We start from the raw sequence: 59,957 nt of genomic DNA, 5'->3' as shown, positions 1-59,957 counted from the left end.
TCCAGTCCAAGTCTATCAATTGAGTTATTCAATTATTCATTCAAGAAAGTTTCTATTATGTAGTAGGAAGTCTATTATGGGCTAGTGAATGAAATGTAATGGCAACAAATGAACAAAATGAACAAATGAACAAAATATTTTTTTCTCTAAAATAGAGGATAGTTAGTGTTAAAACAGGATAGTTGGTGTAGAGCCCAAGTGACAGAATAACTAAGGATGTGGGGAAATTTAAGAGAAATCTTCGGATCTAAAGTGCCCATTTGAACTGGATCATGAAGATAAGAATTTTCCAAGCAAAGCAAACAGGAGAAGGGATTTCTAGATGAAGAGAATATCATGTGTAAGTACACAGAGTTGTAAAAAAGCAGGGCCTGTGACTCAAAGGCGAGCCTTGTGGTTTGTGGGACAGAATGGAAAGAGAGAAAGCTGAAAAGAAATTTTGGCAAAGAGTTCATTTTATGGGACCCAACAAAGGTAGAGTAGAATGTCAGAACTTCATTTTGTTTTGGAGGAGGGGAGGTTAGAGACACCTCTGGCAACAAGGTGGGTTAACAGATGAAACGGCAAAATAACAAGCTTATTTTTCAAAATCAATTCACTGGAAATATTTGAGGATGAGGGAAGAGAGAGGAGACTGTATGGCACAGGAGACTGTGGGAGAAGTTCTATGAGGTTTGATTTTGTTTTGTTTGTGTTCTGAGAACAGTGAAGTCCCCATTTGTACAGATAACTTTCAAGCGCCTGTGTGGATTAGAAGTTTTACTCAAAATTCACCACTGCCACCCTGTGGAAGTACGGCAAAGAACATAACTGAGTGTAAAGTCAATATTTAATACTGACCATCTACTTGAGGAGTTCCTAGGCTTTTTACTGCCAAAGGCTTTTATTATCTACCCTCCCCCAAAATTGAATTTATGATTTATGAAATTAAGTCACATCATTTATTGACAATTTTCTTTGCCCTTTGTATAAATCAGATACATATGTAAATGCCAATCAGAGCTTCTGATCCCTGATAATCAACCAGTATTTGTATTTTGAGCTGATTTTATTCTAATCAAAAGAAAAGAAGCATGAGGTTTTAATCAGTCTTATATAGTTTCCATTAGACACATGTGTAATTTGCAAAGTGATCCAAGTCTGTGGCTTGTATTTATAATCCATTGGTTTTCAACAGGGGGCAGTTGTGCCCTCCAGGGGTACACTGGGCAATGTCTAGAGACATTTTTGATTGTTACAACTTGGAGGGGTAGGTGCAACTGGCATTTAGTTGGGAGAGGCCAGGGATCCTGCTCTAATACATATATCCCACAATACACAGGACAGAACCCACAACAAGAAGTGTCTGGCCCAAAATGTCAGTAGTACTGAGGTTGAAAACTCTAATCTAGTCCAATCCCTTCACTGTGTAAATGAAGAAAATGAAACCCAGAATAGTTAAGTGGCTTTTCCTTTTATTTAGAAAAATTAGTTGAATTTTAAATTAGGCAATGCATTCAAGAAATCCCAAAATAGAACACATAAAAAGGTATACAGGACTTGAACAGACATTTCTCCAAAGAAGATATTCAAGTGACCAATAAGCACATGAAAAGATGCTCGACAACATTAGTCATTAGGGAAATGCAAATCAAAACCACAAGGAGATGGTTTATTATTATTATTAGGTTTACTAGGATGACTGTAATATTTTTTAATGATAAATAAGTGTTGGTGAGAATGTGGAGAAATTGGAACTCTCATACATTGCTAGTGGGAATATAAAATGGTGCAGGCATTGTGGAAAACAGTTTGGTAGTTCCTCAAAAAGTTAAACATAGTTGAACCATATGACCCAGCAATTCGACTCTTAGGGATGTATCCAAAGAAATGAAAACAGATACTCAAACAAATACTTGTACATGAATGTTCATAGCAGCACTATTCACAAAAGCTTAAGGTGAAAACAACTCAAATGTCCATCAACAAAAACATGGATAAACAAAATGTGAGATATATAGATAAATAGATATGAATATTACTCAGCCATTAAAGGAATGAAGTACTGTTACATGCTACAATGTGGATGAACCTCAAAATATTATGCTAAATGAAGGAAGTCAGGCATCAAAGGCCACATATTGTATAATTCCATTTACATGAAACATCCAAAACAGGTAAAAAAACAGAGGCAGAAAGCAGGTTGGTGGTTGCCAGGGGCTAGGGGGAGGGGGAAAAAGGAGTGACTGCTTAGTAAGTACAGGATTTTCTTTTGTGTGATTTAAAAGTTTTGGAACTACATAGAGGTGGTGGTTGCAACAACACTGTGAAAGTACTAGATGCCACTGAGTTGTATGTTAATTTTATGTTATACAAATTTCACATTAATAAAAAGAAAATTTTTAAAAATGTATACAGTGAAAAGCCTATCTTTGCTTTCAGTTCAGTTCCTACCACATCTATAAGTAACCAGTGTTCTTAGTATCATAGGACTCCTCCTATATATTGATATATATGCAAATGGACACAGTGTTATCCCCTCTCTCTTTTTTTTCATGCGGAGGTAGAATGTCATATAACTTATTCTGTGCCAAGATTTTCTCAGCAATTTATCTCAGAGATGTCTGTGACATGGATACTCTTGAACACAGGCCAGTTATTTGGCAAAAAGTTCCTCAATCTGGTTTGACTGGTATTTCCTGATTATTAGATTCAGATTATGTACCTTTGGTAAGAATACCACAGAAATGCATCTTCTCATTGCATCGTACTAAGTAGCATACAATTTTGATTTGTTCTGTTGTTAACAATGGTCATATAATCATTGGATTAAGGTAGTGCCTGCCAGGTTTCTTCACAATAAAGTTATTTTTTTCCCTTTGTAATTAGTTAGCAATCCTATAATATGTGCTAGTAAATATACTACAATGATGTTTTCGGTGACATCTTCTGCTATCTTACATACTGCCATTTTTATCTGACCTTGTGTATATGAATAAATGTTATGTCCACTCAGATTTTCTCAGTCTCACCTGTCTCCCGGGTCCTGCCTCGGCTGGGACTGACTACTCCATGGGGTCCCAGGTTCATCCACCTGAGGCTCCTCCAACCATGCTAAGCTGTAAGGCCTGGGACCTGATTTCCTCAGCTACGCCCAGGTGCCACAACCCTTGGTGTCAAGGAGTTAAGCCTGTCCAGAGATGCTCTATGTGGCCAAGCAACTGGCTGTTTTCTGTGAAGAGGCAGTGGCCAGCTTGGTAATGTAAAACCTGGCATTTTGTTTTCATTACTCCCTGTCTTGCCTTGTAGCTTCACTCTTACTGCCTTGGGATTGTGCCTGCCAATAAATCATTCACACTGAAAATTTTTACTCAGCGTCCATTTTACAGGGATCATGGGTGTGACACCATGGAGGAATTTCTCTTTGATCAGTGTAATAGAAACAACTGCTTTTCCTGAGTGATTTTTAAAAAATATTATAGAAACTATATCATGTAACCAATCATATTTCTCTCTTTGTTAGGACTCTATACAAATGTGTAGCTCATCTTTAGTCAAGGCATAAGGCAATATAGCGTAGATGTCTGAATTCTAATCTTGTTTCTTAAATTTTTTTCTTTCTTTTAAATTGAAGTATAGTCGGTTTACAATGTTTTGTTAGTTTCTGGTGTATAGCATAGTGGTTCAGTTATACATATACATATATTCCTTTTCATATTTCTTTTCATTATAAGCTATTACAAGGTATTGAATATAGTTCCCTGTACTATAGAGTAGGACCTTGTTGTCTATTTTATATTTAGTAGTTAGTATCTGCAAATCTGAACTCTCAATTTATCCCTCCACCACCCCTCTTCCCCCAACCCCAGTAACAACAAGCTTGTTCTCTATGTCCGTGAGTCTGTTTCTATTTTGTAAATAAGTTCATTTGTGTCATTTTTAAAGATTCCACATGTAAGTGATTATCATGTGGTATTTTTCTTTCTCTTTTTGGCTTACTTCACTTAGAATGACAATCTCCAGGTCCATCCGTGTTGTTGCAGATAGCATTATTTTACTCTCTTCAATGGTTGAGTAGTATTCCATCATAGATATATAGATATAGATATATAGACATAGATACAGTTATAGATATAGATACACCACATCTTCTTTATCCATTCGTCTGTCGATGGGCATTTAGGTTGTTTCCATGTCTTGGCTATTGTAAATAGTGCTGCTATGAACATTGGGGTGCATGCATCTTTTCAAATTAGAGTTCCTCTGGATATATGCCCAGGAGTGGGATTGCTGGATCATATGGTAAGTCTATTTTTAATTTTTAAAGGAATCTCCATATTGTTTTCCATAAAGGCTGTACCAAACTACATTCACACCAATAATTTAGGAGGGTTCCCTTTTCTCCATAACCTCTCCAGCATTTATCATTTGTGGATTTTTAAATGATGGTCATTCTGACTGGTGTGTGGTAATACCTCTTGTAGTTTTAATTTGCATTTTTCTGATATGAATTCTAATCTTATACCTGGTTCTATTATTTTCTTTTTATCCTTCATTACTTCATTATTTCTTCTGTTTGTGCTGTTTTTTTAATAGTTTCAAATCAATGGTAGAATAAAGCAGAAGATAAAAAGTGTGTAGCTTAATATAATGAGAAAAGAACTCAAAAGAAAGACAGAGACTATTCTGGGTCTATCTCTAATTCATGATATGACCACGCTGTCATCATCTACAAAATTAGAGGTTTAGTCTAGGTATCTGTAGGGTTCTGTCCTAAGTTTAAAATTCAGTGATTCATCAATGCCGACTTAAGAACTGGAGCACACTTGGCTCCTAACCACAGTATCAGATTTCCTTTGAGGTATGATTCTCTTTCTACAATGGTAGAAAAGAGACTTGGATTCTAACCTAGGTGTAGTGGCTATATGATTGAGGAAATTAATATATTCTGAGTCTTAATTTCTTCATTTGACAAAAATACCGTAGCTCCTAGGTTTGACATAATATGTATAACACTTCTACCAGACAGAGGCACTCAAATCTTGCCTTCCTCCCTGCCCCTCACTCCTTAAATCTACTCTGGTCATAACTGATTCTGACCATAATCATAGAAAAAAAATGTTGAGATTAGGAGAATAAAGAAAATAAAAGGAAGTGCTCATCAATTTCAAAAGTAACTTTCTAAATTCTTTCTCTTCTTGCATTTATATTTGTGGTTTTATTTATTTATTTATTTATTTATTTATTTATTTAAGGGAGAGCCAGCATTGTGTAAAGGAAAAATCTTAGGCTTTGGAGGCCTTTCACCTTCCACCTTCCAAAGTCTTACCCACTACTCCAGAATGCCTCAACATGCAACATTTAGATCTCAATTCCAAATTCATCTCCTTAGGGCCGCAAAAACAAACCAAAACAAACAAACAAAAAAAGCCCACTAAAAAACCCCAGTACTACAAGGTGTGTACTCTCCAATAACTGCATTTAGCATTCCAGATCATTGAGGTGAAAGTCTGTACTCGAGAAAAACAAGTGAAATTCTGATCAATATCATTACATTGGAAGGATTAATCGTGATTGCGCAAACATCCCTCACGTCCTGAATTATAAATACAGTATAAATACTGTAGCGGGTCTCTGCTCGCAATGCAAAAGCAAAAGATGTACAGGAAGACCACCGCACCGTATTTTAGACACCACCTGATCTCATCTGAAATATACTCTGTACTTGAGTCTCTTCGATGCGTTTCAACTCCCTTAACCTATCTAGTTTTGCTTTTCCTACTTCCTTTTTAGTGGGATAAAATGAGCATTACAGAATAGAGAGCAGTCAGATAGAAGAGGACCTGGGCAGAGGAGCCACCAAAGCATAGAATCTGTAGGAAAGTGAGGAAGAAACTGGAGAGCTCCGAACTCGTTCTCACAGATGTACAACAAAGGAAACACCCATCAGCCAAGCTGGAGAGAAATCACGCTCTACAGGGTACAGAGCGAACCCTCGAAGCAGGTGAGCAAACTCAGGCTGACCTCACTGCCTGAGCAGCCTAACAGGTACCCTCCCGTGGCGGCCGAGCGGCGGAAGGTTTCCCACAGCTCCTTGCGCTTACAGGAAGGCGCGCAAGCGCGCAGCGCCGCTGGTTGCCGGGACACACGGCGTAGCCACCTTCTCCAATCAGCACGCATCTCTTTCCGTCCAATCACAGAGGCCGAGAGAGCCGTGGTCGGAGGTGAAAGGTCACGCTGCTATTTGGCGGCCATTTCTCTTGAAGCTCCGCGGCTGGCGACCTACGGCAGCTGCTCCAGTTAGGAGGGTCGAACGACAGCTGAGTCGGCGGCGAATAGCCTGTAGCATTTGCCCACTACTGCATCAGTATCGCGATGGTAAGGAGAAAGAGAACGGCCAGAGTCGCTAAAGAGCGCGAAAGAGAGCGGGTGACCAGCCTCGTCGGGCCTGGTTCGCGCGTTTCCCATTCATCCGCGTGAGGCGCCGCGCGCCGGGCGGCCTGCCGCTTTCTCCCTTTCTGGGTTTCTGAGGCGCGCCCTCCTTCCGATGCTCTCCCTTCCCCCTATTCTTTCTTTGAACTCGAGCCTGAGGCACTTTTGCTGCCTGGGGCCACAGGTTCAGGGTAAAAATGAAGCGGTTTTTCACGTCCCACATATTACAGTCCAAAATCCGCTTTCATCCCGTGATGTTGGGAGGCCCCACAGCCCTTTGGGATACACAGCCCAGACTTTGAGCATTCATTTGTTAGTTTAGCAAATATTTATTAAAACTCCTGCTACCTGCTAGGGCCAGGTAATGTTCTAGGCGCTAGGAATATAAGGTGAAAAGTACTGATGCGGACCCTGCTCTAGGTTAACTGAATCTGTGTGGGAGACAAACATTAATCAAATAACGAAGAATATGTAACTTCAGTAATGTTAAATGCTAAGAAGGAAGCAAACAGGATGTTGTGAGTGGGCGCCGTGGTACATTAGAAGAGTGGTTAGTGTGGCATCCCTGGGAGGAGGGATTTAACCAGAAACGTGAACGATATGAAATATAGCCCTTTAAAGAGCAGAAAGAAGAGTGTGTACAAGAAACACAGGGAACATGAACATAGGGCCTAAGGAAAGAAGGACTGGCCAGTTGGAGGAATTGAGAGAAAGCCATAACTGCTTGCAAGAATAGTGGTAATGAAATATGGTCGGGCAAGATCTCTTAGGCCATATAAGGAGGTCTGGATTCTACTCCAAGTGTAATTGGAAGCCATCAAAAGATTTTAAGCAGAGATAGGGCATGATAAAATAATACTTTCAATGTGGCTAGTAAGTTGGAAAAAGACAAGAGTGAAAACTAGAGACATATTTGAGATTGTTCTAAATATGCTCATCTTAGAGGGGTTTAATAGCCAAGTTCTTGGATCCTTTCTTTGGGATGACGTGAACAGATGAGGGAAGGAAAAAAAGTCTGAATTCACTGGGGATACTATCGGTTTCCTGAACAAGCAACCATTAAATGGTTGCCCATATGTAAGAGACACTGCTAAGTCAAGTAAAACTCAGTCCTAACTCCTGGAATTCAAAATGAAGTACTGTCAAGCGTGATCTGCCCCTTCCTCCTTCTATAACCTCATACAAAACTAACTTATGTGTCCCTGAGATCACCTTGTTAATTCACTCTTTCCTGCTTTTACGTAGGTAGCCTCCTCTGCCTAGAACAGCCCTTTTCCCTCTGGAAATACTTCTCATCCTTTAAAACAAAGGCATTACTTTGGGCAACTCTTCCTTTTCTCTTAACCCTGGATTGTTTGGTACTCTTGTAGCACATCTCCTGTTACTACATTGGAAAATAATTGTCTATTTGTGTATGTTTTGACCCTCCCTCTTGCACTGGGGGCTTTTTGAGGACAGGGTTTTTTTGGGGGGAGGTTGTTTGTTTTTTTAAAAACTGCCTTTACCTTTGTTTCTTTATAGCCTGGAACAGTGAGTGATGTATAGTAGGTTTTCAGTGTTTCTTAAGTGAACAGTGAATACTTTTTGTGAGTCTTAATGGAGTGAAGATTAAATTGAGTATTTAAATTTCTCTGATGCTCTTCAACAAGTAAAAGTGAAAATTATGTAATAAAGCTAGAGGGAGTCAGAGTCAAGAGTGCTTCATTTGGATACCATAAAATATTGGTGATTTGGTAGAGAAGAGAGTAGGTAATGGAAGCCAAGCTAAAAAAAAATAATTGGATTTTGTGTGTGTGTGTGTGTGCTTTGTTCTTTGTACAGAGTTTGCCCCTCAACCCCAAACCTTTCCTCAACGGATTAACAGGAAAGCCAGTAATGGTGAAACTTAAGTGGGGAATGGAGTACAAAGGCTACCTGGTATCTGTAGATGGCTATATGAACATGCAGGTAAGCTGAAGAGTTATAAATTACGATTATTAAATTATATTTATTTTTTGACACCGTATTCTTCAAAGATTTAGTGTGACTTACAAGTATATAATTTAGCTGAAAAACGTAAAGCAAAATTCAGGAATAAAGTCAAGGCCAGGGAGATATTATAATTGTGATGAAGTGTTTATGAAGACATGTTAAGCCAAAGTTGAGTCACAGATTTGACTTAGTGGTTAAAGTAAGAAGAACTGAGACATTTGATTCACAATGCCATAAGAGAACTTTTGCTCTTAGTTTGAGGAAAAAGCAAAACTTTTCCTAGCACTTAGCTCTGAGGGAGAATTTAAGTGAAATTCTTAAGTCTTTGATGAATGATGAATTCACAACATCAAAGTAATTTGATGAAAGCAATTCCTGAGGGAGAAGACAGACTGACCAAAGGAATTGATGAACTGACTACATGTCTGTTAAACTAGCTTCTGTAAATGTTTCAGCCAGGTTGGTCTTTTTTTTTTTTTTAGCATTGTGGTAAAATATATATTACAGAATTTATCACTTTAACCTTTTCAAGTGTGCAGCTCACTGGCATTAACTACATTCACATTGTTGTGCATACATCACAATTACCCATTTCCAGAACTTTTTCATTATACCAAAGTGAAACTCTGTACACATTAAACAGTAACTCCCCATGCCCCCTATTCCCTGGTATACACTATTCTTTTTGTCTATTCTGGGTATCTCATATAAGTGGAATCTTATTTGTCCTCTTGTGTCTGGCATGTTTCATTTAGGATGGTGTTTTCAAGGTTCATCCATGTTGTAGCATGTATCAGAATTTTATGGTTGAAATAATATTCCATTGTATATAGTTGTCCCTTGGAATCCTTAGGGGACTGGTTGCAGGACCTATCTGGAATGTGGCATACTGAAATCCACAGATGCCGAGTCCATAGTTGGCCCTCCATATCTGTGGTTCTGCATCAGTGCAGTTCAAGCCCATGTTGTTTGAGGGTCAACTATATATATTGCATTTTAACCCATTCTTCTCCTGGTGGATATTTGGATTGTTTCCACCTTTTGGCTGTTGTGAATAATGCAGTGGACATAAGTGTACAAATACCTGTTAGAGTCTCTGCTTTAAGTTCTTTTGGATCTGTATCCAGAAATGGAATTGCCAGATCTTACAGTAATTCTTTGTACAATTTTTTGAGGAACTTCCAGACTTTTCCACAGCAGCTGCACCATTTTACACTCCATGTACAAGGAATCCAATTTCTTAACATGCTCACCAACACTTGTTATTTTCTTTTTTTAACTATAAATAGTCATCCTAATGAGTGTGAAGTGGTATCTCATTGTTTCAATTTGCATTTCCTTAATGATTAGTGATTTTGAGATCTTTTTTGTGTTTATTAATTGATTACATATCTTTTGAAAAATACCTGTTCATGTCTTCAGCCCATTTTAAAATTGGGGTGTTTAGTTGTTGTTATTGTTGTTGTTGCTTGATTATAATAGTGTCCAGCCAGGTTTTGAGGGAACAGTTTGAGGTTATATTTTGCTGAAGCTTAGGCATTTATGTGACTAATTAATGCTAATAAATGAACTTTAAAGCTTGCCTAAATAGGTGGTCAGTCCAGTCATGATTCCAGGTATTCTGTTTTAGTAGTGTTTGTAGGCTCAAAGCTGAGATTTTCCTTAAGTTAAGAGTTTGCCACCTGAACAGATGACACTCAGATCCTTGAAGTTCTTATAGAGCATGGTTTTGGCCTGGAAAATTTTCTAAGCAAGAATCTTTTACTTAGGCCATAGAAAAATCTGAAGACTGTACCTATTTGCTGAAAATGTTGCAAACTTAGATACTGGTGATAATTACACAATTTTATAAGTATACTAAAAACCACTGACTTGTATACTTTAAAAGAGAATTTTTGCTATAGGAATTATATCTCATTAAAAGAAAGGAAGAACAAATACCCATCAAATGTTTGGTTTTACAAGTAATGTAGCTTCCTAGTGAGCCTACCATTTTTACAAAATGTATCTCAGAGTAACTAACATTATGATGCTTTTGAGTTTGTTTTTTTGCTCAGTCAGTATTTATTGAGAGCCCATTATGTGCCTGGCATTGTGAATACACCAGTAAACAAAACAAAAGTCCCTGCCTTCAAGAAGATTATGTTTTAGTGGTGGGAGATGGTAATATAATGTGATGTGATATCAGGTAATTATAGATGCTTTGGAGAAAAAGCAGAAACAGAGAATGGAGTGACAAAAATATGCATATTAGATAGGATAGCCAGGGAAAGCCTCTCTTGAGAAAGCAAAGTTAAGCAGAGACCAGAATTGAATTAGCAGCTGAAGATATTTGCGAAAAGAGCATTCCAGTTTGAGGGAACAGCAAGTTGCAAAGGCTTTGTGGCAGATACATGCTTTTTCTGTTCAAGGCATGGCAAGAAGGCCAGGGCAGAGTGAGTTAAGGGATGAATGATAGAAAGGTTGGAATGGTAGTCAGGGAATGCCTTTTAAGAGATTGTAAGAACTTTGAATTTTATTTAAAATGTGGTAGTATACAAACAGCTCGTATAACTCAAAAAAAAAAAAAAAAAACCCACCAAAAAACAAACAGTGCAATCAAAATGAGCAGAAGACCTAAATAGACATTTCTCCAAAGAAGAAAGGCATATGAAAAGATGCTCAACATCACTAATTATTTAGAGAAATGCAAATCAAAATTACAGTGAGGTATCACCTCACACCAGTCAGAATGGCCGTCATGAAAAAGTCTACAAATAATAAATGCTGGAGAGGGTGCAAGGAAAAGAAAACCCTTCTACACTGTTGGTGGGAATGTAAATTGGTACAGCCTCTATGAAGAACAGTATGGAGATTCTTTAAAAAACTAAAAATGGAGTTACCATGTGAACTAGCAATCCCCCCCCAGACATAGATCCAAAAAAGATGAAAACTCTTAACTCAAAAAGTACATGCACCCCATGTTCATAACATCACTGTTTATAATTGGCAAGACATGGAAGCAATCTAAGTGTCCATCGATAGATGATGAATGGATAAAGAAGATGTGTGTGTTTATACACACACACACACACACACACACACACACACACACACTCTATGGAATACTACTCAGCCATACAAAATAATGAAATAATGCCATTTGCAGCAATATGGATGGACCTAGAGATTATCATACTAAGTGAAGTCAGACAGAAAAAGACAAATATTATGTATCATTTATATATGGAATTAAAAAATAATACAGATGAACTTATTTATAAAGCAAAAGTAGACTCATAGATGTAGAAAACAAACATGGTTACCAAAGGGGAATGGGGAAGATAAATTACAAGTATGGGATCAACAGATACACACCACTATAAATAAAATAAACAAGGATTTACTGTATAGTACAGGGTACTATATTCAATATCTTGTAATAACCTATAATGGAAAAGAATTGGAAAAAGTGTATATATATAATTGAATCACTTTGCTGTACATCTGAAACTAATGCAATATTGTAAATCAGCTATAGTTCAATTTTTTAAAATGTAATGAAGGCCTTTGGAGAATTATATGATTTAGAAACCAGTTAAATTTTGGTGAACATCTGCTGAAAATAATCACTTTTTAAAAAAAATTAGTTGATGTTACAAGTTTTGGTGTTTGTTTGTTTGTTTTTTAAATGGGGTACTAGGGATTGAATCCAGGACCTTGTGCATGCTAAGCATGCGCTCTATCACTGAGCTATACCCACCCACAAAATTAGTTGCTGTTAATACATTATTTCTGAGAGCTGTTACATAGAAAACTGATTATCTCAATAGCCACGTTTTTTCAGACAAAGCCATATCCTTTGGGTATAAGAGGTTACTTTCTTTTCTCTACAGGGGAAAGAATAATGTCCAGTACCATTTATTAATTCACTAACATGTTTTAAATGCCTCACCTCACATCTTCTCTAAGCCCCCTTTTTCTTTCTCTTTGCCTACTTGCCTAGTTACTGAAGGAAACTTCCTTCTTTCCTATCTCTCCTGTTGATTTCTTTTGTGAGTCCCAGTAGTGCTGATCATAATTTTTAAAAACTGCAAGTAAAGTTTATTACCTATGTATAGAAAGAAAGCTAAACATGTTGATGTAAAATTAAATAATAAAGTTCTCTGAAATAACTGTGAAGTTCACTCTTAATTGTTTAACCTCAAGAACTTGTTCTTTCCTGTTTATTAGCACATAATTTTAAAAAATTCTTATTCAGTTCTTTGGTTTGGTTGTTGACTAATATAAAAGTGTTTGGTATTTTAGCCATAGCTTTTGTATCCATTGGGTTCCTCAAAATGATATAATGCTATTACTCCAAGAAAAGTTGATACCTGGTTCTTTAGAACTGAGTTATTCACAGCTTATTCGTAAATTGGAGACTCTTCCTCAACATGTTGTTTACCATTTAATAGAAAGAAATAATATGTTACTGAGAAACTTAAAAAATTGCATTGAAATGAACTTTATTATATATTAGTTCTATATCCATCAATGTAAAACTTTACTGAATATATGAAACCAAAAAGTACTACAATGGTAATAGAAAGCTGATCTTCTAATTATTGATTATTGATAAATGTGAGTGTTGGTACCAAAAGGTCTCAGTTAATAAGTCCTCTCACCAGTATTAGGTGTGTAATACTATTTTCCTCCTATATGATTATATTAATACATTTTCTTTTTATTTAAAGCTTGCAAACACAGAAGAATACATAGATGGAGCATTGTCTGGACACCTGGGTGAAGTTTTAATAAGGTAACAAAACAGTAATAGTATATATAAGGAGTTATTGGTGAGCATTAGAAATACTTGTTTAAATAAATTAATTAGTGCCCCAATCTCAGAATTACTTTTAAAAAAAATCACTATTAATTTAATATAATATTCTACTACTAGACTTTAAGAGTCTTGAAATCATTAAACTTGACAAAGCAGATTTAAGTATTTTGGAGCTATTCATTAAGATTTTTTTTCTAGTGTTGAAATTAAACTTCCTAGCTCTTAACTGTACCTTTTTCAGTGGTTTTAGACACAAGAGCTTGGTTTTTAAATTTTAGGTGGGTCTGGCTGCTGTTAGGGATTTTTGTATTATATTTATTTTCTACAACTAGCTTCACACCTCCAAATTCTAGTCATTATTCCCTTTGGAAGATTATACAGATATCATTGTATAACAACGACATGGTAGAAAAATGAGTACCATGTGCTTTTTAACAAAAGTAAATTTTTTTAAAACGAGAAAGAAATGATATGTTGTAAATTTAGCATTCATATTTTTGAAATGAAAAAGTCTAGTAATAGTAATATGTGGTTTCTGGTTGGAACAACAAAATGGACTGTTTTTCTGTTTACAGGTGTAATAATGTCCTTTATATCAGGGGTGTTGAAGAAGAGGAAGAAGATGGGGAAATGAGAGAATAGCGTCTTTTGGGGGGAATTTTTTTATATATATTTGTAGACAATAAAGATCTGTTTGTTTTTCATCTTGACTGTGAGCTGTTCATATTCAGATATTTGCATGCAGAGTTCAGATGTTGAAAGAACTGAAAGATTATTCACAGAACTAATGGTTTAAAAGCTATCTAGCTTTATTCAAGTTGGTTTTCATATAAGCCCAATGCTGTATTTTTTTTTCTATAAGGGACATTTTTATGCTTTATAAATGTTTATGAAGATGAACTTAAGCCCTTATCTGTAATTACATATTAACTGAAACTTAAAAGCAACCATTCTTTTAAAGTTATTTTTGAGCCACTTTTGACATACATAAAGTTAAATATTTTCATAGAATTAATATAGATTGTATTATTTTCCTTAGTAGTCAAAAAAATTACATGTTAATTCTGTATCATTATAAGCTAAATGATGTACATATTATATCTAAAATTGAAACATTACCTGAAAATTAAAATGATTTTGAATATAGAACATAACAAATTGTGAACTGATATTTAGGGTGAAGGCATATGGTTTGTTCACTTAAAAGAATTAAGTTTTCTGAACAGAACTCCCTAATATGAATTAAAAAACAATCTCAAATGTTTGGAGAACATAACCTGTTGGTTTTCATCTAAGTTTTAAACTCCACAAAACCTGTATTTTAGAGGTGTACATTGTTAAAATGTATACTCCACAGTAATAAAATGTACACTATGAACTTCCCTGTGGGCTGGTTGAAAAAGAGATCTTTTAAAGTCTCATGTAGTCAGAGATGCCATTATTACACTTAAATGGTCATTCACCATATGGTTACATCAATAAAGTAACTTTGGATTTGTATCTCCAACTGGGACAATAGAAAGTATAGATGTAAAAGTTTAGCTATATAAAATAATGGTTAGGATAGATAATAAATGTCTTCAACAAAAGGAAATAACTCCTATTTCCAGTCCTAAGGACCTTTTAGAATAAGGGCCTGTCTTCTTAAATTGGTTAGGCTTCCATATGGGGCAGAATAATGCCATTATTAAAAAGCAAAATCTATAAAATAGTCCTTAAGCATTCTGGTAAATGTCTTACTGCTCCTATTCAAGTGAAGAAATATTCTTCCTCCAGTGATTTTGTTTTCGTATCCTTGACTAAAAGTAGTTCATGTTTGTTACCAGATGGAGGTTTTGAACGATAAATAAGTCGTCTTCCCAGCTGAAACAAAAGAAAAAATATTTGATATTCTTCACATAACCATCTTCTATTGAAGTATAACTAAAATACTAATATTAACTTCAATTTCTCCAAAGAATAATATAGTTTAAAATAGCAAATAATTAAAATTACAAAGGTATTGAAAACCTAATGGATGTCCAGTGTAGGCAGAGTTAACAAATGGAGTGTCGTAGTATGCAGAAGACAGAGCAGTTAGGTTTTATGGGGAAGTGGGAGGATTTAGGTAAAGTCATCAAATAGCTTATATTTCATATATGGTAAGCCTAGAAAAACACCATGTTTGAGGCCAACATTTCATTTCTCAGTACTGCTACAGCTAGTTTCTCCTCCATTGGTTAGATCACTTTTCCTCTCCTGAGCACCAGTTGACTGACATTTAAAAATCCTGTTAAACAAAAACTTGAGAAAACCACGTACTGTCTTCTTAAGTACTAGTAATCCTTTTGGCTTTTGGAGGTGTTCCCACCAGGAGAGACTTAGGGACACCAGGGATGCACCCCTATTCTTTCTGGGGCATATACTCAAGTATATCACTCTGATTTTTCTTTTTTAGTCTCCGCCCCTTTTTTTTGTTTTGCTTTTATATCTGATTTATGTAAATTAAATGGATAAGAAAACTATTATATTCAGTTGGACATAAAATTTGATGGGACATCTCCATTGTGTCTCAAAAGGGGCACCAACCCTGTGTGTGACTGTCCCCTGCATTGCAGACTGGTATTCCTGGCTCCAGGGAACTAAATAACAATAGGAATCCTCCCCTTAATTATACAACAAAAATGTCCCTTGAGGACTGGAATCCTTAAATTCCTTTTCTAAGTCAGTTTTATTTTCACTATCAATGGTTTCCTTTGATATCCTTGATCATTAATTTCTGTCTAAGAAAATTGCCAGTGATGAAGTATCCTAACTGGGTAAAAACTTCTGTCAGAGATCATACATTGTTGACTTATCAACATTTAAAAAAAAGTTTTTCTTCCAGATTTAGTTTTCATTCTCATTTTTAGTCTGTTAATTCAATACACATTTATTAAGTGTCGACAATGTGCCAGACATTGGGAATACTAAGGTCGTAAAACTCATTCATGGTCTAGAAGGAAAGATGGATGTATTCAAAAATAATCACTTTAATTTGGTGGGTTTAGTGAATAATAGTATATACACCTAGCAAGGTGATGAATAGTTAATTCTCTCTTGGGAGGAGAGGACAAGACAGGTCTTCATAGGTAGAGTTGACTAGGTAAGTACAGACCTTTAAAAATGAAATGCTTGTTTAAATAAAATGAAAGTAATCATCACTTTTTGATGTAGTACGTATTAACAGTTACCATACTTCAGAACTTTAAGTACTTAACCTCAAAGGCTGGTTGTAAGGCACACAATAAGCATTCACTGTAAGTTAGCTATGCTTGTGATAAGAATCAATGTCCACGTTAGCTTTGTAGATAATTATGAAATTGCCTCCCTGGAATATATTTCAGACTCTAACTCAGAGGAGGAAGAGTGGCATATAGAAACAAAAGGCCCTTCACACCCTGGGGGAGTCACGGACCACATGCATTTGATGACTGCCCAGTGCTAAACTTATTGAACAGGTAATCTTGCAATATGAAAAACCTTGACTTCTGGTCAGATTCTGCTGTTAAATCTGAAGTGACTCTGGGTAAATCATTTTAAATTTCAACTATAAATCTCATTTTTACAATGTGAGGATTAGAAAATCCAGTTATATGTAATTCAGTTACTATTATTTTTTTAATTCTCTAGTTTCATGCACCTGGAGGTAAAGAAAAAGAGGAGAGAGGAGAGGTTTCTTTTACTAAAAAAATGAGTCTAATGGAGAACTGTAGACCCAGTAATTTGAATTATTCTGAAATTATCAATGAACCAGAGAGTAGTCAGTTGAAGCTGTCAGCAATCTTACTGAAGTTCAACTTGGATAAATTAGATTAATTAGGTATTTTGTTTTAATAACACAGAAACACACATTGATGTAGCTGGACTTATTAATAACAAAACACAAACCTTTTTCTTTGGTTGTGCTACTGCTCTTTCCAGAGCAGCTTTTAGCCTTTCCTCCTGGTGTTTTTGTTTTTCTTTCATTTTCTCTTCACGCAATCTGTCGAGAGGAAGACATTGTTCTAACTATAAATTACAGGAAGTAAAAAAGACTTATATCATTACTATTTGGTAAAGAATTATCTGAATATTACAAGATCTCATTTAAGTTTAAATAAAAATAAGACTTCATCTTCACCCGTAACTGTGGAGTTTGAATATTCAGGTGAAATCTCAACAACAAATCCTGTTTGTGTTGAAATGGAAAGAAAGTGCATGTCACCATTTTGGAAGAAGTAAAATCTACCCAGATCTTGGTTTAAAACAGGCACCTCAGCAAAGCCTTCTTGTCATTCCACTTAGAGTTCAGTACTTCACTGTTAGTCTGTATGACAGCCACTTGAATTAACTTCCAGCAGTTTCCTCTCTTTTTAAACCTTTTTTTTGAAGTATAACGTGCAGAAAAGTATACAAATCACATGTGTATATAGTTCAATGGATTACCATGAAAATGTACTTTCCAGTAAATCTCTTTGAATGTTATCCTCAAATTAAGACCAAGAAATACTATTTGTCTTTGTTCTATTTAGGATTGTTGTGAGGGTAAAATTAGATGACCTGTACAAACTGCCTAGTCCACTGCCTGGTGCAGAATGATCACTCAACAAGTGATAGTTACTTAATGGATGTGTATAATTATCAGTGTAACATTCACTGAACATTTTTTAATGCAAAATTAGCTGTTAGGTACCTCCAAACCATGAGACAATCCACAAAAATTCTCCTTTTGTTAAGAATAATAAATAATTGGAATTAGATTCTTGTTTCACTACTGGAAATAGTGGTAATTACAGTTCAGTGAGAATATATTTACTACTGTGAAAAAAATGCTGTTAGTGTAATTAGTCAAAGGTCATCTTATGGAAGGAGTGATCTTTCATTTATAATTTCTTTAAAAATTTGCTTTATATTCAGTAAAATTCCATCAGGGTCACCTTAATATATTGTAAACTTTGATTTTATATGGGGGAAACAGTATCCATCCCCCCACCCCAGTAAAGTAGTAAGCAGTAACAAAGAGGCTAATTTTAACGGCTAATATTTGAGTGCTTAATTATATGCCAAGCATGCTTTAGTACTTTTACATAGATTATTTAATTTAATCCTCACAACAATCCTATGGGATAAGTACCATTATTACTGCCATTTTACAGATAAGGAAACTGAAGCTTTAGACAGGTTATGTGGCCTGACTAAGGCCCCAAGCTACTCAAAGATGTGGGGACCTGGAGGGGGGCGGGTGAGGGTGGTGGTATGTGCTCCAGAGATGATAATCTTTATGAGATTGTCTTGAGGAATAAACAAATTAACAAGTAAATGCTATGTATGTAAGTGTTGGCAGTTAGGAACTGAGGAAAACCCTCATTACATGGCTCTGACTTTCAAACAATTCTTTGGTTGTTTCTTGACTTAAAAGATTGAGTCTCCTTGTAGTTTTCCAGTGAAGTGCTCCTAATTTTGTGCTTTAGGTCGTTCACCACAAGTGTTGTCCTCCTTCCATGTGATAGTTCTTTGAAAATTTTCATGTAAGTAGTGAATATTCATTCTGAAAATTCACTTTTTCAGGCTAGAAGGACCCTTCGCGCATCCCAAGCTATGTCAGTTGCCCCTGGCGAACTCCTTCCTTCACAATGCTCATTTTACCATTGATAACGGCATATTTATTTCTTAAGCATGCTTGATGAATTTGTCTCCACACTAAATAATAGCTCTATGAGGAGGGCAGAGCTGGGTTTGGTTCTGCTGTGTCTCTGTATAACAGAGACTTGCCATATAACAGAGACCAACTCAATGTTTGTGGGATCCAAGCAAAAACAGCTTCTTAGTAAGTCTTTCACTACACTGATATCATAAGATAGTGACTGTACTTCTGCCGTCGTTCTTTCTGTTTCATCCTCTCAATTGCCTCCACATTTTCTTTGGGAATGGATTCAATGAGATCACTCAATTCCACCAGGCGAGACTCGACTTTTACCAGCTTTTGAACTGGGTTGAGGCTGCCGACCTCAGCATCTCCAATGCAGACTTTATACACTTGATTAATTTTTTTACTAAGAGAGTCTATCAGCTTTTCCTGAGATTAAGAAGAAAGGAGCAGAAAACATTTCATAACTATGTGCTTGTTCATTTCAATAAATGTAAAATTCCATTTTACTGTACTATAGTGAAAAGGCTTTTATGTGCTACTGTTTTCCTTTTTTCAAAGAAAAACTTTAATACAACATAGAACAGTGAGAAAATGCAACAGTGAATTTATATCATAATTTATAGTCAGATCATTACTGTAGTAACACTTTGGATTATTTTCTCTAAAAATATTTCAGTCTAGACATAACAAGTAATTTAATAGGACCGACTGTCTTTTTGCTTGAATGTTTATGTTTTTGTGTATCAGAAGTCCATTCAAGTAGAAGCAACATACATGTTTCAATTTTTTTTTTTTTTGGTCACTCCAATGCATTTCCTTGCAGCACAGTGTGTGAGCCCACTTTTTTTTTTTTTTTTGCACTTATTACTCTAATTGCTAAAATTCAATTCCTGTATGATAGTTATTTGCATACATGCCTTATTTTCTTTCCCTCCTAGACTGTAAGCACCTGGAAGGCAGGAGCTTTTTCTTAGACTTATATCTAGAACAGCGCCTTGCGTGTAACTGTGCACTTAATAAATGTTTGCTGAATAAATGAATGCATTCTCTGAGAGGAAAAAAAAGTTACAAGTAAACAGATTCCCAGGCTGGCCTACAAAACCTTCTGAGGAGTTTTCACTCTCTCCATTGGGAAGCCATTGCAGTATTCTAATCTAAGCAGAGGCTTAAACCAAACCTTGCTTAATCCCTGTACCTGGCCACTGCGCCTTTTTAACTGTTGGTAGAGTTGCTCGAGCTTGTAGGTAACATGTTTTGGGACCATAAAAAAACACTCTTCCTGTTTCTCCATTGTGTACCCGGCATTCGCAGATAAAAGGATCTCAATAAACTGCTGGGCAAAGTAAGTTGCTCTCCAGGTAGCATCCTGCCCCCATGCCTGCGTCTGCTCAAGAAGATGAGAATCACCATAAAGCCAAAGACAAATAATACTCTACAGATGTGGCTCCAGGAGCCATGGGGAACCCCTTCTGAAACCACAGACGCCTTCCAGAGCCACCAGCACTTAATTACAAGTCAAGCTTGTCTCTCCCACCTCCTAGTATAACAAGCTTTCTGATGGTCCTATTTACCATAAAGCCCCCACTTTTCTCTCCTAAACTAACACTTATTGTATTTCCTATTTATATTTAAAGCATGCCTCTTTTAGGAAATTTGGAGAAGTACAAAATAACATAAAAGGAAAAAGTTAAAAAAAAAGGTAAAAGCCCTATTTGCCATTAAGCTGCTTTTTCCTCTCCCTTTCTAAATAACACCTATTATATTCCCTGTTTATATTAATAACACACTCCTTTTAGAAACTTTACATATACAGAAAAATATAAAAGGAAAAAAATAAAAGTAACTCATGGGGCTAAAATATTGTACATTGGATGCGAAAAATATTAGTACAATGTGAGTCATTTAAATATATATTCTGAGAGGACATCTTTCATATGACAATGATTAGTAGTTGATGGATGTTTTTGGAGGAGACCTCTTGAACACTTAAAACGAGCTTTAGAGATGGATGGGCAGCATCCTTTCAGGATGTCTTGTTTTCTTTTTAAGTTCCCTCTGTCAAACAAGAGAGGAAAATATAAGGAGACATAACTTTCTTAAGATAAGAACAGTGTAAGAAATAGGATTGGGGAGTAAGGTTAAAGAAAATACCCTTGTATGAAAACGAGATTGAGGGCCTGGCCCAACAGAGCAGAAGGACAAAGAAAAAAAGGAGCTCAAGGCACAGGCCTACCGATGACAGTGAAGTGTCAGTCCCATCCTTGGAGCTGCCACCAGATGGCAGGCCTAGCCCAGAGCACCTTGGAGGAGGGGCAGCCAAGAGAGGCTGTAAGGAGGAGGAGCTGCTGCTTGGTGATGTGCAGTGGGATAGGACTGTGGAAGACTCTGAATACTGGGTAAGAACTCGATGTCTTCAACAGTGAATGGGAAGTGATCTACCCAGAGCAAAGTTTAGGAGGAATAACTGTATCAAACTGGATAGAGGATGGGGGAAGATACTTAGATGACATTTAAAGTCCTTTCCAACTCAAAGACAATGTAATTTTAATCCATGTCACATTCTGCTGAGTGCTGACTATAAACAACTCTCCCAGTTGAACTTGATTAGCTCCGCATACCAAAGAACAGTAAATCCAGAGATGAGGACATTCTGTAAATTGAGCAAGAGAATAGCTTACATTCCATTTCATGTTCAGTGAAAATGAACCATCAGCTGCACAAAATGTGTGAATCTCACAAATGTAATGTTGAGAGAAAAAAACATGTATTACATGATTCCATTTTTATAAAGTTAAAAAAATGTAAACTAATTGGTGCTGAGAGGATAGTGGTCATCTTGGGTGTATGGCAGAAACTGGAAGGGGGCTTGAGGGAGGCTTCTGGGGGTAGTACATGGTGTGTTCACTTTGGGGGGATTTCCTTGAGAGATAAACTTAACACTTTGTGCACTTTTCAAATTACAGTTTAATTTAAAGTTGTATTTTAAAAGTAAAATATTGAATAGAGGAAAAATGTTTTTAGAGGATTAAGTACAGTTTAGAGTGTGGAAGTTTTAAAAGAATGAAATATTTATTTTATAGTTATAGCTTCAAAGTAACTATGATAATATCAAAATTAGGCACAGCTATGCTTATTTACTCATAAAGGATTATGTTTTGCACATTTCAATACATAAAAGAATGGAAGTGGGTAAGCAGGAAAATTCTAAAAAAGAATACTTTTCTGCTGCCAGTTTTCCTGCTCTGCCTCCCCTTTGTCTGTCCCAGCATTTCACATCTCTAGGAGACACTATAAATTATTAGCCCTATTTTCCCAGAGTGGAATACATGAATGCCAGAATTACACATGTAACCAAAACATCTCAAAGATTATCTGACATACATTTTTGATTGTATTTTAAAAAGTAATTTTCACATCAATTCTATCTTCTCCAGTTAGAGATGTAGTTGCCTCTTTTGCCACTTTTTTCATAGCCACCCTAAGTTTGCATGAAAGGGACTTGGTTGGGGGCACAAGAAGATACCACTGATATTTACCTGACATTTTTCATGTTGTTCAGCTTCAGAATAATTGAAAACAGAATTCAAGGGTGGAAACAACCCAAGTGTCCATCAGCAGATGGATGGAGAAACAAATTGTGGTGTGAAAATACAATGGAATATTATTCAGCCATAAAAAAGAAAGAAATTCTGAAGCATGCTATAACATGGATGGACCCTGAAAACATACTAAGGGAAATAAGCCAGATACAAAAGGCGAGATACTATATGATTCCATATGTATGAGGCACCTAAAATAGGCAAATTTATAGATAAAGTAGAAGAGAGGTTACCAGAGCCTGGAAGATGGAATGGGGAATTACTGTTTAATGGGTACAGTTTCTATCTGAGATGATGAAAAACTCTGTAAATATAGTGGTGATGGGTATACAATACTGCAAACATACTTAGTGTAACTGAACTGTACACTTCAAATGGCTAAATGGTAAATTTTGTGTTATATATGTTTTACCACAATAAAAAAGAACAGTTTAAAAAAAAAAAAGAAAAGCATTGAAGAACTGAAAGGTGGCTGTCATCATGCTTCTTGCCCTAGCAGTGCACAACCCTGTCCTTTCCACTCTAGGAAATGTGTGTTGTGAAGGAGCCATAAACAGTTTTGCTTTCTGTGACCCTGCCCACCTCTGGGTAGAGGAGCACAGTCATCTTCTGTTAGAGCTCCCCTAAATCTACCTCTGTCTGAAAATCAAGTTCTTAACCGTAAGTGTGATATTAGCTTCACATATGAGTTTTGAATTTATTTCATTTGAGGTTTTCACAAGGGAACCAATGATAACGAGTTTGTTATGGGTCTTAAAACTAACCTAACCATTCATTCAACAAACATTTATTGAGCACCTACTTTATGAAGACACTGTATTAGCTAACTAGGAAAGGGTAAGACAGTCCCTGCCCTCTAGGGATTTGTATCCAGCTGGGTGAGACCAACATGTAAATAGAAATAAGCACAGTGTATGTCACAGGTGCTCTGATGATGAATCTTTGCAGGCCCCAAAGAGGCCACAAATGATAACAAGTTAGGCAGATATTCATGTTGATTCAGTGCTTCCCTTGTTAATTATTTGCTCCTTAAATTAGTACCAAAATGATCACAGGCAGTGAACTACTTCATATGTATAGTAATATGTATATTGACTAAAAGAAATGTTTTTATAGGGAGGAAATCTCAACATCATACTTTATAACATTTTAAGGGAACTCCAGTGCCAATTTGTATGCTTTCTATCTACTGTGTAAGTTGACTGTTACATACTGACAAGGTAATTCCAAGCTAGTTTTCTGCCTCTACCATCAACCTGGGACTTGTGGGGTGTCTTAATTTCCCTATTCCAATGCTTAGTACACAGGGAATGGAAACTATTACTGTCATGAGCCAAATACAGGCAAAGAATGATTACCTGAGCATCTGAATTAAATTCTCCAAAACTGAATAGCCTGGACCTTAGTTCCAGTTCTGCTGCTTTTTCCTCTTCTCTTACACAGTTAGCCTTAAGCATTTCCTTGTGCTCCAAAAGAAACTCTATGTTGGTATTTCTGTTGCAAAAGAAGAAAGAGACCCTTGAAGGTAATTTGTGGTTTAGTGAAATAAACCATCAGTCAGGAGCTTCCAACACTCTCTTCAGATCATATGTCAACATCTTATGACTAGCAAGCCAAAAGATGTTGCCAAAGTCCAAGCAACTTTTCAGGTTAAAATGAGAAAAATAAATGCACAGATGTGTTTAAACTTCCATCAGGAAGCATTTTCTTCCCTTCCCCTTCTTTTGTGGTTCCACTGAGTCCCCCACATAGAAAGCGGCAGAGCTGAGGTGTTGGGAACCCAAGTTGTGACGTGACCTATTATGTCAAGGTTTTCAAACCTGGCTGATAATCAGAATATCTGCGGAGCCAGTGGGAAAAGTAGAGACCCTGGACTCCTTACCTAGATTCTAGTATAGATCTTCTAGAGATGAAGTCTGATGTAGATCCCCTTTTCCTGCCCAACCATACCCACCCCATCCCTCCAAATCATATTGTCAGGAGGATTTGGGGAGAGGAGACAAGGATTAAAAGGATGTGGTAATCGTAATGGGTAGCTGTAAGGTTATGATTGTAGGTTTTTAACTTCTGAATAAGTTAATTTGTTCTGAACTTCAGGGTATTTTGACTTATTATTTAAATAGATTGCCATCTTTTGGTCCAGAAGACTTCCCAAAAAGGTTCTACACATTTTTATAATGAATAGATATAAAGACCTATTCTCTGTGACTCAAAGCTATTTTCCAAAATTGTAATAATATAAAATTTTAGATTGGAAGGAATTTTGTGAGTTATCAAATCCAGCCTCCTTCCCAACAGATAGCCCTTTTATAACAGCCCTGTTATATTGATATGTACATTATAAAATTATATAATATTTAAGTCACAAAAAAACTGAGAGTCACAGCTGAGGAAAATGCATTTATTAGCATTATCATCCAAAGCATAATTTGATTAGCCAGATGATAAGGTGAAAACTACATTGAATAAATTAAGGCAGTAGGTGATATTTCAGTTCTTTTTAATCTTTTAAATTGTCTTATTATTGCTAGCTAGGGAAATATTTTGACAAATGAAAGGAAGTAGAGACTAAAACTAAAGCGAGCCTATTCTGTGTAAATATAACTTCTACCTTTTACACTCTGCAGTGTAAACTATTATTAATTAAAATCCCATCCTAAATCCAAAGAGACCACAAGATAGGACCATGCATAAATGAGTTGGACTCTATCTCTGTTTAGAAATTGGTTAATAGAATAAGTCTATTTGTTGTTAACAACTTACATTTTATCCTGTATAAGTCTTTCTCTTTTATTTACATCTTCAAGATTTTCATCTACATCTTGGGAATATTGGACCAAAGTAAGATTCTGCTCTTCCAGCTCTGTGAGGACTTGAAGTAATTCTTCTGGTTCTTTGAAATAAAGTTCTGGCTCCTAATCAATCAATAATGAAGAATATAATTCACTTAAAACTATGCTACCCATGCACTTGTGACTTATGTAGAAAACAATAGGGAGTAAAGGAGTACCATTCTGATTATGAGGGAGACATAGGCAGAGAGTGACAGAAACCTATTTCCACATGAGAGCTGGCCTTCAGGAAGAGAACATTTTGGGTGTTGGAGGGAGATGAAGGTTAGAAAAGGAGAAAAGGAAGAAGAAGATGAGGAAAAGAGAAATAAGGGATGGAGCAGAAGAGGCAGGACAGGAAAAGGGAAAGGTGGGTCTAGGGAAGGGCAAGGGAGAAGGAATAGAAGAATGAGAAAGATAGGAAGCTAAGTGAATGTCATTTTCTCCCCAAATTTTAATGATTTTACATTTTCCAAAATTTTAAGTATAATCTTTTATTACAATAAGTAAATTTAATTTTTAAAAAAGATGACTTGGATATTTGCATACTTGTGTTCATATTTACTATAGACAGGCGCTGGAAGCAACCTAAATGTCGATGGATGGATGGATGGATGGATGGATGGATAAAGAAAATGCGGTATATCTATTCAGCCTTAAAAAAAGAGGAAATCCTGTCATATGCTACACAACATGGATGAACCTGGAGAACATGAGGCTAAGTGAAGTAAGCCAGTCACAAAAAGACAAATACTGTGTGATTCTACTTTTATGAGGTATCTAAATTAATCAAACTGTTAGAAGCAGAAAATGATTGCCAGGGTCTAGAGTGAATTATTCATTTGGTGTAGAGTTTCAGTTTTGCAAGATGAAAACATTCTAGAGATCCACTGCACAACAATGTGCTTATAGTTAACACTACAGTACCGTACATTTGAAAATGGTTAAGATGGTAAATTTTGGTTTTTTTCCACAATAAAAAAAAAAAAAGATGACTTGGGTAAGGTATGTATATATAACAATGGGTGGTGTTTTTTAAGTGTCTTTTGTTCCTTTTGAGTTTCTGCAGTGTATTTAAGGTGGGGTTAACTCAAAGTCAGTCTTGTAGCCATAAAGGGCTGTTTTGTTGAAGGTCAGTTTATCTCACAGTCCAGCTACCCAATATATCTCAAGTCCCAGTAAAATGCTAAGCAATCAGAAAATGGTTATTTTTACAGGAAGATTGTAGATAATGTATATCTCCTAAATTATTACCTTCTTATTGACATTTATTTTTCATAAAATGTCTGATGACAAAGATGAACTATATATATATATATATATATAACCGGAGAACAGTATCAAAATCATATTTTCTTCTGGAAAGTTATGGAATATTTAGAATAAGACATTTTAATTTCAGAATAAGAAATGAGCATCTATACTTTTCACCAAACACAATATTTAAATCAAGAAAGATAATCTGGTTACCAGATCATAGTCCATATCATCATCTAAAAAGAATTCCAAACTGTCTTCCGAACTGATACTTTCAGCTTGGCTGTAAAAGAAAAAAGAAAAAGAAAATGCCTGATTTCTGAGCCATTTTCTGTCAACAGATTTGCTTTTATTTCTAAATTGACTTTGGAACCTAACTATAACATAGTTCTTTTCAATAGCCTGTTTAGCCTTTCAAGGAACTACTGATTACAGGAATCCATGGATTCCATGAGTATACAAAAGAAAATCAGATTCAGTCTTAGACAAGGGTGACCTCTGCAAAAAATGAGACCACAAGGAAGGGCTATACATGGTACCAATTGTTTGAGTTGCATCTATAAAGCAGGGTCATTTTTTAAGAAAACAAACACATGACAACCTACATTGCTACATCTGCTTTGTCTCTTTTAAGGCAATCTTCTTGAGAAACTAAACATGAGCTCTAGTGCTCAAAACAAAGCTTGTACCTTGAGTAATGCATTTTTTGTCTTTTTTAAAACAGATTTTACCTTTTAAAATATCTTCTGATCAGGTTGAGGAAATGTTGGTTGAAGGGTGGGTGGGGTGGGTGATGAGGTACACCCTTAAAGAATAATTACATGGCTTGCAAAGTGGCTCTGGAAAAATCCTTTAAGAAGGATAAATTGAAAATGATTGCAATATTAAAAGGGCAGGGACTAGGGAGAGAGGATGGTGGCTGTTGGTGTCATCTAGGTGAGTCACACTTTCAAGTAGAGGGTAGTGATGATGGGAAAAGTGACTAAAGGGGTGAGGTAGGGAGGAGGATCTAGAGATTCATGAAAGAAGGAAATGGGAACCAAGAGTAGAAAGAGCACTCCTGGGGTCAGAAGAGAAGAGACAAAGATGACTCCAACGTTTGTAGTCTTTGAGCCTGGAATAATGGAGGTGGCACTAACAGAAAAGTGGTTTAAGGGTGAGTTAAGAAAAAGATTAAGATTTGCTAAGATTTGCTTCATTCATGTTGAGTTTGAGGGGACAAAATAACTACCTGGAGCTGCCATTTAAGCAATGGGAAATAAGTTGTGGGAAAACTAAGAAAGGACCATAGCAGTAAGTGGTATTTGGGAAACATCCCTTGAGAAAGCACTTGGTATGACATCCACCCCACTCTTCTTGGGTTCAGTGGTAACATTTTCTAATCAACCTTTCCCCATCTCTGATATTCTTGCTACCCTTTTGGGTTTCTTTTCTAAGGAAATATTTGAGGTTGCTCAGTCCTCTTCCCCTCTCATTCTACCCATTCTTTCAGAGTGATCTCATCCGCTCTCATGGATTCGACCACTACTAATATACTAATGCCTCTCACATCTCTCTTTCTCTTGAACTCTAGACTTCAATGTCCAAATTTCAACTGGACATCAGTATCCACCTGAGTGTCCCACAAGGAGCTAAAATGAACACATCCAAAATCATACTCCTTATTTTCCTCTCAGGCCTGGTCCCCTTACTGTGTTCCCTGTATCATTGAATGACATCATACACCCAGTGCCACACTAGAAATTTGGGAGTCGTTGTGACTACTCTTTCCTCACAGCTCCCCTGAAGTGTGGGCAGAGCCTGTCAGTGCCACTTCCCTGACGTCTCACAGTCTTTCCTTCTTTGTTCCCACTGCCACTGCCTGGCTGAGGCAGTCCATTCTCTCTCATCTGACGGATTGTGACAACAGGCTCCTAAGTGGCCCCTCTACCTCTATCCATTTTATTCTCTAAAATACTACCATAATCCAGTTTTTAAAAATGCACATCTGCTTGGGTCTCGGTCACACTCTGGCTTAAAACTCTCAGTGGCTCCCTGGGGCACTTGGAACAAAGCACAGACTCTGTAGGAGGGCATCGCCACTTCCCTGCTCATGATACTATACCGATTTACCCCTCAAGCTTCACCCATGTTTACCCCGTGACCCAGACAATCTGAACAGAGCCAAGCTGTGCCAGGAGACCCTTCCCTCTTCCAGAACGTAGCCTCATGACTCCTTCTCCTCTGACCAGACACAGCTTAGATCTGCCTGATCTGGAGATCACTGATCCTGCCCTTGCTCTCTCACTCCATCACCCTTGTCTGGGCTGAGTCCTTTGCATGCCTGTGGCACTCTGTGCTAAACCTTCCAATGGCATTATCATATTGTATTGTGACTGACTAATTCCTTGTCTGTCTGCCTCATGAGATGGTAAGCTCTTTGAGGGCAGTGACTGTCCTTTATTTATTGTTGGGCCTACAGGGCATTCAATAAATATGTGCTGAGTAAATGAAAAACATTGAGAGCGGTGAGCTTTCTGAGAGAGCGAATGTGATGTTTTCATATTACTGTATGCATCAATAGATGCAGAAAAGGCATTGGGCAAAATTCAATACTCGTGATTAAAAAAAAAAACTCTAAAAAAAATCAGAATAGAGAGGATTTGCTTAACTTGATAGAGTATCTACAGCTACAAAAATCCTACAGGTGACATTTTATTTAATGACAAAAACCTGAATCTTCTCCAGACTGAGAACAAGGCAAGGATGTCTTCCCACTACTCTGATTCAATGTAGGAAGTTCTACCCACTGCAATAAGGCAAGAAAAGAAAATAAAAGGCATACAGATCATAAAATAAGAAATAAAACTGTTTTCAGATAGCATGGTGATCTACAGAGAAAATCCAAAGGAATCTAAAAACCCCAAAAGAACAAAAACAAAATTTCCTGAACTAATAAGTGAGCTCAGCAAGGTCAGATTATACAAGATAAAAATACAGCAATCAATTATATTTCTATATACTAGCCATGAACACAAGGACACTGAAATTAAATACATGATACAATTTACAATTACTCAAAAAGGAAAAATAGAAAAGAAATACTTAAGTGTAAATCTAACAAAATACTTAAAGGACATATATGCTGAAAACTATTCAAGGCTGATGAAAGAAATTAAAGAAAATGTAAGTAAAGGAACATTCTATGCCTATGGATTGGAAGAATTAACATAGTAAGGGCTCCCCAAATTGATGTACAGGTTTGTATTAGTCTCCTTGGGCTACTGTAACAAAGTGCCACAAACAGGATGGCTTAAAACAACAGAAACGTATTCTTTCACAGTTCTGGAGGACAGAAATGTAAAATCAAGGTGTCAGCAAGGCCACACTCCCTCTGAAGTCTCCAGGGAAGACTCTATTCTATGCTTTTCTCTTAGTTCCTTGTATTGTCAGCCATCCTTCTTGTTCCTTGGCTGGCAGATGCATCACTCCAATCTTTGCTTCTGTCATCACATGGCATTCTCCTTGCATCTTTGTGTCTCTCTCCTTTTCTTAGAAGGACACCAGTCAGATTGAATTAAGGACCCAGCTTAATGACCTCATCTTAATTTGATTGTATCTACAAAGATCCTATTTCCACATAAGGTCACATTCATAGATACCATGAGTTAAAACTTTAACGAATCTTTTTGGAAGACATAATTCACCCCATAACAAAGTTTAACACATATCCTATAATAATTCAAGCAAGATTTTTTTGTAGTTATAGACAAGATTATTCTAGAATTTGTATGAAAAGACCAGGAAACTGGAATAGTTAACACAATTTTGAAAAAGAGGAATAAAGTACAAAAAATCAGCCTGATTTCAAGACTAATAGCTATAGTAATCAAGACCATGTGGTATTGGTAAAGGGATAGCCAGGCAGACCAATGGAACAGAAAAGAGAATCCAGAAATGAACAAATATGCCTAACTGATTTTTGATACAAGTGCAAAAGCAATTCAGTGCAAAGCCATTTCAACAAATGGTGCTAGAACAGTTGACATCCAAAGGCAAGACAACAACAACCCACAATCTAAATATCACCTCTTATACAAAAACTTATCCCAAATGGACCACAGACTTAGATGTAAAACTATAAAACTTTTAGAAGAAAACATGAAAAAAATCTTTGGATCTAGGGCTGGGCAAAGAGTTTTAGACTTGACATTAAAAGTGTAATTCATAAAAGAAAAAACTGATAAATTGGACATCATCAAAATTTAAAACTTTTGCTCAATAAAAGACCCTGTTAAGAGAATGAAAGGAAAATGTACAAACTGGAAGAAAATATTTGCAAACCAGATATCCACAAAGGAATATTATTTAAATATGTGAAGAATTCTCAAAATTCAACAGTAAAAAACAAAAGCAGACAATCCAGTTAGAAAATGAGCAAAAGACATGAACAGACATTTCACCGAAGAGGATATAAAGGTGTAAACAAGCACACGAAAGGGTGTTCAACACCATTAGCTTTTAGAGAAATGCAAATTAAAAAACACAATAAGATATACACATCTATCAGAATAACTAAAATAAAAAAATAGTGAAAATATCAAATGCTGGTGAGGATGCAGGGAAACTGGATTCCTCATACATTGCTGGTGGGAACATGAAATGGTACAACCACTCTGGAAAACACTTTGGCAGTCTCTTTAAAAACTAAACATGCGTCTACCATCCAACTCAGCAGTTGTACTCGAGGCATTTATTCCAGAGAAGTGAAAACTACGTTCACACAAAAAGTTGTATGTATAAATATATTTATAGCAACTTTATTCCTTATAGCCCTAAGTTGGAAGCAATCCAGGTATTCTTCAGTGAGTGAAGAGTTAATAATACTACTCAGCAACAAAAAGGAACCACCTATTGATAGACCCAACAGCTTGGATGAATGTTCAGAGAATTATGCTTTGTAAAACATACAAATCTCAAAAGTTTACATACTGTATGATTCCATTTATATAACATTCTTGAAATGACAAACATCATAGAAATGGAGAACAGGTCAGTGGCTGCCAGGGGTTCAGAGGAGGTGGATGGAGGGAAGAGGATGTGACTATGAAGGAGCAACATGAGGAATCCTTTTGATGATGTTCTGTATTTGATTGTATCTTGATTGTATTAATGTCAATATCCTGGTTGTGCTATTATACTACAATTTTGCAAGATGTTACCATTGGGAGAAACTGGACCTCTTTGTGGTTTTCCTTACAACTACATGTGAATCTACAATGACCTGAAAATAAAAACTTAATTAAAAACACAACAAGAGTGACTCCTAAATGCCACAGAAGCAGAGTGATCCGAGGGCCCTTGGAATTCAGAGCATGGTGTCTGTATTGACTTTTGTCGTGGATACTATGGTGCTGGTCCAGATCCTGTCTTTGAGGCCGGTGTACCTGTCCTGGTCATGAATATTATTTTCTTAAAGCTCCCCTGGAGTAGCCAAGGTAGAGAACTACCAATTAATGAAATAATGAGTATAAATGCGTCAACAATCAAGTAAGGGAAGAAACAAAGAAACAAAAAATGATTTATAGTCCTATTGCAGCAATCTTGAATGACATGGTAAAATTGCAAACACACAAGTCAGCAGAGTAGACTATAAACAATATGGCAGTGGTTTCTGAGAGACAAAGAGCCAACGTGCAGTGGTCAGGCAGTTTCTGCAAATAGCAATTGCAGGCCATCACAGAATGCAGGGAGGCCTGGAGAGCTTGGTTGCCTCAGGAACATATAGAAACTATAACCACTACCTCCCTCCAGCATCTGTTACGATGGGTGTGGATATGTGGTATGTATGGTAAAGATAGGCTAAAAGAGCTATCTGCTAAAAAAAATTAATTCACAGTTTCTAAGACAGTTAATCAAGTATGTACTGTACATTGTTAAGGATGATTTCTTATTCTCTAGGGTAAGAGTGGTCTTCTTGCGTGATTTTGCTGTTCAGAATATCCAGGTGAAGTCCATGTCATTGGTGATGGTGGAGGTGAAAAGAAAAAACATGTAATTAGAAATGAGTCCTTGTTGCTTGGCATAAGATGTTCATTTTTCTGCACTGATATACCCATTACTTTAAAAAAAATCATTATTAGAATGATAATATAGAAAGTTGAGGTCTTTTATTCTACTGAAATTTGGTTCCAAGCATAAGAATAAAATCAAAGGCTCTGTATGGCGGGGTTGGGGGTGGTGCATGCCTATTGTCAAAAAAACATGGCACAACTCTTAAAGCTCACAAACCAGAGATGTAAATTGTGAAATATAAACCATAGTTCTGTTTTTACCTAATTATACGTATTTCTAATCATAGATTTTTAAAAATCAAGGTAAAACCTACCATGGTCACATTCAAGTCGGTCACACACTTGTTTCCCTGACACCTACATACCCTGGTTCCCCTGTACTAGTATCTGGCCCTGATCCTGGTCTGAAACTGAGAAGTGGGCAAAACTGGTCTAGGATCTCTGCATCTGCTGGCCCCCAGCTTCCCCAAGGCCATGCCTTCTCATGCTCGCACTCTGGTGACTTCCAACCACCCTTCCTGCTGTTGTCTTGAAACCATGGCAGGCCTCACTCTCTCCACCCTCTACCTGGGAAGCTCCTACTTTTTCAGAATTCAGCTCAAATGTGACCTCATCTTAAAGACTTCTAAATGCCTCAGGCTGAGATCACATTTTTAGCTTTTGCCCCCAGGCCCCTCACTATCACTGCTGTTATCACTTGTCCCATTGTATTGTACTGTATAGAACTATGTCCTGTTCATTTTTGTGTGTACTCAGAGTCTTGAAAAGTGCCTGATACATTGTATGCCTCCAATATATATATGGTGAGTGGGGGAAGGAAGGAAAGAAAATGGATGAAGAACCGGTGGATTCTACCACTGACATAAATTACCATCTTAGCTTCTAAGTTGATACCAGAATACATAATTAACTAAAAGTTCTTGTTAAAGGATGTTATTTAAGCTGACTGACTTCTATAGTCAAGATTTTAAAGAGAGGAAAACATTGACCCCACCATCCACTCCCTCCACTCCCCTCCCCAACATCCTACTCCATATCCTCTAACAGACAAAGTAATATGTCAAATAATTTGGGTCCAAATTAGCCTCCCAATCTGAAAGAATTTACTTTCTCAATCAGCTGGCCAAGTGCACGAGGCATAAAACTCATACCAGGGTTGTTTCTGGGGAGACAAATTGCACTGTTGAACTTTGCCCCCAGTATTAAATACCTCCAATGGCTGACAGTAGGGTAAAGTAGAAAAGGAGTCTCCAGAAGTCAGCCTGCATCAGGGGTCACAAACTTGGACTACAGGGTGGGGCAGGTTGAGACTGAAGGAGTTCTTGGAGTTGATTTGATTATGGACATAGTAGAGCTTCCTGAGTTTCCCCCAGTTACTTCCCTGAGTCACTGGCCAATGGCAGTCACCTGGTTGCCATTGACCTGGTTTGCTGGGCCCTGGGAATGGTCCATCAGTACCAGAAGGCAGGCATGAACCAGAGGAATGAGGATGTCCAGCCAGAAAGGACCTTGAATAATGACCTAGTCAGCCGGACAACTCATGCCAAGTCCTCTGCCCGTAACTTCTCTACCTGTTCTGTCCACTCACCCCCTCTCTGAGTTTTGTAATAATGTCAAGAGATAGAGAAATAGAAGTCCTAGCTCGCCAGGATTTAAGGTGATGTGGACACTATCCTCTGTTTTTCAGGTTAGCTTATAGGTCCTGGATCTACACTTTTGAGATGGGCACCATCTTTGGCTTTACTTTTGTGAGTAATGTCCCAGATCTCTAGTGTTACCTTGGCTACCTCTTCCCAGCGAGGAGTCTTCATTTTCTGCAAATGATGTTGTCCTGGACTCCACAATACTGGCCTCTTTTCTCCTTGCACTTAAGTCTAGAATGGAAAATAAAGAAGTTGGGAGTGGGGGAGGGAACACTTCTGAGAATGAAGGCTTTGTTTCAGGGTGAAGGTAGAGTTGTGAAAAATTCTAGGGACAGAGATATAAGATGGGGATGTCATAATCAGAAAATATATTTATGCAGATGACCATGGCTGGTCTCTGGAGCAGGCATGAGGGATGAGAACTGACCTGTAGGGCCCGAGGAGGTCTCTGCTTCCCACATCAGTCTGTCATAATCTCTAAAGTCCCAATGTTAGCCATTCACTCCTCTGGACTGAGACTCACTGCTTTCTGTATATCCCCTAGTCAGAAGACAAGTCTAGGAGCGCTGAGTCTGAAGCTGTTAATGTAAAACTTCTCAGTTTTCCTTCCCATGTGTTTTCTCTCTTGTCACACATCATGTATCGAGTTTATTAACCCAGTGTCATCACTGTGCTTGATAACTTTACACACATGGTCTGGTTTAATCATACTCAGCACAGTGAGAGACACAAGGGAACTGAGCAAGGCAGCCACCCCTGATGTGCTGACAAATGCTTAACCACCGGCTCTCTGGGGAAAAGATTTCCCCTGAATTGTAATTTGCCCATTTCAGTGGTGTAAATGCTCTGACCCTGGAGGCTCAGGATCCACTCTCAGCTGAAGTCTCTGTAGATCTTCAGAACCCTCTTTCCATGTGGCTTTCTCCTCTCCAGTGCTCTGCTCTGGGAACTCCAGCCACCATGACCTCCCTACCCCCAGCTCTGTCTTTTCAATTCACGGGGCCTATTGAGCACCCTTCTGCACACTGCGTCCTGGAAATGCTCCCCAGGCAGTATGCGGAGGTCAGCGCAGGGCTCATCCCATCTGTTTCTCCTCTCTTAGGGATGACTTTGTTTTGCTCCTTGATGTCTGATGTCTGAAAACTGTTGCCTCATACATTTTTCAGGTTTTTCAGGCAAGAGGGCAAGTCTGGTCTTTGTCACCCCAATGTTGCTGCAAGTCTTCTTTGATTTGTGACCCTACTTTCATCACTTATGAAATTCTTATATATAATAGGATCTAATTCTGGTGCATTGAGCTGATTTCCAAATGCCAGTCCCACCTCGTTTTAATTTCTGAGACTGTGATAATACATTATGTAACATCTTAAAGGATAAGTGACACCTTCCTATCACCTTCTTACTTCAAAAGTATTTCTCTTACTAGATGCACCTTCTAGAATCATTGTGCAAAGTTCTCCCTAACCCAACACCCAACTCCCTGACAAAATTTTGGTAACATTTTTACTATAATTCCATAAAGCTTATACAATAATTTCAGAAAAAATTGACAGCTTTACAAAAATCAGTCTTCCTGTCTAAAAACATGACATAGTTCTCATTTGTCATATCTCTAGGTCACACAATTAAGGTTTTTGCTTTCCTGGATTTAATTTCCTTGTATATTTTATAATTAATAAAATTAGTCTATTTAGCTTAATGTATTAGGTTAGTAATGTATAATTGACTTTGTGTCCATTTACTCTACAGAACACTTTAATAAGTCAAATCATTTTTCAGGTTTTTTTATTGGGGGAGGTATGTAGGTATGCTGTTATATTTATCTAAAAATAATATATTTTCTATTTCTCCATGTATGTATTTTTATTGCTTTATATCTGAAATAAGCTTAAGTTTCCAAAAATAATTTAATAATTCCAAAATAAATAAAATTCCTAATTTTTAATCAGAGATGGTGAAATAGTGGGATTGTTCAGGTTCTGCTTAAAATGAAAATTCTGACTAATAAAAAACAAACATTTAAGCAGACTATTTTAGAATTAGGGATATTTACTTGATTGAAATTAACAATATGGGACTTACTTGTCATTATACTTGGAAGCCTGACATTCACATTTTCTTTATTCTTTGACACCTTTTTCAGTGCTTGCTGTATTTGCCATTGTTTTGGAGACAGTTTCAGCAGAAAAAATCCATATTTCATGTACTCTCTAAGGAGGAATTCTGTTTTTGCTATTTCACTACTCAAAAGAAACAAAGATAGGATTAGATATATCAGTGTGAAAGCATGTCCATTTTTTAAAAAGGTTTTACAAAATTCATTCTCTTGAGCATGTATTTGAGTGATAATTTGGTTAACAATTATTATAAATATGGCCGTTAAAATATGAGTTTCAGTAAGCTGTGAGACGAGAAGCAAGAAACCTGTAGGAATGTTATTTGAATAAAACATGCCCAAGGATATGCACCCAGAGAATAGACTGATGTTAGTGTCACTGGGCAAGGGCTCGCTGCCCAACAAGCATAGAAGCCAATATTGTAGTACTGGCTTTTGAGAAAAGAAAGAGGTTTACTGCAAGGTCAACCGGCAAGGAGACAGGAGGCAAGGCTCTCAAATTTGTCTCTTTTTCCGTCAGCCCCTCAATAAAGCTTGCTCTTTTCTCAAAAGCCAGTGCCGTTGTATTCTATGTGCATCAGGCAGCATGCCCTTGCCTGGAACAATTTTGGTGACCATGAAGGGACATAGGTCTTGTGACTGCCTGCCCGAGATGCAGTAGCCCCCAGTGGAGTATGGGCCACAGACCCAGAATGGCCACATAGACCAAACTTATCTAGGGGTCACCTGTTGGGTTCCTGCTTCCCAAGCCTGGCACTCCAGGTTCCTGGGCACTTCTTTCGCTTTTGAGAAAAGAACCACTCCTGGATCAGATGTCTATGGGATGAGTTACCTCATTAAATCTCACCTGTGCCTGTCTAATAGCCTTGTCGCCATTGCAGGTTAGAGGCCCACCCTGGGGAGATTTTTTGTTGGGTTAGAGTCCTGAACTCTGGGTTTGAGTCCCAGGCCTTTGGATTTGACTGTCTGACTGTTTTGTTAGGATTGACGGATGACTATAGCAAAACTTTATTAAACCAGACATTAATGAGGGTCCTCTGACTCAGGAGAGAAAAGACATCGCTATCACTCCCTGACTAGAAACCTCACCTTACAGAGGTGTGGGTATTTTTTTCTCACCTGTGCCTAAGGTGATTGACTGACGGTATTGATACAGGTGTGTATCCTTAATGTCATCAGGCCTGACTACCTGGTTGGAGTGGAATGACGGAGTGGAAAGCAGAAAAATCCTTCCCCCTACCAGGAGAACACACCCTGTGCTTGGATTAAAGGAATTCTATACAATTAGACACATTTTTGTTTTCCCCACTGAGAATTTTAACCCCCTCTTGTATGAGCCAAACTAGCAGGGAGTTAGCATTGAACTGCTTTCCCCCATGTGCTGACAAGTTAACCTAGAAGCCTGGGCAATTTCCAGGTAGAATACATTCAGCCTAAGGCCTCCATACAGCCCTGTCTTTAGCATCACCACCAATGTTTGTACCCCCAGGCCCCAGCAAGCTTTCCTTTTTAACACACATGGGGGAAGCTATTAGGAGCGTCTGACCAAATTGGCTAGTCTTGGAACTGTGGGGATGGACTCCTTGGCAGCACCCATGACTTTTAGACCATGGTTCTTGGCAATCACTTCTACTAGAAAGCTTTTCAGTGTTCCCTAAGTGAACTCTCACATCCAAGCTGGGCATCTTTGACTCCTTGGTGGCTTCTCCAGGGAATTCTTACAGCCAAGTTGTGAATAGGCACTACTGCTGACTTCTTTTGAGAAACCAAACTAGGAGATGGAATTGGTTCCTAAATTCTAAGGTTCTTGCTTTCTCTCTCATACCTCCTGAGTCTGTTTGATTTCCCCCTGCTGTTTTGGGGGAGTGAGGGAGGGCCACTTTCTAGAGGTTTGCAATCCGTAAACTGTTTTTGGCTCTTGGGTTTGAAACCAGGGGTACTGACTAAGCCTTTGACTCAGGAGTTGCTTGCACATGCATGCTCTCCCTCTCCGAACGTCCATGCTCAGAGGGGCAGGCTCACCCCTCAGGACTAGCACTAAGGTGAAGAGTGGTTGAGGGCAAGACTCTAGTGCACCCAGGTGCTTCCTATGAAGGAACAAAGTGCTCTCTGAGCCCCAGATTGGCAACCCCTTGTGCTTCCCTTCGTCTCCCATGAACACAAGGTTTTTCAGGTGCAGCCAACATTGCAGCATCCCGCATTCCTCGAGTTTCTGATTAGGCCAATGTGGGGCCCAACCCACGGAGGCTGGGAAGAGGCGGCAGACATTTCCTAAAGGCAGTTGTTCCAGGGCCTCCTGTATTTCTGCCAGCCAGGAAGTAGACTGCTCTGAGCACTACAACGGAGGAAAGCCAGTCAGCCAACAGCAGAGCTTCGACTTCACTGATGGCTTGTTTTTCTTCAGAGGATGGACTCCTGCGGGGAGAACTCTCGGCTGTCCTACCATCAGCTCTGCCTTGCCCTGTGCTTCTCAACTTTCCTCAGGATGAGAGAAGGCAGGTACAAGGTGTGGGATTGCAGCATTTAACCTTGACTGGTTTTTCTAAGTTATTTTGTACTTTTTTTTTTTTAGCAGTGAGATCACACCAGGTCTTTGTATCAGCATAAGAACTTGCAGAAGAGATATAAAATTATGGTTTAGAGGGAAGACCCTCAGGAAAAGCCTGTCTTGCCTGAGTCAGAGCCTAATGATGAGCTGGACTTAATACATCTGGCTCCCTGGGCGCCTCCTGCAGTTCCCCCAGATGTGAAGGGGGTATTCCTGTATGTAGGGCTGAGGCTCCCACCACCAGCCCTCCTAGAGCTGCAGCCAGCCCTAGCCTCATGCCCTCCTTACCAGAGAGTCAAAAGGGATCGCTCTCCCCTCCCAGAACATGCCAGGGCATTCAGTACAGTCTGAGGAGCCCTCTGCCTCAGGCCGGGCAAGATCCCTTAAGATAGTTCCTGCATGTCTACATGACCAGGGTTAGCCCAAGGGATTTGCATATGTGCACCTCTCCTTTTCTACCTGTGATCTATATAATTGGAAAAATAGATCTTTAAAGCCCAACTTTCTGTATAGGCCTGACTGCCCTCTTGCCTTGTTGGGGCAAGATCTACTAACAAAATTAACTTTCTCACCAGACATTAAAGTACTCTCAGATCAGGCCTGCGCCCTCCAAGCTGCACTGTTAACAACTGGGAGACAAGTCCCTGAGGAAATTCTACAAAAGGTAAGAGCAGATGTTGAGGATATACATTTGGTGGTGCCAAATCCTTATACTTTTGCTTCTAATAAAACTAAGGAAGCTTCAGACCCAAATACAACCCTCACTTAAACTTTCTAGCAGACTGGGGATATAAAATCTCCAAGGGAAAAGTACAAATTTCTCAACCAACTGTGAAATATCTAGGATTTGAGTTATCTAAAGGACAAAGAAACTTACTGCTAGATGGAAGGGAAACATTTGCTCGGATAGCTGTACCCACTGCCAAAAGGCAGTTGGGAGGGTTCTTAGGAATGGCTGCGTTTTGTTGTATTTGGATTCTTAACTTTGGACTCATGGCCAAACCCCTCTCTGAAGCTTTTAAAGGAAACAACAATGAGCCTTTAAGCTATACCGTGGAATGCCATTGGCATCCCATACCATACAAACGATTGATGAAATCTATGCTAGCAGACCTGACCTGACTGATGAGCCTTCAGAAAATCTAGGTATGGAAGTGTTTACGAATGAGAGCAGCTTCAGGGACGGGGATTCTCGAAGGCCATAAATACAGTGGTAACTCTCATCAGGAAGTCTTAGAAGCAGAAATCCTCCCTCCAGGTACCTCTGCCCAGAAGGCAAAGCTCACTGTCCTCATTAGAGCCCTATACCTAGGAGCTAAGAAAAAGGTAACCACCTATACTGATTCCAGGTATGCCTTCTCTGTTGTACGTGCACATGGGGCCAGATGAAAGAGAAGTCTAGTAACATTAGGAAAGAAAAATATTAAACACGCAAAGGAGATACTGGCCTTATTAGACTCTGCTATTATGTCAGAAGAAGTAGCCATAGTACATTGCCCGAGCCACCAGAGGACTGATAGTTCTATAGATAAGGAAATAATTTGGCTGATCAGGCCACAAAATGGGTGTCCAGAACCAAAAACCCTAATCCTACAGCCCTAGCATTCATTCTAAGTGTGAACCTATCCCTGTTTAAGCCTCAGAATTTGGCAATGAATCTAGAGAGAGCAGAGGAATGGGGATTTCATGTTGACGCTGGACACTTAGATGGTGATCATTATCAAACAACCAAACAAGGCTGAATGTATAATGAACAGGGACTGGGGCTTCTACCTGAGCATTTAATGGAAAGAATTAATACTTGTCTACATCAAGGAATCCATTATGGGAGGGATGCATACAAACGTTTATTGTCGGTCTACAAATGATAAGACCATCTAAAAGGTAATACAAAATTGCGGGATCTGTACCAGAAGCAATACTAAAAGCCACGTTCTACAACCACTGTATTTTTAGATTGAAAGCCTCTCAGATGTGCTACAAAGAACAGGGTTAAAATGACTAGAATTGCAGTTTCCAACCAAAAGCTTCAGAACCAGTTCCCTTTCTCTCTGTAAACAGATTTCCAGCCCTGCCGGTAGCAGAGGACCTCTGTAGGTCATTCCAAGCCCATAAAGAGAGAGAAGGAAAAATACATAGCAGGCGCTTGCATTCTTTGCTCTGTTAACAGCCTGTTTTGAATGACCTTTTGCACCTTTCTGGGGTGACAACAAGCAAGTTCTCTACCACAAGGCTATTTGGAGGGGTTAACTGAGTGGCCACTGTGCTTAATTACAGTACTTTATGCAAACACAGAGGCTGCTACTCTGGTTCTATAAATAGAGCAGAATCTTCTAATTACATCTCAGAGGGAAGGAGGGAAGAAGGGAAGGGGAACGCCTCTTGGAGCACCTTCAGCGTTAGGCTCCTGACATAGCAAAGGCTGCTGTAGCTGGAATGTGAGACACACATGTTGTTAGTAGCAATTGGTTTCAAAGTGAAACACCATCCAGGTCATTTGCCTCATTTTAGACAAATTATTATCTTCCTTCTCAAAATGTGTAGGATGTAAGTCTAGGACTTGGCTTTAGAAAAGAGAAACATCAAGTCCTCAAAAAGAAAAAACAAGTTTCAGCATGACTTGCTACCAAGACTAAGTGTCTCCTGAATTGTGAAATTACTGTCTAAGGATGTTGACGTTAGGAAGCTTCTTGAGATAGTTAAAAGCAGATCACGTGACATTCACTTCTCCACAGAAGAAAATATACAGATTTGAAAAAGAGAGTAGCAAGTTACAATAATTTTATCTCAACTACTGCTCCTGTAATGTTTGTCATTATAAATCCCAGTTTTTAATATCAATGTCAGTTTCAACCAAGTGGAAGTATAAATATAACAAATACTGCCAATTATAATTGTAAGATGACTGTAAAAATGTAAAAAAAAAATCCCTATTGCAGAGATGTTAAAATGGGGGAGGTAAAGTGCCTTAGAATGAAGGAAAAAAAAGACACTTAGAAAATAATTTGTTTACCCCTAACACTGGTTTCCTTCTTTGCAACTAATTTCTTAGCTTCTATATCGACAAGTTAGAGAAAGTTTTCCGCCAGAGGTCACTGGGTCCTGGTACCCAGGTGGAGACGATCCTTGATTGACAGGTTACTTATTTTTAAAATGTGTTCAGACTTATGAAGTCATTAATTGATCAGGATCATTCCCACTTGGGTCTTGCCAGGCACAAACAGGTTCCAGTGAGGCAGGGACACTTGATAAAGGAAAAGATGGCTCCTAGTCTCACCTTTTCACCAACTGTATTTCCATACTCGCTTTCTTGAGCTCTGCTGTCATTTGAAGTTTGTTTATCGTTTCTTGCGCTGCACTGAAAAGTAGCAGAGAGCTGTTAGTTTGTTTTGCGGTGTGTTGTGTTCTGAGAAACTAAAAAGAAGAAAGAGGGAAGGAAAAAGCCATCTGGCCAGAGTGAAAAAAAAAAAACAAAACGGACATTTTAAGAGCGTCTGCAGATCTCTGGTCATTTTCTCGAAGGAACTCTTCAAAGGCCATTGCATCTTCTTGGAGCTTTTTTTCTGCTTTCATGAATTGCCTTTCCTTCATTGTTGTGTGTTTTTCGTACTTTTTAATAGTATTTCTTTTGGTTGACAGAGCAAACTAGGAATATTGAATAAACAGAAGTGTGTCAAGAACATTATTCAACATTTCGAGCACATTTCAACAGTCTCAGAACAAAGAGAAAAAAAAAACTTGCATAGCATGTGATCATTTGTATTAGAAATGATAGTATGCCAAATCTTAGGGCTATGGCCTTTATTTCATGAAGGCATTTTATTTGGGGGATGGAAGGGAGAGGAATGCCTGTATTTCATTTTTATGAAGAGGCTCAATATTGTTGCAGAATGGGCCCCAAAATAAAAAATAGCTATGTGTCCCCTCAGGCTCTATCCTAAAAAGAAAAAGGAAAAAAAGGTTTCATGTCTCTCCAAAGAGCAGGTCCACTTAGTAGTATTATCCACAGTGCCCCTCTAGTACTTTCTGGGCTTTGGGAAATTGGGCCATCTGCAGCCACAGAGGTCCACGAGCAGGAAGAGCTGTGGGATAATAGGGTTCCAGTGATGCAATCCTCCAAGCCAGCCCAAGGGTTGGGGTGTTCAACCAGCCTCAAAGAGCCCTGTTTTTTAGAACCTCCAATACAACTTTGACATCTAGCTTCTAATTTTTTAGTACATAATGTAAGGATCCACTTGGGTTTTTAATGCCATGCATGAAAAAAAATTATAAACAAAGGCACATACATTCTAATATAAATGAATTAAAATAATGTAAATGAGATAACTTTAGATAAACAACAATCAATGATTAGATACTCCAAGTTTATAGCCAAAAATATTTCATCCATCACTTTATTGCCAAATAGTTACTGAGGGCCTGCTGTGTGCCTGGTCTAAGTGGTGCTCATAGAGCAGTGAACAAAATAAAATTGCTTTTGTGAGGTATACATTCTAGTAGAGGATGGAGTCAATTAAAGGGGAGTAAGTGGTCCAGTAGGCAGGGGGTTGTCACTATGTACAGCCCAGGAAAGCTTCCCTGATATGATGAAAAATAAACAGAATGGAAGGAAGTAGGGAGCAAAGCATGCAGAGATCTGAGGGAGGAATGTCCTTCCTGGAAGGGAAAACCTCCTGTACAAAGGAGATAGAAGCTTGATTGGTGTGTCCCAGAAACAGCAAGGAGGCCAGCGTGGCTGGAGCAGAGTGAGCAAGGTGGAGAGTGGTTAGGAAGGAGGTCAGAGAGAGCACAAGCCATGGACCGGAAAAGTCACCAAGGGTCTTCAGCAGAGGATGGGCAGGTGTGGAACAGACTACAGAGAAGCAAAAGTGGAAGCAGTAAGGAAGTGTGTATAGCTCAGTGGTAGAGTAAATGCTTAGCATGCTCAAGGTGCTGGGTTCAATCCACATTACCTCTATTTTAAAAAGAAAAAAAAATTTTTCCAAAAAAAAAAAAAAGTGGAAGCAGGAGACCAGTGTTCAGAAACTATAACAATAATTCATGCAAGAGTGATTGGTAACATGGACTATAGTGGCGACAGTGGAGGTTATGAAAAGTAATGAGATGACAGGTGTATTTGGAAAAATATATATTCACGAAGGATACTTGGATGTGGTGGGTAAGGAGGAGTTGAGGATAACGTCAATATTTTTAGCCTAAGCAACTGGAATAAATGGAATGGCTATTTATGGAGACAGGGAGCAATGCCTGAGATTCAGACTTGTAGGGGCAAGGAAGGGTGTAGCCGGGGCAGTTTGGAAATGCGACGTCTGAGGCCTCCAGAGTATCTAAGTAGAAATGTTAATAACTACACTTCCATTTGTTGAGTCTGGAGTTCAGGAAAGAAGATCAACTTGGAAGTTGTTAATTCAGAAGTGGAATTTAAAGCCTGAGGCCTGGAGGAGGGTAGATAGAGCTCAGGGTGAAGTGTGAGCCCTGGGGCCTTCCAACATTTGGAGATCAGGGCGAAGAGGAGCAAGAAAACTGTGAGGGAGTGAGCTGCCAGTGCTGTGGAAGAACCAAGACATAGTGGGTCCTGGAAACCAGCTGAAGAAAGTGTTTCAAGAAAGGGAGGGTGATCACATGGGCCAACTGCTGCTTGACCATTTGAATTTGGCAATAGACGTAGAGTTGGTGGAATGATGAGGACAAACCCAACTGAAGTGGGCTTAGAAGAGGATAGATCTTTAGGGCAGGAGGGACGATGGATCTGGGACATGTAACAGAAAAATAAAATGTCCAGTGAAAATTTGGCAGCACTATGCAAGAAGTCTTCTACTCGGCTTAAAGGGAGAAAAATTATTTTAACTACCTCAAGCATAAACCTGTCTCTCTGGTCATTAATAAATTCATGGACAGTCCTTTTTGTATCTGCACCTTTAAAGAAAATTAGAACAGACTTAGGTTTAGTTCATTCTCCCTTAGAGATATTGTATAAAATAAAAGCTATGTCATTAAATTAATGCATACAGTATGTATCTGACTTTAAAAAATACCATACCTTCAGGTAACTTTTTTTCCCTAGCCACTCAAAAGTTACTTTAATAATATTTACAGCCATTTATTTTATGTCCATCTTACTCCAGAAATTTCATTAGACACTTTAAATACATAATTTAATCCTATTAATAGCCCCGGGAAGGTTTTTATTACTATCCATATCCTGAATGTAAGGTCCTGCAGCTCAGAGATGTCAAGATTCTTGTCCAAGATCACACAGCTAACAAGTGGCAGAAGGGGCATATGACCCCTAAGCCTGTGCTAAGTAAGAGTGAATTATTTTAAATCTAACGTTTTTGTCGATCTAGACAGAAAACTGAAGTCCTAAGGCAAAGAGTATTTGGGGCTCACAAACCAAATGTCTGGCAGGAAAGGAGAAGAAGACAGCTAGCATTGCCATCTGGCCATAGAAAAGACCAAGTTTCCTTTCAAGCTTTTTTTCGTTCTGGAAGTTATACATAGGCTATATTTCAATACATAAGGTTCACTTCCTGAAAAACCAACAGATTGTGGTGTAGAAAAAAAAAATCTCTTAATAACAATGTAAACAGAAGTAGAAATAAAATAGTATTTCCCAAATAACCAGTGAGGCTGTGCTGTGCTCAGAAGAACCACAGTCTCCTTGGGGTTGTGTTCTGCCTCTACCTCTTTCTCACTGTGGGAATGTGAATAAATTCCTTACCTACTCCACGCCTTGTCTGTAAAATGAGGATAGTGGTTGCGGTAGATTATATCACTGTTCCCAAATATTTTATGCTTTCTCTGTAAGAAGCTTCTCTCTCTCACCCCCATTGATATCAGGCTTGACCATTGACTTGGTCAAGCTCCTCGGCTTGGCATGGAAGGAACCTGCGTTGCTTCCAAGCAGAAGTTTCAAGAACCACCACCAACTGTCTCTTTCTCCCTCTGCCATAATTCCTGCATCCTTCAGTGCAGGACTCAGTGAAAAGCACCAGATTCAAAAGCGAAAGAGAAATAAACCTGTTGTCAGCCACTGAAAGCGAGGCGTGGTTTATTACCACCACATGAATTAGTTGAAGTGGAGCGTGACTATTTCTCTTCACCTTGTGGTGGGTGGTGGTACGAGAAGGAAATGAAGAAACATGTTATAAAATGCATGGTAATTTCTTAATGATTGTTAGCTGCTGTTATTTGAAAAATACAACTGGAATGAGTAATCAGCTTGCTTTCCAAGTCAATAGTAATAGCCACCATGATTATTGTAATCCTTAGTAAATAGTCTGTGATGGTGGGTGACAGGCAACAAGCTTTGGAGTCAGACGGGCATTGGTTTGAATTCTTTATCCACTTAGTGACCTTAGTGGTTGAATGTGACTCATCCTCACTGAGCCATTTTCATCAGAGGAAGAGAGGAGGCAAAACATCTAACAGCATTTTGTTGAGCATTAAATAACATACATGAAATTGGATAGCACGTAGTTTTCTTTTTACTACTTAAATTTTTTTTGTTGTAGAAATCAATATTCATAAAAGTAGTCATAGAATGAGCCCCCATGAACCTATCACCTACTTTAATATTAGCACATTTTACCAATCTTGTGTCCTCTTTTGCCATCCCTCATTTTTCCCATCACTGGGATATTTTTAAGCAAATCCAAGCCATTGTTATCATTTTACCCATAAATACTTTAGTGTGTAACTCTATCAGATCTAAAAAGTTAAAAGATAGCCATATGCCACTAGCATCTGAAACAAAATGATCACTTCCATAGTATCATCTTATACCAAGTCTTGGTTCAAATTTCCCCAGTTGTCTCACAAATAACTTTTTAGAATTAAAAAAAATTAAAATCTAAACAAAGATCAGTTTGTTTTGTATGACTCCTAAAGTCTGTGTTTTATCTGTAACAGCCGTCTCCCCTTCTACCACCCCCCCCACTACCTTTTTTTTTTTTCATTGCCATGTATTCATTTAAGAAACCAGGGCAATTTCCCTGTAGAATTTTCCACATAATAGATTTTGCAGATTGCATCCTCATAGTGTTATTTAACACAATCCTCAATCTCCCATATTTACCTGATTAGGTTCAGGTTCAATTTACTTAAATATTTTTTATAGAAAAAAGAATGGACATGTTTACTGCAGCTTTCATTTGATCACTTATGATGGGTCAGAAAAATTGAAATAAGTTTCAATATCCAAAAAAATCCTATACTGTCAATTTACTAAATATTATCACCATACTCACCATTTCAGGCTGCTTAAACACGGTCTGTCTGGCTGAGTTGATGCCATTTTATTCTTCGACTCGAAATAGACTGGGTTTCGCATTTTGTCTGTTCTGTCAGGCAGCTCTTTTGACCAAGGGACCATGTATATTAAAGCTCTCCCCAAAGCACCGGTGCTCCTCGACACGAAAGCACCTCATCACTCCAGGGAAGTGAAGACCAGTCTGAGGGATGGATCTGAATCTATAGAGAAAACCTATCCAGTGGTTTTGCAAAACCACAGTCAGGCTGCTGGCTGCGTGGAGGTGGAAACAGCACTTCTATCATGTGGCCTAACTGACGTGTCCACGCCAGTTATCAGTGTGATCTCTTTGCTGGCAATCTAGCAGACTGCCACTGCTGCACACACAAATAAAATAACCTAGGCTCCCAAAGTAGGGATCGTTTGCTCATTTTACTATCATGTGGGCTTGTCTTCAATCAGAATTCAGGCAGGAAATGTGAGGTTGGGGGATGAGAATTTCACTCAAGTCAACTCTTGATTGGAAACAAAGTCTGAGGGGGGACTTCTTTCTTTAAAATGAAAACGTCCAAATTGCTTATCTGCGTAATCAGCAGAAACTACAGCCTGACTTCCGTGGCCTCAAATGGCCTTGGATAATACCTAACAATTTTACTGTTTCCTTTTTAAGAGTCTAACATATGTCATATACTCTTTCCTCCCCCCGCTAGTTTTATTAAAAAATAATCGGCGTACGTGTCATTTATTCTTAAGAGACCAGGAACCCCTCCTTGAACCAGCAGTGGTGTTGAATGGGGTCATCTGAAAAGCCATGCTTCCTAGTCATCTCAGAACTGTTAGAGTGGCACGGAGTTTTGAAGTTAGCAACTTTGGATAGAACTCTTTCTAAAACACATCACGTGTAATTTCAAATGCTCTTGATGACTTAGGATTCACCATTCAACAATGTGAACTATGAAACCTGAGGCTGATGCTAGAGCAGTGCTCCAGTCACTGAGATCACTGAGTTGCCCAGCATTTGCCTCTTTTTCATACAATTACAGTGCAGAATATGCACCTCCGGGATCTTCTAAATATGTTAATGTGGCTTCCCTCTTCCTCCTTAATCACTGAATTCAAAGTCTTTCCTAAGTGGCTTTCTTACTCTCCAAAGTTTTTTTTTTTTTTTTTTTTTCTTCACAATTTGGGGAAGTATATGGACTTTTGGAGACAGAGAAGTTTTTTTTTTGTTTAAGTTACCACAGCAAATCCTGTGCCCTCAGTGTGTGTTCATCCTTCCTTCCTTCCTTTTAATTTTCAGTTTAAAAATTTGGACAAGACACATTTAGGGGAAGATTTTATGACTCCATCATCCTAGCCTTAATCACTTTAACCTTGTTAGCTTCAAACTGATGTCAGTCTCTTTATAGGCACTTCTTGATCTGATAAGTAGGAAACGCCGATGACATTTTGATGACCAGATTGTCTTCTTTCATAGAGCAAGAACGAATATCTTGTCGTATTTTAACAGGTTGCCTTCAGAGGTCATTGAAACAGGTTATGTTTTTTTCAACAACAGGCAAACTTGTTTACTTCTGTGAGTTTCCTGATTCTGGATATGTGAGTTCTATGGCCTGGACCATCAAGGCTCCTCTTTAGACTAAAGTTTCTATATTTCTACATCTAGAATTTAGTGTTAATGGCCAGAGCTAGTACCTCTAATAACTGTATCATTTTGGCAGTGACTTTCTTCTGTAGAACCATGAAAATGAATTAACAGTCTGTTTCTTGGAAAAAGTATGTTTTCTTATTTAAAGTAGATTCTCTCCCAACTCTCAACCTCCATTTACAAAGACCCCCATATTATAGGACAGCATACTTTGTTTTCCTCCTCCAAAATACCCCTCAATCCTGACCTTAAGAGCAATTATTGAAAACAGTATTCTTGCACAAACAGTAGTTTAGACTTACCGTCTAACCTGAGAATAAGAGTGGGATCTAGCCCAAATTTGTCAATTGAGGAACCAGCTGTGTCTGTGTAGGTTGCTATTTGGCCCAGGTGTGAACGGCTCTTCATTCGGGATGAAAAAGTAGACTTTTGGTAGACTTTCATGCTGCGGTTCATAAATTTTTCCTGCCCAAGTGAAAAAGTTAAAAAGACTTTCTAATGGACCAAAATCATGTTGTCTTTAAAGAGTGATCGTGTATAAAAGTATCGTTTGCAACAAGCCCTTTCCTCATGACTAATTCATCGAACAAGCATCTTCAAGTCCTCATGTCTAAAAGGATTGTGCTTAGTTTTCAGTTCCTTTTCGTATGAGGCTGAGCACAAATAGAAAAACATTTGCCCTTGACTAAACATGGGCACATCATAAACAGGAGACTGGAAAATGTAGTTTTGTCTTTATTTTCACTGTCTTGCTCAAAATTTAGGTAACTTAAGAGATTCCACTGATTTGAAAGGACTGGTTCTCTGGAATTGAAAACTTGACCTCCTCAGTAGATGTAAAAAAAAAAAAAAAACAAGCTTCCCGTTTCTTGTCTTTTCTCAATTTAATTTTGGATACTTTCAATCTATTGAACCCCGGCAAAAAACCATCACCTCACAGCTGAATCAGTTATTAAGCATTTCTAGATATTTTCCTCATTCTAATTAGAATTTTTGAAATGTCCTATAATCAGCCCTTACTTCTAGGAATAAGGAAAGCAAACCTCATGAAATCTGAACCATGTAATGTGAGATCTGATCATATAAGCAGTGAATTAACTGCAAGGCATAGCTGGAGAGTTGGCTACATCCCTGATTTAACTTCATACCAGATAATTCTAAAACACCACTTCCTCCTCTATTTTTATTCCATCTTCCTCCCCAGTACACATATATACATTCTCTTATCTGTATCTGCCTGACAAAGTTTGACTTACTCTTAACAGTTCAGCTCCTGTTATCTCCTCAGTAAAGTCTCTGCACGCGCGCACACACACACCCACACACCCACACACCCTCCGCATCACGGCCACCAACAAATATGAGCGCCTCTTTCTCTGCATGTCCTTTGTATTCCTTTGTATTTCATCGACTCTGAGATGCCATTTATTACAAGATACACTATTATTTTATGCACTGCCAGTGCTGTATGACGTCCCATTCTGTGTAACTGAATCCCAATTTCAGAAATGTGAAAATGTGAGGAATGTGAGTGTTAGAACTGAGGAAGCAAGGGTTTATCGTATTTGTTCTACCGGATTGTAGTGGGGTATCTGTCTTCCCCCAATAGGCGGTGAGGTCCCTACCACAGGCTGGATGCTCTCCTATCTCGAGTGTTTACACCATCTCCCAGCATAGTGGGCGGCACACACTCTGACATCTGACTCCATGCGATCTTTTCGAAGGGAAGGGTAATTAGGTTTATTTATTTATTTTTTTAATGGAGGTACTGGGGATTGAACCCAGGACCTCGTGCATGCTAAGCGTGTGCTCTGCCACTGAGCTATACCCTCTCCCCCCACTCCAACTCTGTGTCTCAACCCAGCAAAGTTCATAAAAAATGATAGATAAGAGGTTTGGTTCTAACATTAATTGGGGTTTAGATTTTAATCTAAACTTACCTTTTTCTTTGCTGCCATTTCATTTTCTTTGAAAAGAAAGAGATCTTTGAAAAAAATCTTATATGGCCTGTCCTGTTTGACTGACTCATCTTTTGCTTTCTCTGTTAAAAAAAAAAAATAGATAAAGGAAAACTTCTGTCATCTGACCTGTTGTCCAGAACAGCAAGGCTCTCAGCAACCCGGGGGAAAGTAGATGGGACTTGTGGGTCTCTGAGGAGGAGGCTGCAGGCATCCTCACCTCCCCAGCAAAGTGGGAATATAGGACCTAGATCTTGGGGACAGGAGCCACAGCTCCCCTGTTTCCCACAGGTAAAGAAAGGATCCAGTGCCTGAAACAGTACGAGATGGCTGAACACACGACATCCAACATGGGACAGATGAGACTGACAGCAGTTTATTAGTCATTTATACTCACAGCCCGGGGTAGGAGGATGCCTCGGGCTGCACAGGGCCACATCACATGTGCACTTGGGTGCAGAGTGAGCCAGAACAGGGTTGTGGAAGGCAAGCTTTGTAGTAACAAGAGGGTGGGGTGCCCTCTGTTTCCTACAGGAGCATGTGATTGACTTGTAGGAGTAATTTCACCAGCTGGCAGGGAAGTGAAACCCATTAGGTTGAAGAGCAGTGTAGCTGGTCCAGCCGATTTGATGGGGGAACTGGCTGGGTTGGGGGGACCTTCCCACTTGATAGTGGTTATATCTGGCAAGAGCAGGAGGACTTCCAGTTAGGCCTTTGGAGCCCTCTGAGCAGATGTCAAGGCAGCACATGAAATTTTAGGCCTTGTAATACATGAGCAGAGACAGCTGAGAGTGGGTCCAGGCAGCTGGGCTTCAAAACAGCAGGATTGTGGAAATGCATAGGCAACATGCTGGGCTCAGGAGGGGCCACCAGAAGTCAAGGATCCAAAGGGACCTGGGGCTGAGTGGCATTGCCAGAGTCTGTTGACCTGCACCCTGTACCACCACTCCCAGGCCAGAGCTGATCTCCAGACATCCCAGATGCGGACAGTGATGTCTTCCAGAGGGCGAGTCATTGGTGGGCTGGACCCTCTTTCCCAACTAACCTTTTCTTTCAAGGAAAACCCTACAAAATTAGACTTCTTCCCATCCCATATGGCTTAACATCTTGAATGCCAGAGTTTAAATTCCTACTGAATTGGAATATTTACCCATATTAGATATCTTTTTCAAAAGCATGACTTTTAATGTTTCCATCATATAAATATATTCATCTCTGAACCCTCACTACATAGGCTGACAAATACGAGGCACTAAAAGGTTACAGAATTGAATCAACAAACTGCATAAAATAATATTAAGAAATATTAAAGAAGACCTAAATAAATGGAGAGGTAAGTCACTTTCAGGGAGAGAAAGACATGATTTCATAATTTTTCACAATTGCTGAATGGATTCATAGTAATGCAGATAGATTGCTCACCAGGTTTGTTTGTTTTTTTTAAATAGAACTTGATAAGTAAATCTTAAAATTTACAAGAAGAATAAAGAGATAAGAATGGTCAAACCCTGCTAAAGAAGAAAAGCAGGGAGGGAGATATTGCCCTGCTATACATCAAAATTCATTATGAAACTATAGTAATAAATGTAGAAAGACAGATTTATTAACGGGATAGAATGGAAATCTCAGAAACATATTCACACATGGGGAAATGAGAGGCTGTCAATGGAGGAGCTGAAAAAAATTACTCTTATAGAAAAAAGATGAAATTGGATTTTCATCTCCCATCACATACAAAAATTAACTACAGTTGAATAAGGACAAAGCTATCAAAAATAAATCTTTAAAACTAATAGTAGAACATACAAGTTAATATTGTTAAGGTCTTGGGATAGGGGAGGATTTCTTAAACAACACAAAAAGTATTAACTATAGAAGAAAAGTTGGATATATTTGATAATGTTAAGGACTTTGTTCATAAAAAGACACCATAAACAAAGGGAAAAAATAAAGCTAGGAGAAGGTATTTGCACAATGCATAACTGACAGTATTGAGATCTACCAAATTTACCGAAGTACAAATAGTAAGAAAAGCACTAGCAACCCAGTAGAAAAGCAGAAAAAAGAATTAAACAGCTATTTTGCAGAGGAAACACATGTGGCCAGTAAACATATGTAGAACTGTTCAACTTCATTGGTTATCACGGAAATGCAAATAAAGACCAGAATGATATCCCAGTTTCACCCATTTGATTGGCAAGACATTTAAAAGTCTGATAATACCAAGTGTTTGGGAAGGATAGGATTCCACTAAATCTCTGACAGTTTGCTGTGATTGGGCCCAACAATCTTGGAAAACATTTTGATATTATCATCTACAATTGAATATCCACGTAGCATAAGATTCAGCGATTTGATTCCTAGGTACACGTATATGTAAGAGAAGCTCTCTTGAATGTACCAGGAGATGTATACAAGACTGTTTATTAGCAGCTATGGTGTTTTTTGTTTTTTGTTTTTTGTTTTTTTGACTGAAGAGATTTAATTTCCTCTCCTTTATATTTATTTACCTTCCTAATTTTTTTTTCCTGTTTTTAATTGAAGTATAGTCAGTTTACAATGTTGTGTCAATTTCTGGTTTGCAGCACAATACTTCAGTTATATAGGAGCATACATATATTCGTTTTCACATTCTTTTTCACCATAAATTACTACAAAATGTTGAATATAGTTCCCTGTGCTATACAGTATAAACTTGTTTATCAATTTTATATATATTAGTATCTGCAAATCTTTACATACAGAGACCAAGTCTAATCTCATGTGCCGCGTTCTCCCTTTTCTGCTGCCCAACCCACTGTACGAGTCACAAAGCAAGCACTCATCAATTGGTTTCTTCTTTACCTCCAGAAGTCAGTGATATTGGCAAAAAATGGGATGTCATTTTGTCTCCTGGCCCTGTCCAAAGAAAAAGAAATACATTTTTAAAAAAAATCTGCAAACAGTACATAAAGCTGCTAAATTCAGCTGCTGATGACTCCCAAATCAGCTTTATTGCTTTTAAAAGCAGTGCACACACAAACTCTTTTACCCAACAATTCCACGTCTAGGAAGTTGTCCCAAGGAAATAATTGGATAAATGGGCAAAAAGGAACGTACAATAATGTTTGTTGATATGTTCATAAATAGGGAGTTGATTAAATAACTATGTGTACTTATAAAATGGACTGTCCTGGGGCCCTTAAAATGCTGCTGTGGTCACCATTTACCTCTGTCCACAATATAAGTGAAAAAACAAAATATTTCGAAAGAGTAGGAAGAGTATGAATAAACACACACACAAAATTGGAGAAGTGTTTGAAAATTTGTTCACCAAACATCACTAGTGGGTATCTCTGGTTTGGAGCAATCTCTGCTTTCACTTTTATCAGGTTTGGGATTAGGGTTAGGTGAAGGAGGCACTCACTTTTCCTGCAAAATTTAAGGAAGTGCCCCCCAAAACTCAATTATTAAAGTAAATAACATGTTAATGCAATTTTTAAAAAATCAAAATTAATACAGGAAAAAAATCCATGATGAACAAAATATCAAAGATTTAAACACAGACAGGATCTGCCTCTGTACTTGTATGACCCTGAGTCTGTGCCTCACTTGCCGCCCCCTTGTCCCAGCCCACAGATCTTGTCTTTAATTAAAATTTTGATATTTTGTTCATCATGGATTTTTTGGCATCCATTTAAATTTTTTAAAATAGTGAATTAAAATGTTGCTTATTTTGATTGCTGAGTTTTTGCCTCCCCCCTTAAATTTTGCACCCTAGGCAAGTGCCTCAATTGCCTCACCCTGATTCTTGTCCTGATTTTTATACTTTTTTGTATCATTCAAATTTCTTGATGAGCTTATGTAATTTTTACAATGAAAAAAAAATTACCATAATGCTTTCATCTGAGAGAAAAAGGATATTCAGGAATTTATATAACATTGTTCCCACAACAGGAACAATGGGACAAAACATCCCTCTTTGGGCTGCCCACTTTAATTCAAGCCTTAGTAACTCAAAGGGCCATGTCTAAGTATCCCTGAAGCAGTGCAGCAGGTGATTCAGAACACAGACTTTGAGTTGGATAAACCTGAATCTGAATCTTGGTTCAGCATCTTCAGGTATATAAGCAAGTTCATTTAACATTAAAAAAAATCCATTGTGGTGGGGGAGGGTATAGCTCAGGGGTAGAGTATGTGCTTAGCATGCATGAGGTCCTGGGTTCAATCCCCAGTGCCTCCATTAAAAAAATAAATAAAATTTAAAAATATATATCCATTGAGTACATGCTATATGTCAGGTACTGTTCTGGGTGCTAGAGACAGGGCGATTTAAAAAAGAACAAGAATAACAAAAAGACAAGCCATTTTGTCCGTGGAGCCTGTATTTTAATTACTTAGCATCTCTGAGCCTCGGATTTCTATTCCATCAATAGATTCCTAGTCCGCCTCTTAAGGTTTTCATGAGGCTTCAATGAGGTTGTATATGAACAACCAAATGGGGTGCCTGAAATATAGACTGAACTCAGTAAGTGGGAGTTCTTGTGTGCTTATATTTACTAATCAGCATGTGAGTTTATTTCAGTGACTATAAAAATAAAGATGAAAAGGAGAAAAGAAGTTATGTTAAAGCTTACAGAAGAGAAAAGCTGTGACCCGTGAAGATGCCTGTAGCTTAGTCAATTTGTGACCTTGTAGCACTATTACTTGGAATGTTTAAGTCTTTCACAACAGCTGGGCCTTTTCCCTTTCTTGGTTAAATCTAACATCCATGGAATTTAAGCCATCTTCATCCTGTAAGGGATTAAGTCCCAAGAAAGGCTACTTACACTAGAGAAATTATATCTGCACATATTTCTTGGGCCCTATCACAGATCTACTAAAACTTCCAAGATTCCTGTACAAGGCTCTCTAGGCTAAAGAAAACACTGCTCTATAGCAATACTAGTCTTATAAAGCCCACAAAACTTTGGGTACATTAAGCTTCTGTAAGGTGTTAATTTCAAAAAAGAAAATAGTAAAATACGTAAGATTTGTTCTCCTTTTCATTTCTTGAGCTTGTCAGGATACCAGAGTAAGTTTGGCAAATGAACCCCCCAAAATATTTTGTAACCTGCTATATTTGGAATACTTTTTATTGCTATATCTAATGTCATGTATCAAGCTGCTCTAGACTGAGCAAATAAGAACATTTACATGAAAGTTGCTTTAACTGTGATTTCCCTAGGATACTTGCAACCATCGTGGTCCAAAAGAAGGCACTGTCCTATGATGCTTGAAATTCAAATAACTTTTATTTAAACTGAAAACAAAACTGCATTTAGAGTCAGAATCCTTTTGTTTATAAAAATCATAAAGAGTATTTCTAGGTAAGGTAGAAGTACTTCTAGATTAACAAGACCATATTTGACTTTGGACTTTCTTCTTTAAACAAACTGTAGAGAACGGAAGAAAAACAAGGTTATTTACAGAGAATGTTATCTACATATGTACTCAGAGGTACAAAGAAGAGAGTCAAGTATGTGCTGGCAGCTTAGGAGCAGTTCTCAAAGAGCTTGGTCTTATTTTCTTGGATTTTCAGAATGCCTAAGATCCTTCTTCATCCTCGATCTTGGGAGCCAAATAGTACTTTAAATGTCCCATATCAGCGATTTTATACTCTACAACAAGGGGTACATCTGCAGACATACTGAGTGTTACTGTAGGAGAGAGTGGAGTGGCTTTTGTAAAGAAGTTTAGGTACCTCAGTGCAAAAGTTAGCTGAACTGGCTCATTCATCTCTATGGTAACAGCTTCCTCCTCCTTATCAACATTACTTGTTTGTGACAACTTAATATTTCCATTTCCAAGTTCTCCACTTGCAGAAAATTTCACCCCATCTTTTGCACAGGAAATTAGAACAGCATCTCCAATATGACTGAGATCTCGGCATATACGTGCAAATTCACCAGAAGGCATCTTTACCACACAGCTATACTCTTGTTCTGGAATTCCAAGCTGTTCAACATCTAAGTCCATTAACTTCATTTGTGAAGTTGTGCCTGTGCAGAAGGACAATGACCTCACCTTTTTCTTATCTCCAATCACCTTTCCCCACATTCCCCGCATCTCAGCTTTATCCCATAAATATCCTGAGCCCTGCGCTTTCTGGGAGGTGGATTAGAGGCTTGTTCTCAGGCCTCCTCGCTTGGCTGCCATGTGACTAAACCTTTTCTCTGCTGCAAACCTCAGTGCCTCAGCGTTTGGCTTGCTGTGCGTCGGGCAAAGGAGCCTGGTTCAGTAACCAAAGCATCTAAGGAGGGAAGATACTTGGTGTGTTAGAGGACCAGCAGGCAGACGAGTGGAGCTTAAGCACAGTGAAAGAAGGGGAGAGTGTAGCTGAGGTCAAAGGGAGAACAACAGCCCTGTAGGTCATGTATTCAGTGGAATAAAAATCATTAAATGAATCACTCTGGCTGCTGAGCTGAGGACAGACTATACAAGAGGTAGAGGGTCCACTAAGGAGATCTGTTGGGAGGCTACAGCCTTTGGGAAGCAGGAGATAATGGGGTCTCTTGGGAGGCAGTGGAAGTGATGAAAGTGGTCCAACTCTAGATATATTTGGAAAGCACAGACTACATGACTGGCTGATGGTCTGGATGTGAGGTATGAGATAAAGAGCCCAGGAAGTAAAGGATGGAGTTGACTTCAATGGAGACTGAGAAGGCTGTGAGGGAGAAGGTGGTGGGAAGAGCAAAGGCTCAGTATGGAACATGTTCAGTTTGAGATCTCTATTAGACATCTAAGGGGACGTGGGCATAAAATATACTGTTCTTCCAAGTGAACAGCTGCTGGTTGGTTTAATTAATGCTTGCATTCCTCTAACATTATGCAATTACATGTGGTCACTGTATTATATGAAAGACTGAGTCAGGTCCTTTGATGCATGTCATTGTAGGGGCAGCATGAGTGGCACTATTGAAAAGATCCTGGCCTTTGGAGGCAAGTAGTTTTGAATCTTGCCTCTGACTCTTATCAGCTCTTTCTCATAGTACTACCCAATTCAACTCTGCACCTCAGCTGCTACTTGTACCTTTCTTACAGCCTTGTTGCAATTTCCAAGCACAAGTAATATATGCAGTGTGCCTCCTCATGACAGGCTGATAAGGACATAATTGCTTATACTTTCTTCAAAGTAGATATCCAGACCTGTCCTCTTTCTGGTCTTGTGATGAGCCACTAGCATTTCAAAAGAATAGCTTTCATAAGAAACCCTGAGTTAAAGTTCTTGAAACTGGGTCATTTGAAAGGAATCGACCACCAATATTGGTGCAAATCTGGGGAACTTGACCCACCTTAGGGCAGATTCTTAACGTTCCAATCTTCATAGAAGTGGAGAAAGAGGAATGGGGTTTTATAATGTCCAAACCTGAAGTCCTAGGTGAACTCCACATAAAATTCACACTAACAGTTATACAGCAGATGTTATTCAAAGCAGTTTGCGTTTGATTTTTCTTGACAACTCTCTCAAAGAAATTGGATTTGCAGATTCTCTCAATGCGAAAGAGAAAGCTTTGTCTCCCATGTGCAAATGAAGATTTAGATAGATTCTCTCAGAATCTTTCCAATTCTTCCCACCTCTTTCCAACCCAGTTGGACAAATACTAGGAGAAAGGGCTGTGAACTGTGTCCTTGGACAACGTGGAGAGACCAGAGCTAGCAATTTTTTGTTTACCCAAAAGCCAGGAGCCACTAGGTCCTTGGCCTGCTCCGTGATCTGCCTCTTTTGATTAGGTCAGAAGCAGACCTTGATGATGAGGAAATTACTTTGGGCTTGACCTTTTAGGCCCTGCTGGCGTCAAGCTAGCTATTCCGTGTGAGCTTTTCTGTTGACATTTTTTACCTTTTGCAAACTGAAAAAAATAACTGGAGGTCAAAAGGAAGGAAGAGTAGGGGAAAGAAATCAGTCAACATGAGTCCCGTGATGTGAAAAAGTACTTTGTAAACTAAGAAGTGCTACAGGGATGCTGGTTATTTCTGAGGAAGAATATGTTATTCTCACCCCTCTGTAATTATTTAACAATGACCATGGAAGAGAGAAATTCACTCTTATCTTTCTTGCTTCTGCAAACTTCTTGTTTGCAGGGGTTTTTCAGGCAATGTTGTCTATATTGGCAATGTTGGACTATATTTGGATACACTCAATTCACCCACAAATATAAATCCCCATGAGGAAAGGTACAATTTCTTTTCTGATCAAGAGCTTATAAACTTTAAGAACATGGTACATTCTGTGAAGTCAGGAGGGAACTTAGTACTATTGGTTGAAATCTAATCTTTAACCTAATTGCCCAGCAAAACAAATAGCAGGATTAAAATAAACTAATAGTAATAATAATAATAATAATTAATAGTAATAATAATGATAATAATAATTGTTATTATTACTTATTTAGAGCCAGACAGTGGGCTAAGTGATTTCCATTTCGTCTTATTTAAAGCTCATAAAATAGAAACAGTTAATCCCTACAATATGGATGAGAAAACTGAGGCGTTGGAAAATTAGGTAAATTTCCCACAGTCAAATAGCCCATAAGTAACAAAAGTGGGATTAAGGCAACTTTATTGAACAATGTCTTTTTTTCCTACAATTTCACCCCATCCTTTGTACCTTTAAGTGCATAAATCTACAAATATGCCTATAATTGCAAAATGTAACAGATTCAACCCTTTAGGAGAAATTTTGTAATATAAGGTTTTGCTATTCCTCTATAGATTACTGACTTTATGTTTCTACTTTCCACTGTTTCTACTTCTTTTATTTCTCCCTATATATTATACTTTTCTTTTTAAACTGTGGATAGACACAGGCACACACATCTGTTTGTGACTGCATGTCTGAGCTGTGAGTTATCTATGGATTTGTTTGTTTTTCTTTAGGATCTCTTTTACTCACACTATTGGATTATTTCCCAATTTTTTTCTTTCCTCTCTCTTTTCTACCTGACTGATCTCTCTTTTTTATGGCCGTAATATGTAGCTAAAGTATATTCTTGTTTATTGTGTTCATCAAAGGGAGTTTTGGCTTTCTGTTCTTCATTTCTAAATGGCTTTAAAATGACCCAAAATTGACATATTTTGCGGTTTTGCTGGCCTTGGCCTGCTCATATGGTTTGTTATTATTGTCCATAAAGTGTCTTCCTTTTGACTGTAAAGTCTTTGCTAGGCAGGAAGAATGCCTTCCTATCTTTGTATGTCC

General features: G+C 38.2%; 2 protein-coding genes across 2 annotated transcripts; one reads left to right on the top strand and one right to left on the bottom strand.

Annotated features, from left to right (window-relative positions):
• The first annotated feature begins 6,205 nt into the window (after positions 1 to 6,205).
• SNRPF (small nuclear ribonucleoprotein polypeptide F) lies at positions 6,206 to 13,896 on the top strand. The gene is made up of 4 exons (XM_014561566.2): positions 6,206 to 6,357; positions 8,233 to 8,358; positions 13,098 to 13,162; positions 13,762 to 13,896. The coding sequence occupies exons 1-4, from the start codon at positions 6,355 to 6,357 to the stop codon at positions 13,826 to 13,828; spliced, it is 261 nt and encodes an 86-aa protein (XP_014417052.1). The 5' UTR covers positions 6,206 to 6,354; the 3' UTR covers positions 13,829 to 13,896.
• A 594-nt stretch (positions 13,897 to 14,490) lies between these two features.
• On the bottom strand, positions 14,491 to 55,961 carry CCDC38 (coiled-coil domain containing 38). The gene is made up of 16 exons (XM_032493815.1): positions 55,952 to 55,961; positions 50,723 to 50,823; positions 49,085 to 49,247; positions 44,735 to 44,799; positions 42,365 to 42,528; positions 42,161 to 42,241; positions 36,302 to 36,459; positions 34,355 to 34,450; positions 32,400 to 32,492; positions 31,725 to 31,776; positions 26,737 to 26,806; positions 25,199 to 25,350; positions 23,794 to 23,929; positions 19,057 to 19,262; positions 17,096 to 17,189; positions 14,491 to 15,049 (listed from the first exon to the last, which is right to left on the bottom strand). The coding sequence occupies exons 1-16, from the start codon at positions 55,959 to 55,961 to the stop codon at positions 14,936 to 14,938; spliced, it is 1,755 nt and encodes a 584-aa protein (XP_032349706.1). The 3' UTR covers positions 14,491 to 14,935.
• Positions 55,962 to 59,957: the final 3,996 nt, after the last annotated feature.

Source organism: Camelus ferus, chromosome 12 (assembly GCF_009834535.1).
Source record: "Camelus ferus isolate YT-003-E chromosome 12, BCGSAC_Cfer_1.0, whole genome shotgun sequence".
NCBI lineage: Eukaryota > Metazoa > Chordata > Mammalia > Artiodactyla > Camelidae > Camelus > Camelus ferus.
The sequence above is the reverse complement of the archived record's forward strand: the minus strand, read 5'-3'. Positions and strand labels throughout refer to the sequence as shown.

What these genes read in the sequence shown, in the direction of transcription:
- SNRPF (XM_014561566.2), top strand. An exon ending in ATGGCTATATGAACATGCAG is followed by an intron (nt 8,359 to 13,097) that starts GTAAGCTGAAGA and finishes TTTTATTTAAAG; the next exon opens with CTTGCAAACACAGAAGAATA. An exon ending in CTGGGTGAAGTTTTAATAAG is followed by an intron (nt 13,163 to 13,761) that starts GTAACAAAACAG and finishes TTCTGTTTACAG; the next exon opens with GTGTAATAATGTCCTTTATA.
- CCDC38 (XM_032493815.1), bottom strand. An exon ending in TCTTATTCTCAGGTTAGACG is followed by an intron (nt 44,800 to 49,084) that starts GTAAGTCTAAAC and finishes TTTTCTTTAAAG; the next exon opens with GTGCAGATACAAAAAGGACT. An exon ending in CAGAAAGAACGACGGCAGAA is followed by an intron (nt 17,190 to 19,056) that starts GTACAGTCACTA and finishes TCCTCTCGACAG; the next exon opens with ATTGCGTGAAGAGAAAATGA.